The following is a 72,089-nucleotide window of genomic DNA, read 5'->3' as shown; positions in this document are numbered from 1 at the left end:
CTGTAATTTTGGGAGGTAGTTTCCTCTAACAAACACAACAAAATACACCTGGAAACAACTGAAATACCCTACTTTGTCCACACTGAGAGATTATACCCCCCTTCCTCTCACCCCCCCTTTTGGGGTAATTTTTAATTTTTTTTAATCTCTTTTAAAAATTTTATAAATTAACTTTTTGTGCTTCATTTTGGCTTTGTCTTCTTAGCAATATCTTCTGACCACTCCAGATTTTCCTAGGGTGTATTGTGCTTTGGTTGTGTTTGATATATTGGACTCTGTAAATTACCACAACCATCCTTCAACAGAATGACTAGAAGGAGGAAAACCTAACAAAGAAAAGAACCAGAGACAGTGCCTCTGCCACAGACCTAATGGATTGATATAAGCAAGATGTCAGAGATAGACTTCAGGATAGCAATCATGAAGTCAATGGCTAGGCTCAAAAAAAGCAATAGTGACAATATAGAATCTAAGGATGGAAATGAGATCTAATCAGCCTGAACTTAAAAATGCTGTGAATGAGATACAGTTTTAACTGAATACTCTTAACAGCCAGGGTAAATGAGGCAGAAGAATGAATTAGGGATCTAGAAGAAAAGCTGCTAGAAAGGAAGGAAGCTTAGGAAGATAGGGATAAACAGTTAGAAGCCCATGAGACCAGACTTAGAGAAATCAAAGATGTCGTGAAACATTCCAATGTTAGAATTATTGGGATCCCTGAGTGGGTGGAGAGAGAGAGAGAGAGGACAAGAAGGTATAATTGAGCAAATCATAGCTGAGAGCTTCCCTAATCTGGGGTAGGAAATAGCATTTGTGTCCAAGAGGTAGAGAGGACACCTCCCAAGATCAATAAAGGCAGACCAACACCCCAGCACATAATAGAAAACTTGGAAATCTTAGAACCAAGGAAGTTATCCTGAGGGAGACTAGAGGAAAGAAATTTCTTACATATGGAAGGAGGAACATCAGAATAACATCAGACCTGTCCACCGAGACCTGGAAAGCCAGAAAGGTCTGGCAAGATATATTCAGGGTATTAAATGAGAATAACATGCAGCCAAAGATACTCTATCCAGCAAGGCTGTCATTCAGAACAGAAGGAGAGACAAAGAGCTTCCAGTACTGGCAGAAACTGAAAGAATATGTGACCACCAAGAATTACAAGAACTTTTAAGGGGAATTCTATAAAAGAAGAAAGACCCCAAGTGTAATATAGACCAGAAAGTAATAGAGACAATCTACAGAAACAAGGACTTTACAGGCAATATGATGGCACTAAATTCATATCTTTCAATAGTTACTCTCAATATGAACAGCCTAAATGCTCCCATGAAATGGCACCAGGTTTCAGATTGGATAAAAAGATAGGACTCATTCATATGCTGCCAACAAAAGACTCATTTTGAACCTAAAGACACCTCCAGATTGAAAATGAAGGGATAGAGAAATCTGTCATGCAAACAGTCCTCAAAATAAAGCTGGGGTAACAATTCTTATATCAGACAAATTGGATTTTTAAAGCAAAAACTGTAGTAAGAAATGTAAAGGAACACTATATCAAACTTAAAGGATCTATCCCACAAGAAAATCTAACAATTGTAAGTATCTATGCCCCCAACATGAGAGCAGCCATCTACATAAGCCAACTGTTAACCAAAATAATCATATTAATAAGAATACATTAATTGTAAGGGACCCTCACATGCCACTCTCAGCAATAAACAGATCATCTAAGCAGAAAATCAACAAAGAAACAAGAGCTTTGAATGACACATTGGACCAGATGGACTTCATAGATATATACAGAACATTCCACCCTAAAACAACAGAATACTCATTCTCCTCAAATGCACATGGAACTTTCTCCAGAATAGATCACACACTTGGTCACAAATCAGGTCTCAACACATACCAAAAGATTGAGATTATTCCCTGCATACATTCATACCACAATGCTTTCAAACTGAAACTCAATCACAAGAAGAAATTTGGAAGGAATTCAAACACTTGGAAGTTAAAGGGCAACCTGCTAAAGAATGAATGGTCAACCAAAAAATTAAAGAAAAACATAAACAATTCTTTGAAACTAATGAGAATGAAAACACATTGGTTTAAAATCTATGAGACACTTCACAGGTGGTCCTAAGAGAGAAGTACATAGGAATCAAAGCCTCTCTCAAAAAATTAGAAAAATCCCAAATGCACAAGCTAACCTTACACCTAAAGGAGCTGGAGAGAGAACAGCAAATAAAGCCTAAACCAAGCAGGAGAAGAGAAATAATAAAGTTTAGAGCAAAAATCAATGAAATAGAAACCAGAACAACAGTAGAAGACCAAAAAACCCAGAATCTGGTTCTTTGAAAGAATTAATAGATTAATAAATCTCTGGTCAGACTTATCCAAAAGAAAAGAGAAAGGACCCAAATTAATAAAATCATGAATATAAAGGGGAGAGATCAAAACCAAAACCAAGAAAACAGGCACAATTGTTAGAACATATAATGAGCAGCCATATGCCCACAAATTAAGAAACCTGGAAGAAATGGATTCCTTCCTAGAAACTTATAAACTAAGACTGAAACAGAAAGAAATAGGCAATCTGAACAGACCAATAGTCAGCAAGGAAATTGAAGCAGTAATCAAAAACCTCCCCAAAAAACAAGAGTCCAGGGCCAGAGGGCTTTCTGGAGGAATTCTAACAAACATTTAAAGAAGAAATCATACTTATTCTACTGAAGCTATTCCAAAAAACAGAAATAGAAGGAAAATTTCCAAACTCCTTCTAAGCGGCCACATTACCTTGATCCCAAAACCAGACAAAGACCCCATTCAAAAGGAGAATTACTGTCCAATATCCCTGATGAACATGGATGCAAAAATTCTCACCAAGATACTAGCCAATAGGATCCAACAGTATATTAAGAGGATTATTCACCATGACCAGCTGGGATTTATTCCTGGTATGCAACAGTGGTTCAACATTCACAAGTCAATCAATGTGATAGAATACATTAATAAAATAAAAGACCATATAACCCTCTCAATTGATGCAAAAAATCATTTGACAAAATACAGCATCCTTTTCTGATTAAAACTCTTCAAAATATAGGGATAGAGGGAACATACCTCAATATAATAAAAGCCATCTATGAAAAACCCACAGCAAATGTCATTCTTAATGGGGAAAAACTGAGAGTTTTCCCTTAAGGTCAGGAACATGACAGGGATGCAACTCTCACCACTTTTGTTAAACATAGTACTAGAAGTCCTAGCTTCAGCAATCAGACTACAAAAAGAAATAAGAGGGATTCAAACTGGAAAAGAAGAAGTCAAACCCTCTCTCTTTTCACTGATGACATGATTCTTCATATGGAAAACCCAAAAGATTCCATCTGTAAAATTGCCACCACTCATAAGCAATTCAGCTCATGGCAGGATACAAGATCAATGTACAGAAACCACTTGCATTTCTTACACTAACAATGAGACTGAAGAAAGAGAAATTAAGGAATTGATCCCATTTACAATCGCACCAAAAACCATAAGATAGCCAGGAATAAACCCAACCAAAGATGTAAAGGATCTATACTCTGGAAACTACAGAACACTTATGAAAGAAATTGAGGAAGACAGAAAGATAAGGAAAAACATTCCATGCTCATGGATTGGAAGAATAAACATTGTTAAAACGTCTTTGCTGCCCAGAGCAATCTACACATTCAATGCAATCCCTACAAAAATGCCATCAGCATTTTTCACAGAGCTAGAACAAAAAATCCTAAAATTTGTATGGAACTGGAAAGCACCCTGAATTGCCAGAGGCATGTGAAAAAGAAAACCAAAGCTGGTGGTATCAAAATGCCTGACTTCAAGTTGTGAGCATCAAAACAGCATGGTGCTGGCTCGAAAACAGACAGGTCAATGGAACAGAATAAAGAGCCCAGAAGTGGACCCTCAACTCTATGGTCAACTAATCTTTGACAATCAGGAAAGAATATCCAATGGAAAAGACAGCCTTTTCAATAAATGGTGCTGGAAAATTGGACAGCCACATGCAGAAGAATGAAACTGAACCATTCTCTTACACCACACACAAAGATGAACTCAAAATGGGTGAAAGACCTAACTGTGAGAGAGGAATCCATCAAAATCCTGGAGCAGAATGTGGTCAGTAACTTTTTGACCTTGGACACAGAAACTTCTTGCAAGACATGTCTCCAAAGGCAAGGGAAACAAAAGCAAAAATGAACTATTGGGATTTCATAGAAACTTCTGTACAACAAAAGAACCAGTGAACAAAACTAAAAGGCAAGGTATGGAATTGGAAAAGATATTTGCAAATGATTTATCAGATAAAGGGATAGCATCCAAGATCTATAAAGAACTTCTCAAACTTAACACCCAAAAAACAAACAGTCCAGTTAAGAATTGGGCAGAAGACATGACTTCTTCTTCTCTGCAGATAAGAAGACTTCTCCAGGGAAGATATACAAATGGCTAACAGACACATGAGAAAATGCTCCACATCACTTGTCATCAGGGAAATACAAGTCAAAACCATAATGAGATACAACCTCATCCCAGTCAGAATGGCTAAAGTTAACAAGACAAGGAACAACAAATATTGGCAAGAATGTAGAGAAATGGGAAACTTCTTACACTGTTGGTGAGAATGCAAGCTAGTACAGCTACTCTGGAAAACAGTATGGAGGTTCCTAAAGAAGTAAAAAATAGAGCTACCCTACGACCTAACAATTGCACTACTAGTTATTTACCCCGAAGATACAAATGTAGTGAAAAGAAGGACACATGCACTCCAATGTTCATAGCAGCAATATCCACAATAACGAAATTGTGGAAGGAGCTGAGATATCCTTCAACAGAAGAATGGACAAAGAGGATGTGATTCATATTTACCATGGGATATTACTCAGCCATCAAGGATGAACACTTACCATTTAGATCGACATGGCTGGAATGGAGGGGATTATGCTAAGTAAAATAAGTCAATCAGAGAAAGACAATTATCACATGGTTTCACTCATATGTGGAATATAAGGAATAGTGCAGAGGATCATAGGGGAAGAGAGGGAAAACTGAAAGGGAAAAAATCAGAGATGGAGATAAACCATGAGAAAGTCTTGACTCTGGGAAACAACTGAGGGTTACAGAAGGGGAGGGGTTTAGGGGAATGGGATAAATGGGCAATGGGCATTAAGGAGGGCACGTGATGTGATGAGCACTGGGTGTAATAAACAACTGATGAATCGTTGACCATTACATCTAAAACCAATGTATCATAAGTTGGCTAATTGAATTTAAATTGAAAATAAAAATTTATAAAGCATTAAATGATTTATAAGGCATTTTGGAGGAATAAGGAGAATCTTAAACAACTTTGTGTCCTGGAACTGGTAAAAACATGAAGAATTAGACCCACGTGGATTCAAAAGTGACTTCCAGCAGCTGGTGACAGTTTGTGATAGAGTGGAAGGAAGGAAGGGATTTCCACTAAAGTTACTGAATATTGGTGCATCCTGTCCATCACCTATCAGTCAGGCTCTCTCCTTCCCCCAAATATAGGCTCCTCCCCTAGATTATCCATGCCATAAGACCCTCAATCTGATCTGATTATGTCTTGGTATACGAAATGGTAACATTTTTTGTTTACTTTCATGAACCAAAATCATCCATTACTTGTGAAATCTCAGTTAATTCAGGTTAGATTAATATTAGCTATTTTGTGATACACTAGACTTTTGAAAATTCATCATAACCCAGTTATGGACAGGTGAGGTATATTGTTCACACCTTCACATGAATTGTTTCTTTTAACTGACAATAACCCTATGTGAAGGTTATTGTTATGTCCAAGTTGTAAATGAGGAAACAGAAATGAGGGAGTTCCTGGAAACTGCCCAGATCATGCAGGTAGTAAAAGGTAAGTCTGGGTTAAAATTTTGCTTTTCTCCTTAACCACCATGATGCAGAAGAGAGGATTGGGTGATTTTTCTTCCTAATGAATTCAGCCATACCCCCTAAAACCTGAGCTAATTATCTACTGGGGCAGGACAGACAAAACACTCCCCAGAGATCTCATGGCACAGCGCTGTATTTAATCTCTGCTTCATGCACTAGCAGAGATACCCTGGGTTGGCTGTGAGTGTGCAGCACCAACTTCACCAAGATCATCAACCGAAAGGCTTTATTGTAAACAGCCTAATGTCTGACTTAATGAGCTGCAGAATACAAAGGAAAATGTTGAAGAATTGAGACTCCCTAGAAGGTGACAAGAATGGACACACTTGATGACCAGGTAGAACACAAATGAAAGAAGTCATTGTCCTAGGCTCCAGTGGGGAGACATAAGGGTTAGAAATAATTTGTGATACTCTATATGGGGTAATATCTTCAAGGCACTTTAGAAAGAAACTCCTAGATGTATGTTTAAACCCTCATCGCTATGGGTGCTTGCGTGGTTCAGTCCATTAAGCATCTGCCTTCAGCTCAGGTCATGATCCCAGGGTCCTGGGATTTAGCCCTGGAAGGGCTCCCTACTCAGTGGGGAGAATAGGGAATTCTCTCTCTGCCTCTCCCCCTACTGGCACTGTCACTCTCTTAAATGAATAAAGTATTTTTTAAAAACACAATAAAACCCTCACTGATAATTTAGTAGTTGCATGAGAATTCAGTGAATGATGAGAACCCAGATTATATTGTTGATTGTTACATAGATCAGTTGTGTTTATTGTTACATAGATTATAATGGTACAAAACCTATCAGCTACCAGTCAGTAATTAGTCTCAGCAAGATAGTTACAGTTTCTGTGTATAAACATAAACAAAATCTTTGTTTCCCCGAGATGTATTTGAAGACATCTTTGTGTTTTTAAAGGAATATGTTCTAACAGGACAAGTTTTTTTTTTTTTTCAAAACAAGTCACTTATTCAATACATATCAGAAATATTTAAAACATTGGCTGCAGATTTATAAATTAAATATATTGCAACATATTTAGATTTGCTCAGTAATTATACAGGTTTCCAGAGTAGATTCAAATCAGTAGTGCATTTATACTAGAAGAGCAGTAACACTCTATGTTTTTCTTCCATGATCCTCCAGATCAAGCCAGTAGACTAAGGCATGGAGCAAGGAAATGAATCTGCCACCACAGATTTCATTCTCCTTGGCTTTTTCTCTGACTCCCAGCATCCTAAACTCCTCATCTCCGTTGTACTTCTGAGTCTTGGGGTGGCCATCACAGGAAATTCCATCCTGGCCCTGCTGATCTGGGGTCATGCTTGCCTCCACACTCCCATGTACTTCCTGCTCAGTCAGCTCTCCCTCATGGACCTAATGTTAATCACCACCACTGTCCCCAAGATGGCTGCCAACTTCTTCTCTGGACATAGGTTTATCTCTCACATTGGCTGTGGCGTCCAAATCTTTCTATATTTGATGCTAGGAGTGGCTGAATGTGTTCTTCTGACTCTCATGGCCTTTGACCGCTATTTGGCCATCTGTAGCCCCCTCAGATATCCGGTCATCATGACACCCCGAGTCTGTATGCAAATGGCCACTGGCTCGTGGGCTGGGGGTGTGCTCATCTCCTTAATGCATACTATTTATGCAATGCACTTCTCTACTTGTGGCTCCAGAAAAATTCACCATTTCTTCTGTGAGGTAATGGCCCTTCTGAAGCTCTCCTGTGAGGACACTTCAACCTATGAGAAAGTGGTGTTAGTGTCCAGCATTGCTTTCCTTCTTATCCCTTTTGGACTCATCGTGACTTCCTACATCCTCATCTATTTCGCTGTTCTCCACATGAACTCCCCTGAGGGCAAAAACAAAGCTCTAGCTACCTGCTCCTCCCACCTTGGTGTGGTAAGTCTCTACTTTGGTCCAGCCATGATTATCTACACAACTCCACGTTCCTCTCTCCCCTCAGAAGTGGACCAGCATCTCTTTGTGTTTGATGTAATCATTACCCCCATGCTTAACCCCCTCATCTACAGCCTGAGGAACAAGGAGGTGTTGGGGGCTCTGAGGAAGGTTCTGTGGAGAAAGCTGATGTTTAAACAGAAAAGATGATGTCACTTGTTTCTTTAAACACCCAGATTCTTTATTGTTCTCCTAGTTAATGTTAATGCTATTATGAAAAACTGAACTCTAGATTTCAATTTTCAACCCATATTACAAAAGTTATACTTCTTTCCTTTCAGATTTTTAGTAATGTGTACTATACTACAATGGGGTAGGGAGCTCCTATTTAACAGTATTACCTAAACTAACTGTTAGTTCCCCTATAAATCAAATTCTGGAAAGTGACCTAGGCATATGTATATAAACAAACTTCACATGATTTAAAATATCCTCCTAGATAACATGGTCCTAATGTTCCTTTTTAACCTCATGGTCTACATTCATCATCAGTACACTGAGACATGCCTCAGTTTATTCAGCCTTGGACTTTTCGTATGATTTCATGAGTCATCATTTTTTAGACACAGCTTGGTATTACCTCTGTCACATGTGTCCATCTATTGAAATGCCAGTCTTCCATGAGCCGTCTCAAAACTCTCTCTTTGATTTCCTGGCTTCATTACAGATTCTGTTAGTTTCCCATTATTTATGACTTACTACATTTTTTTCAGGTCTGAAAAAAATATTTATTAATAATATGATTACTTACTCTAGAAATTTTCAGAAAATACAATGAAAGAGGGGGAAAAGCCCATATTCTGACCAACCAGAGGAAAATACTATCAAGTTTGTATATAAAATCTATTAATTACTTTCTATGTGACATATTTTCTTTTTAAATTATTTTTCTTTTAATCTGAAATATAGCTGACATAAAATTATACTAGTTTCAGGTGTACAACACAGTGATTAGACAATTATATACATTACAAAATGCCCACCACAGTTAGTAGAGTTATTGTCTGTCGCCATAGAACGTTATTGCAATATTATTGACTATATTTCCTATGCTGTGCTTTTCATCTTAGTGAGTTATTAGTGTTATAACTAGAAGTTTGTATCTCCTAATCTACCTTCACCTATGTTGCCTATTCCTCTCCCATCCCCTCTGGCAACCACCATTTTGTTCTCTGTATTTATGAGTTGTATTTATGACTTTTTGCTTCACTTTGTTCATTTGTTCTGCTTTTTGAATTCCAAATATCAGCAAAATTATATGGTATTTGTCTTCTCTGTCTGACTTATTTCACTTAGCAAAATACCCTAGGTCCATCTAGGTTGTCAGGAATGGCAAAATTTCATTCTTTTTTATGGCTAATATTGCATTGTGCATATATATACACCACTCTTCTTTATCCATTCATTTATCAATGAACATTAAAGTTGCTTATGTATTTTGGATATTGTAAATAATGCTGAAATAAACATAGAAATGCATATATCTCTTTGAATTGGTGTTTTCATTTTGGGGGAGAAATACCCAGAGAAATGGAATTTACTGGATCATATATGGTAATTCTATTTTTAATTTTTTGAAGAGCCTGTATACTGTTTTCCATAGTAGCTACACCAATTTGCATTCCTACCAATAGTGCACAAGTTCTTCCTTTTCTTATCTTCACCAACACTTGTTATTTTTCTTTTTTTATTACCAGCCATTTTGGATGAGGTGAGGTGATATCTCACAGTGAGAGCTGGGTTGCTGCCCTCAAAGAGACACCCAACTGCAGAGGCAACATAAAATTGACAGTTTACACAATGCTGGAGGCAAATAGGAGACAGATTGTTCATATTGATTTTGGAGCATATGGAGGGAATTCTTTGAAAATGAGGGAAGTTGCAGGTGCCATTTTCCTGCCCTGCCACTCAGCTTAAACACAGAGCAACTTGCAGGAGGCAGGGCTACACAAACACTTGTAGCCTCAAACCAGGGCTCAGGGCAAATTTTGTTAAAGGTACCATACATGCCATCCAGCCATGCACTACCATCCACCATCATGCCCCCTGCCCAGCTGCTAGGTGCACAACTGTTACCATGTGCAGCACCCAGGGGCAGGACTGAGCCTAGCCACATGCCCCCAACCACTCATGTGTGGACCAGACTTCACCCAGGCATCCTTGGGTATTGCACTGAGCCTCATGCTCCCAGCCACACCACGCTTCAGGGCAACTGGCATAGGACAAATGACACAACAAATTTTTCCAACACACTACTGTCCTACTCCCAAATTATTCATTGGGCATGCCCCCTGAAAGCTGGTCTGCCTGTGTCCCACTAACACCACAGAAGCAAACACAGCCCATAACAGGCAGAGAATCAGTACAGATGACTGCATGGGTGGGTTTTTCCTTTCAGGTGACTGAAAGGAAAAACAACTCAGACACAAGGGCAGGGCATGAGCAACACACTTCAGGAGCTCTTCTTCATAAGATTACCACATTCAAGAGCAGGAGACATAGCTAACTTCTTAAACACAGACACAGATGCAGAGAGACAAACAAAATGAGACAAGAGAAAATTATTCCAAATGAAAGAACAAGAAAAGGCCACAGCCAGCGAGCTAAGCAAAACAGATATAAATAACATGCCTGATAGGGAATTTTAAGTCACTGGATATGAGAAAATGGAAGAAGATGTGAGTGAGGCTCTTAACACAGATAAGGAATAACACAGCAGAGAAAAAGTGCACCAAAAAAAAAAAAAAAGAGAGAGAGAGAGAGAGAATGTTTGAGGAAATGAAGAACGGGATAGTAGAAGCAGAGGAATGAGTTAGTGACCTAGAAGACAGACTAATGGAACATAATCAGGCTGAACAAAAGAGAAAAAAGAATCATGCAAAACGAGAATAGACTTAGGGAACTCAGTGATTCCATCAAATGTGATAACATTCATATTAGAGGAGTCCAAGAAGAAGAAGGAGGGGGGAGGGAGAGGGGGAGAGGGAGGGGAAGGAGGAGGGGGAGAAGAGAGAAAAGGAGACAGAAAATTTATCTGGAAAAACAGTAGCTGAAACTTCCCTAATCTAGAGAAGGAACGGATATCCAGATCTATGAGGCATAGAAAACTCCACACAAAATCAATAAAAGAGACCCACACCTAGACATATTGTAATTAAAGTGACAAAATAGAGTGACTAAAAAAAAAATGTTAAAGTAGAAAGACAAAAGAAGTCGGCAATGCACAAGATAAAATAAGGCTAGCAGGAGATTTTTCAACAGAAACTTTTTTTTCTTATTTAGTGATGTTCCAGACATGAGGCTAGATATTTTTTTTAAGACTTTGTTTATTTATTTGACACAGAGAGAGAGAGAGAGCACAAGTAGGCAGAGAGGTAGGCAGAGAGAGAGGGGTAGCAAGCTCCTTCCTGAGCAGAGTGCCTGATGCGGGGCTTGATCTCAGGACCCTTGCGGAGCTCGATCTCAGGACCCTGAGATCATGACCTGAGCTGAAGGCAGAGGCTTAACCCACTGAGCCATCCAGGCGCCCCTCAACAGAAACTTTCAAAAAGCCATTAGGGAGAGGCACGATATGTTCACAGTGCTGAATGGGAAACTACTACAAAGGTACTCTAATCAAAGCTGTCATTCAGAATAGGAGACATGAAGAGATTCCCCAGAAAAACAAAAACTAAAGGAGTTCATGACCACTAAGCCAGTTCTGCAAGAAATATTAAAAGGGACTCTTTGGCTTACAGAGGAAAGGAGGAGTTAAGATGGTAAAAGAGCAGAGGGACCATGAACTTGTTTTGTCCATTGAACACAGCTAGATAGTTATCAAATCGTTCTGAAAACCTAAGAAATCAATCAGAGGTCTGAGAGGACAAACTCTGCAAATCTCTAAGTAGAGAAGTGACCACCTTCTGGAAGGTAGGAGGTGTGTAAGTTCACTTGGGGGAGATACAGCTGTGGATTTAGTGACAGGGAGGAAGCCTGCTTACAGAGGCTGCGGCAAGGTATTAGAAGTAGCACAGCATCAAATCTGAACTTTTGGAAGTTCACTACTGTCTGATATGTTAAAGATGCTCAGGTGGCAAAGGGGTAGCAGAATCCCCGGAGTGACAGGGTGGTCTGAGGATCCCCTGGGTTGCAGGAGAAATGGGTGATGCCAACTTGGTCTAGACTCCCGGGCAGAGGAACCAGGAAGCCAGGGGAGAGCGGTGGGTCTTGGTGCCAGCCTTCTGCTATAAACCGCAAACAGTCGCATGGTCGTGTGCCTGCTTTCCTGGCTGGCAATCTTGGCAAGACCCTTTTTGGGAAGAACAGTGTGGGACCCCCTCCTTGGAAGTCCCTGGAATTTGGAGTTTTACAACTTGGTCGCATGCCTGAGATTACAAGGGTCAGACACAGGCAGGGTGGATATAGGAGTCAGACGGAAACAAGGGACACAAATAGGGTGATGGGTTGCTCTTCTCTGAGGGCTCCCTGAAGAGTAGGGGGCTCAAAAATTCAGCTCTGAGGCTAGAGCAGACACAGCAATTTTCATCCCACCCAGCAGTGCTGAGAGCATTCAGGGCCAAAACAGTGCCATCTAGTGGAGGCCAGAGCTCCATACCGGGGGCCCTGCCCCCGCTACACCCTGGAGCTCTATTTCCAAAGAACAAGTCAGTACATCAGGGCACCCCTTCAGAAACCAGCTCAAACAACTAACTTCCACCAAGTTTATTGATCATAAAGTGCTGCACAGCTTCATCTCTAAAGGAAATAGGATCTGCTTCCTTTCTATTTTTATTCTTTTTTTTTTACTTATTTTTTCATTTATTTTCATATATTTTCCAATATATCGTCTACTGTTAATTTTTTAAATTTTATTTTTACATATTACCTTTAACATGTATGTTTTTCATTTTCATTTTTAATTAATTAACTAACTTTTTAAAAGATTTTATTTGTTTATTTGAGAGAGAGAGCAAAAGCATCGCTGAGCAGAGAGCCTGATGCAGGGCTCAATTCTAGGACCCTGGGATCACACCCTGAGCTGAAGGCAGATGCCCAATCGACTGAGCCATCTAGGCAACCCTTTATTTTTTAATTAAAATTCTTTTTTTTTAAAGATTTTATTTATTTATTTGACAGAGATCACAAGTAGGCAGAGAGGCAGGTGGGGGGGGGGGAGCAGGCTCCCTGCCTGGCAGAGAGCCCGATGTGGGGCTCGATCCCAGGACCTTGGGATCATGACCTGAGCCGAAGGCAGAGTCTTTAACCCACTGAGCCACCCAGGCGCCCCTTAATTTAAATTCTATTAGTCAACATATAGTACATAGTTTCAGATGTAGTGTTCAATAATTTGTCAGTGGCTTGTAACACCCAGTACTCATCACATCACATGCCCTCATTAATGTTGATCACCAAATTACCCAATTCCTTACCCACCTCCCCTGCAGCAACCCTGTTTGTTTCTTATACTTAAGAAACAAACTTTTTTATTAGAGATAATAAAAATTAAGAAACAAAATTTTTTATTAGAGATAATAGTTTTTCTCCCTCTCTGAAGACTTCCCATTTAGTTTTCCCTCCCCTACCATATGCATATCCATACCAATACACAGAGTCTTATGTTCCACATATAAGTGAAACCATATGATAATTGTCTTTCTCTGACTGACTTATTTCACCCAGCATAATGCCCTCTGGATCCATCCATGTCGACATAAATGGCAGGTATTCATTTTTGATAGCTGAGTAATATTCCATTCTATATATACATATACCACATCTTCTTTATCCATTCGTCTGTTGAAGGACATCTGGGTTCTTTCCACAGCTTGGATATTGTGGACATTGCTGCTATAAACATTGGGGGGCAGGTGCCCCTCTGGATCACTAAATCTGTATCACTGGGGTAAATACCCAGTAGTGTAATTGCTGGGTCACAGGGTAGCTCTACTTTTAACTTTTTAAGGAACCTCCATACCGTTTTCCAGAGTGGCTGTACCAGCTTACATTTCCACCAACAGTGTAAGAGGGTTCCCCTTTCTCTGCATCCTCACCAGCACTTGTTGTTTCCTGTCTTGTTAATTTTAGCCATTCTAGCTGCTGTAAGGTGGTATCTCATTGTGGTTGTGATTTGTGTTTTCCTGATGACAAGTGATGTGGAGCATTTTTCATGTGTCTGTTGGCCATTTAGATGTCTTCTTTGGAGAGGTGTCTGTTCATGTCTTCTGCCCATTTCTTGACTGGATTGTTTTTTGGTGTTGAGTTTGAGAAGTTCTTTACTATCTTGCATACTAGCCCTTAATCTGTTATGTGATTACCGAATAGTTTTGTTGACTGTTTCCTTCACTGTGCAGAAGCTTTTATCTTAGTGAAATCCCAAGAGTTATTTTTGCTTTTGTTTTCCTTGCCATTGGAGACATGTCTAGCAAAGAAGTTACTGTGACTGATGTCAGAGATGTTACTGACTGTGTTCTCCTCTAGGATTTTGACGAATTCCTGTCTCACATTTAGGTTTTTCACCCATTTTGATTTTATCTTTGTGTATGGTGCAAGAGACTGGTCGAGTTTCATTCTTCTGTACATAGCTGTCCAATTTTCCCAACACCATTTATTGAAGAGACTCTCTTTTTTCCATTGGGTATTCTTTCCTGATTGTCAAAGATTAGCTGACTATAGTGTTGATGGTCCATTTCTAGGTTCTCTATTCTCTTCCATTGATCTATGTGTCTGTTTTTGTTTCAGTACCATACTATCCAGATGATTAGAGCTTTGTAAGCTATCATGAAGTCAGGCATTGTGATGTCCCCAGTTTTGGTTTTCTTTCTCAAAATTCTTCGGGCTATTTGGGGTCTTTTCTGGTTCCATACAAATTTTAGGATTATTTAGTTCTAGCTCTGTGAAAAATGTTGATGGTATTTTCATAGGGATTGCATTGAATGTGTAGATTGTGCTGGGCAGCATAGATATTTTAACAATGTTTGTTCTTTTGATCTATGAGCATGAAATGTTTTTCCATCTCTTTGTGACTTCCTCAATTTCTTTCAAAAGTGTTCTGTAGTTTTTAAAATACAGATCCTTTGCCTCTTTGGTTAGGTTTATTCCTAGGTATCTTGTGATTTTTGTGCAATTGTAAATGGAATCAATTCCTTAATATCTCTTTCTTCAGTCACATTGTTAATGTATAGAAATGTCACTGGTTTTTGTGCATTGATTTTGTATCTGGCCATGTTACTGAATGCTGTATGAGTTCTAGCATTTTTGGAGTGGAGTATTTTGAGTTTTCCACATAAAGTATCATGTCATTGGCAAAGAGAGAGAGTTTGACTTCTTTGCCAATTTGAAGACATTTTATTTCTTTCTGTTGCCTGATTGCTGAGGCTAGGACTTCTAGTACTATATTGGACAAAAGTAGTGAGAATGGGCATTCCTGTTGTGTTCCTGACCTTACGGTAAATGCTCTCAGTTTTCCCCCATTGAAAGTAATATTCCTGGGAGCCTAGGTGGCTCAGTTGGGTTAAGTGACTGCCTTTGGCTCAGGTCATGAACCTGGTGTCCTGGGAACAAGTCCCACACTGGGCTCCCCCTGCTCTGTGAGGAGCCTGCTTCTCCCTCTCCCTCTCCCTGCTACTCCTTGCTTGTGCTCTCTCTGTGTCAAAAAAATAAGTAAAAAATCTTAGAAAAAAAAAAGAAAATTATATTCCCTATGCCTTTTGATTGTATTTAGTCCACTTACATTCAGCATATTTATTGATAGATAAGAATTAAGTGCCATTGTAATACCTGTAAATTTACTGGTCCTTTAGATTGTTTCTTTCTAGTCTTTGTTACCTTTAGTCTCTATTTCTGCTCAGGGTCTCCTTTCACATTTCTTGCAGGGCTGGTTTAGTGTTTACAAATTCCTTCAGTTTTTGTCTGTCTGGGAAATACTTTATCTCTCCTTCTATTCTGAATGACAGTCTTGCTGGGTAAAGTATTCTTGGCTGCAGATTTTCCCCACTCAGCACGTTGGTTATTTCCTGCCACTCTTTCTTCAAGTTTCAGTGGACAGTTCTGTTGCTTTTGTTTCTACCCTCATTGGCTAAGGCTCTTTTGTCCTTAGCTGTTTTCAGAATTCTCTATCTTTGTATTTTGCGTGTTTCACTGTACATCATGTCCACCTGTTTTTCTTGACTTTAAAGGGGGGTCTTTGTGCCCCCTTGGACTTGAATGCCAATTTCCTTCTCCAAATTAGAGAAGTTCTCAACTATAATTTGTGCAAATAAACCTTCTGCCCCTCTTCCCCACTCTTCTTCTGGGACTATAGTACGGAGATTATTGTGTTTTATGGAATTGTTGAGTTCCCTAAGTCTACCTTAGTTATCTAATACTTTTCTTTCCCTCTTCTTTTCAGCTTCCTTATTTTACATAATTTTTTTCTTCTATATTACTTATTCTCTGTGCTGCTTCTTCAATTCCCAAACTGATTTTTTTTTTTTGCTTTCCAGGTATAGCTTTTTTTTTTTTTTCAGCCTGACTAGTTTTTGGGTCTTTTATCTCTGCAGCTAAGTTTACTCTGGTGTCTTCTATGCTTTTTAAAGCCCAGCTCATAGTCTTATGACTGTCATCCTACACTCTTTTTCAGGTTTTATCTGTTTTGAGCAAGTTCCTTGCTGTGATTTCTTCTTGACTTCCTTTCAGGGTGAATTCCTCCATCATGTCATTTTGGCTAAATTTGTCTTTGTGTGTTTCTTTGAAAGCTTGTTATGGTTCCTGCACCTGAGTGTAATGCTGTATTAAAAAGGGGTCATACACTGTCCAGTGCCTGGCATTTCAGGAAGTGTTTCTGGTGTTTGCTGTGTGCACTCTGCGCCTGTATGGCTGCTCCTTTCCCCAGATCAGTTGTCTGAAGATTCCTTCTTGTTTGCAATGGGGACTGTTTATCTAGGTGTGCTTGGTTTTGTTTGTGAAAATAAACCTGGGAAAAAAGAAAAGAAGAAAAGAAGCCTAACGCCCCCCTCCCCACCAACAAAAGTCCGACTGTTTTGGTGGCAAGGGGGAATTTGTACCACCCCAGCACCACAGCTCTCCTGCATTTTATCTTTGGCACACGGCTGAGATTGAAAACTCCAAATCTTAAAGGACCCGAAACCCCATGGACCCATTCCCCTTCCAGAGTAGAGCCTGGTCACTCTGTCTGGTGTCCTTTGTCCCAGAAAAATAGCCCCATGCCTGCTCAGTGTGCAGGATCTACGCTGTAGAAACAAAAAGCAGAGGTGCCTGGTGGTTCACTCCGTTCAGTGGCTGAGGTCATGATCTCAGGGTCCTGGGATCAAGCCTGGCATTGGGCTCCCTGTACAGCAGGGAGTCTGCTTGTCCCTCTGCCTCTGCCCCTCCCCCCTGCTCATGCATGCTCTTGAACAAATAAATACAATTTAAAAAAAAAAAAGGTGTCTGGGTGGCTCACTCAATTAAGCATCTGTCTGCCTTTGGCTGGGGTCATGATCCCAGGGTCCTAGGATGGAGTCCTGCATTGGGCTCCTTGCTCGGCAGGGAGCCTGCTTCTCCCTCTGCCCGCCCCTCTCCTTGCTTGTGCTCTCTCTCAATCTCTCTCTGACAAATAAATTTTAAAAATCTTAAAAAAAAAAAAAAGGAAGAAGAAGAAGAGAAAAGCAGCAACCAGGTTGCCCCCCTCTGCACGTAGCTGTGTCCCCTGCTGATGAAAGGCCGTTTGCTGGCACCTGCAGGGTCTTTTTGTCCTTAGAGAGGCAATGTAGTCCAGGAAGGGGAACACTAACTAGGATTCTACCAAAGAAAGGAAATGCCCTTTCTCCCTTCTTTTAAATACTTACATCACTATGGACTAAGCATCTGCTTCACTTTATAGTAATGAACAGGTTTGAAGATTTTTGATAGATCTTATCAAATTGCCTTCAGAAATGATGTACAGATTTACACTCCCTCAGGTACCGCATGAGTCTGCCACCTTTCAACAGCAGTGGTGTGTAAGTAACAAATGCACTTAGTGAAAAAAAAATCTACCAATTGCTTTTATTTGAATTTCATTGCCAACAGAGTGGAACCTCTTGCATGTATTGACTATTCATTTGTTTTAATCTGCCATTATTTTTCTACAGCATTGCACATTTTACCCTTGCTTTCAGTGTGTGTATGTGATCTTTATTTCCTGAGGATATTACTATAAATGTAATAATTTATTTATTTAAAAATGTTTTTATAATAAAATTCATCCTATATTATGGCTGATATTCCACACTGGGGGGTAAATAATTTAATTTATAACACTTAGAGATAATTTTTTTTTAAAGATTTATTTAACAGAGAGAGATCACAAGCAAGCAGAGCAGCAGGTGGTGGGGAGTGGGGAAGCAGGATCCCTCCTGAGCAGGGAGCCCAATGTGGGGCTCGATTCCAGGACCCTGAGATCATGACCTGAGCTGAAGGCAGAGGCTTAACCCACTGAGCCACCCACCGCCCTAGAGATAACTTATAAAGGCCTAGAATACAAAATTAAATGGAAGACCTGCAAGGGACATCTGCTTGGGGCAGAGGAATGTTATTTTTTCATACCATCACTGTATTTACTAAGACTGATAGGGAAATAACTTTTTAAATCCAGCTTTTTAAAATTTGAGTATTTTTTTCTTTTCTTGCTTGAGCAATTAGATGACATTCCTTATGATTACACAGGTTCAATTCCTAACCCTTCAGTTGTAACTACTTGGCATGGAGTTGAAAAATCTCAAGCATGGTATAGTGACTTCCCATATACCATTTCACAGAATAAATTTTTACAAAGATGCACATTTTTGCCTTATTTACTATTTTTTAAAAGATTATTTATTTGAGAGAAAGTATAAGCAGGAGGCAGAGGGAGAGGGAGAAGAAACTCCCCACTGAGCAGGGAGCCTGATATGGGGTTTGATCCCAGGACCCTGGGATCAGGACCTGAGCCAAAGGCAGACTCTTAACGGACTGAGCCACCTAGGTGTCCCTAAATGTAATAATTTAGAATGTATTTTCTCCATTTGCATTTTAACTTTGGTAATGAATGACAATGTTAGTTTTGTACAGCGGAATATGTGCCCCCTCTTAAATTTATGCTGTTGTAGAAAGTTCTTTCCCAAATAAAGAGAAGACATTCAACATCCTTTCTTTGATTTCTGATAGTTCCAAATTTTTACATGTATTTCTTTAATTCTTCTGGAGTATATTTCACTATTTTTCAACATAAAATATTTTCTGTTTCAAAACTTAATCCCAAACTTCAGAATTTATACAGGTAGAATTTAAATCAATGGGGAAATACACATATATTTTCATTAATGATGCAAACCATCATTTTGGGGGGGGAAACAGATTCCTATCTCACATTAGTTATAAAAATGGATTCCATAAGGCTATACTTGAATTAGGAAAATATATTTATCAGAAAATACAAACTCTACAAATCTAGCCATCTGGATAAACACAAGGCAGATTATCTATCCCTGGACAGTTTGCTAGTGTTAAAGTGAAATAATGTGACAAAATATCCTTCATCATCCTAATATCATGCTTATATACTATTGTCCTATCTTAGATTATAATCAATAGCATACAATTATAAAACTTTTTCAGTCTTCATGAAAGTTTCTCTAAGTTTTTGGCTGTATTTGATTTTCTTGACTAGGACTCAGCTATCACCCGGAGCAAGATTTTTATTTGAATAAAAAGGGGCCCATCATTGAAATAAATAACAGTATAGAGACTTAGAAACACCTATAATTATCAATATAAACAGTAACTTATGTTACATGTAGGCATCACAGAAGACAACAAAAATATAACTGTAACGGACATGGTGGGGGGGATACAAAAGCACATCATTAGGGATTCAGGTCTCTTTTCCAATGCAAAACCCAGTGCTCCACGTACTGTATGTAACTGGCTGTGGGCATCTCACGAGCCAAGCTTCCAGAGGGCTCCCTCTGCCCACCGTGCATCACCGGATGTGGTATTCCCTGAAGCACTTGGCGTGGACACCCTTCTGGCACTTCTCGCAGCGGGTGTTGGTCTGCGAGTGGCAGAGGGCACACCGGGTCCTCTTGTCCTGGTGGACTATCCAGTGCCCAATCATGTCAAAGCGGCTCTCAGTTTCCAGCCGCCTGCTTCGCCGCCCCTGCGAGGACATGTCAGCATTGCTCTCTAGGTACACGCAGGCCACGTACCTCCGGAAGGCCAGGAGGTCCACCTGAGCGTCGTGGCTGCAGATCCTGTGCAGCTGCCAGGCATTATTGAGGGCGGCATCGATGACGTAGCCGATGAAGCTCGAGTACCACTTCATGCCACGGATCTTCACCTTGTACTTGGCAATATTCTGGTCCATCCGACTGACACCCCCCACCTTCTCCTGGTACAGCTTCACCAGGGAGGGCTGATGGACCTGGGTCCGCGTCTTGGCTGCTCCCGCATGGTGGCCAGTGAGCCCCACGGGCTCTATACCCACGGCATTGGAGCAGATGTTGACCACGCTGCTATCATGCCAGCGGCACACGATAATCTCCTCGCTCTCATCAACTTTATAATCAAACGAGCCCCTCTTCATTTTCTTCAGTTCTTTGGGATCTTTGAGGGGACATCTCTCAGTCCTGTACTCACGAACAGTTCCTGTGGCCTTCACCCCCTTTTTCCTCAAAATGGACATGAGTTTGACACTTGTAAAAACCTTGTCAAAGAATATGTGGTATGGCAGACAGCCACGCTCCTGCAGCGCGTCCACGAACTTGACCACCATACTTCCTCCGAGGTCCAGGCCCCTGTGCGATTTGGTGAACAGCGTGCCCTGGGAGGGCTCAAACCACACCAGGTAGCCCCTGCTGGTTGTCCCACACCAGATCTTGTAGCCCAGCCGCGTGGGCTTCCCGGCACGCAGCTGCTTGGATCCCCGGTGCCCGAAGTACTCACACATGGACTCTCCGAAGCTGTAGAACTCTTCCAGGGGTGCGTGCTTCTGGAAATTGCGATTCATCCGGACAATGAGAGGTCTGACTTTGGCAAACCTGTCACTTTCATCCAGCTCAGTGTTATCTGCAAAATGCAGGTATGAGAAGATCAGTTCAAATCTGTCCCTTCTAATTGCATCAGCCACAAGATGATGATGTGAATCGGGGGATGTTTCCCAAAACATCCTTCTCCTCGGGTAGGATATATACCCACTTAAAATCAAAATGCCCAAAACACACTTTAATTCCTGGGCTGTGAGCCCAAGGTTGACATTTTTCTGCCAAGCATAACGATTGGTTTCATTAACAATGAAATTAATTGTCCCTTCATCAAAGAACAACTCAAAGAGGCCGACAGGACTCAGTTCCTGGCTTCTGAGATCCTCTATGTGAGGATCCGATGCAGTCCAACTGCTGAAGTCGGGTCGGATATCTCTTTTCGTCCAAATACGCTGAGGCTCCACCATGGCCTTCTGCCGCTTCGTGGCCGGCGGCAGGTCCTCCTCCTCCTCGGTGCCAGAATCCTCGGGCACCACAAAGGCATGCAGGATGCTGCCTGGCAGGTGGGAGCCTCGCCGGCCATCTTCATCACCGGAGTCCTCGTCAGTGAAGTCCCCTGAGGCATTGTCTGGAGGTGCAATAAAGATCTCCTCCCGGCTGTGGCCGCACTCATCCTCCTCCAGTGCATTCAGGACCTCCAGCAGCTTTGTAGACTTTGGCTTTGAACTGGCTCCACTCCCAACAGTGAAGCTGCTGCAACGACAGCAAACAAAATGTGGAGCAGAGACAATGCGTCAGCAGAAAACTCTGTTCAAGGACTGCCTGAGAGGACGGCGCTCCCTCCACAGAGTCCCAAGCCTCAACAGCATCCCAGACCCAGCACCACCAGGCCCAGGGCCAGGTAAGGGGATTTTTCAGACCAGCACACACTACTCTTTCAAGCACAAATGTATTTCAAGGGGAAGCATTCTAAAGAGACATTCGGTTCTTTCCTTCTTAAAGTGTGTGTGGTTTATTTTTTTTAATTTTTTATTTCTTTTCAGCGTAACAGTATTCATTGTTTTTGCACCACACTCAGTGCTCCATGCAATCCGTGCCCTCCCTAATACCCACCACCTGGTTCCCCCGACCTCCCACCCCCTGCCCCTTCAAAACCCTCAGGTTGTTTTTCAGAGTCCATAGTCTCTCATGGTTCACCTCCCCTTCCAATTTCCCTCAACTCCCTCCTCCCCTCCATCTCCCCTTGTCCTCCATGTTATTTGTTATGCTCAGTGTTTTGAATAGAGGATAGCCTCTATGGATAAATTCAGGAACCACGGTCATCTCCCAGGTAACAGTGACCACCCCCAGGAGCCTGGGCTATGCAAGTCACACCCACTGATGTCCTCTGACTCAGTGGCCCCAGGAGCTCTCCTTTCATCCCTCCGTCTGACCTGGGTCTTGCCTTTCCCTTATTAAGTTAGCAGTTACAAGTTCCTGTTTCCCAAGTTCTCAAACTCTCCCTACTGGAACTCCCACTACCCCAGTACAGGACCTGAGCAATTCAGATTTTCAGATGGCTCCCTCGACATCAGACAACTTACTATCTCCTAGCTGCAATTCAGAAGCCAAACAGACTCAGGAAACATGGAAACCCCTGCTATCCTGATTCTCCCTGCACAGGTGGGAACTAATCGGATGCCAAGAGACACTTGTATTTCATGAGCAGCAACCATGAGGAGGCACTTCCCAGGGACAGGCAGTGGACACACTCCCCTCCTGACCTGCACAGCAACTGTTCTAACTGGAGGAGGAAGAGGACGGTTCAACAAACAAGTAGCTATGCAGGATGGCACCAGGCCATGAAAGGGGCATCCTGGATAAGGGACAGAGAATATAGCGGAAGAGGAGGACTGGAGTTGCTATTTTACATGGATGATGAGTGAAGGCTCACAACGTGGAGGCCTGAAAAAGAGAGTGAGGCTTACAGACAGTAGAGACAGGGCATCTCAGGCACAGAGAAAGAACTACAAGTACAAGACCCTGAGCCTGAAGGCACTTGCTCTCTGTAAACAGCAAGAAGGCTTCAGAGGTAAGAAGAGGAGGAGAGCAGAGCTCTAGAGGCCCTCATCAGGACACTCTGTTGTGTTCAGCTATCACGGGAAGCCCTCTAGAGTGGACGGAGCAGGGCAGTGAGGCCTATCACTGCGGCTGTGAGAGTGGACAGGGCAGGGAAGGTGGGCACTAAGGCTGCCCTGTGCCACTCTGGCCCAACCTCCTCATGAGAAGAATTTCAACCAGAGGGAGGACACAGGCTTTACCACAGAAGTGACTTCTCTGCAGACCTGCCCTTGGACTTTGGAGTTCAAACCGCATTAGAGACTCACTCCAAACTCACATCCTGGACACTGACTCCATCAGCCTCTGTGCTCGAAGCCAGGGTACAGGAGGTGTGACCTCAGGGGAAGTAAGGTACTTCTCATGTCTGTGTGGCCAGGAAGGGAGAGAAAAACTGAAGCCCCAGGTCCCAGGGACCTCGGACAGCGGTTCTTGGGGGACAGTAGCCATTGACACAAGTCCCCTAGCCTCTCCTGGTTTGTAGCAGCAGATCCAGGCTTCCCACCAGTCTCACTACCGGAGCTGCTGTTTGCAGCCCTGCCCACCAGATACCCTCTGCACATGGCTCTTCAGACTCCTGGAGAAGGGGAGAGGGATAAAGATGAAGGAGTAGTAGGGGGACCCTATGCTTTCCTTGTCCCTGGAACACAGCTAGATAAATATCAAATCATTCTGAACACCCAAGAAATCAATCTGAGGACGGAAAAAAACAAAGTGCACAACTAGAGGGAGAAAAGAGGCTACACTGTGGAAGGTAGGAAATATGGAGACAGGATTTGGGAGAGCAAAGAATCGTGGGTGGTAGGGAGGGGAAGGAGCCCTGATCAGGGAGATAGGAGAGAGAGTATGTGAGAGAGTACATGTGGAGGGCACTGCACAAGAAAAACATTTCCCCAAAACCACTGAGGGAAAAAACGAGTGGGGCTGATTATAGCAAGTTCTTAGAAGCAGTGGAACTCAAAGTCTGAAGTATTAGGAGTTCACACCCTCACCAAGGCTGGAGCCTGGCCAGCAGAGAGGTGCTCCTATGGAGAAGGAGGGCAGAAACCCAGGAGTAGTCTTTTTGGAGTGCATTTGGGAGAGGTGGCACTGCCTCTCCAGGGACAAAACAGCCAGCAACACCAGTGAGCTGCCCTGCCCATGAACAGAGGAGCAGAGGCAGCTTCTGAGTACAGCTAACCTGGGCACTGGCTTTTGTGTTGCATTTTACCATGAACTCCAAGTCCCTGCACGTTTGGGTGACTGTTCTTCACGGACGAAGTGGCACCAGCCACAGTGTGGCTAGACGCTCCCCTGGAGGATTAGTGCAGGTCCATGCTACACTAGATCCTGAAAATGTGGAGTTTTGAAACCCAGCCAGCATGCATGAGATGGCTACTGGGTGGGCAAACAGCTCAGACACAGGGTGAAGGCAGGGATGTGAGGGAAGCCAGGGACAAATGAGGGGAGATTTGTTCCCTCGTCTGTGAGAGCTTCCTGAATAGCAGTGAGCACGATCTCCCATCTCCAGGGAACAAAGAGTGGGGTGACGCCATTTTTATGTGCCGCCATCTGCCCCAGTCAGCACTGACGGACTTCAGTGAGCAGTACAGCGCACACAGTGGAGGCTTGACACACTCTCCTAAGCTCTAGGTGTTTTTTCCCTAGGGCAAGTGTGATGGAGAACCAGAAGAGGGGCTGGGCCTCTCTCCCAGAAAACCAGTGCAAACTCCCCACACCCAAGTCTACCAAACATAGATTAAAACAAAACCAGCTCTAGTGGATACCGGATCCAGCCTTTTGTCTGTTTTTTCAAGATTTTATTTACTTATTCGAGGGGAAGGGGAGCAGGAGCAGGGGGAGGGGCAGAGGGAGAAGTAAACTCCCCGCTGAGCAGGGAATCTGATGTGGGGCTCGACCCCAGGACCCTGGGATCCTGACCTGAGCTGAAGGCAGCCACTTAATCAACTGAGCCATCTAGTCACCCCGGAATCTAGCCTTTTTAACAGGAAGACCACAGCATACCTGGTTCAGACTCACCTCACACTGGACAAGGGTCAAACACTCCTCATTGAAAGTAGGGTTAAACATTGTAGAGAACTGAACTGAGGGAAAAAGCGGTCAAAACACAGCAGCAGGGGTGCCTGGGTGGCTCAGTGAGTTAAGCCTCTGCCTTCAGCTCAGGTCATGATCTCGGGGTCCTGGGATCGAGCCCCGCATCGGGCTCTCTGCTCAGCAGGGAGCCTGCTTCCCCTCTCTCTCTCTGCCTCTCTGCCTACTTGTGATCTCGCTGTCATATAAATAAATAAAATCTTTAAAAACAAAAAAACAAAAAAAAAAGCAGCAGAGTGCACAAAGCACACACCGGAAACACTTCCTGAAGGGCCAGGCCCTGGTCAGTATGTGATTTCTTTCTTTCTTTCTTTTTTTTTTTAAATGACTTCTTAATGTAGTCATTACTCCCATGAGGAGGAAACATAAAGGCTTTCCTAACACATGGAAGACAGAGACTGAGGCAAAAATGCCAAGAGGGAAGAATTCATACCAAAAGAAAGAACAAGAAAAAGTCACAGCCAGGGACCTATTCAAAACAGATATAAGTAATACGCCTGACCCAGATTTTAAAACAACAATCATCAGGATACTAGATGGGCCTGAGAAAGGTATAAAAGACAACAAAGAATACTTTACACCACAGAGGTAAGACCTAAACACTAGTCAGTCTGAAATAAAAAAATACTATAACTGAGATGCAAAACCAATTAGATATAATGACCACAAGGATGGAAGAAGCAGAAGAATAAATGATACAAAAAATAAAATTATAGAAAATAATTAAGCTGAAAAGAGGGGAAGAAAAATACTAGATGACAAATGTAGACTTATTGAATGCAGTGACATCATAAAGCACACAACATTCATATCATAGGAGTCCCAGAAGAATTAGAGAAAGAGGGAAGAAGGTTTACTTGAGGAAATTATAGCTGAAAAACCTCCCTAATCTGGTGAGGAAACAGATATCCAAATCCAAGAGGCACAGAGAACTTGGACCAAAATTGACAAAAGCAGGGCAACACCAAGATATAGTGTAGTAAAATCTGCAAAACAGAGAGATAAGGAAAACATCCTGAGAGCAGCAAGGGAAAAGAAATCCCTAAATTACAAGGGAAAACATACAAGGTTAGCAGCATATCTACCCACAGAAACGTAACAGGCCAGAAGAGAGATGCATGATATATTCAATGTGCTCAATGGGAAAAATATGCAGCCAAAAATACTTTATCCAGCAAAACTGTCATTTAGAATAGAAGGAGAGAGAAAGGGTTTTTCAGACAAATAAAAGCTAAAGGAGTTCATGACCACTAAATCAGCTCTGCAAGAAATATTAAAAGGGACCCTTTGAGAAGGAAATAAAAAGCACAAGCAACAAAAACAGGTAAGAAACAGAGAAAATCTATAGGAACAGTGACTTCACGAGTAACACAATGGCACTAAATTCATATCTATCAATACTCACTCTGAATGTAAACAAACTAAATGCTCCCATCAATAGACACAAAGTATCAGAATGGATAGAAAACAATATCCATCTCTATGCTGCCTATAAGAAACTCACTTTAGACCTAAAGACACTTGTAGATTGAAAGTGAGGGGATGGAGAACCATCTATCATGCTGATGGACATCAAAAGAAAGCCGGTGTTACCATACTTATATGAGACAAGCTAGATTTTAAACTAAAGACTGTAACAAGAGATGAAAAAGGACACTATTATAAAGGGGTCTTATCAACAAGAACATCTAGTAACTATACATATTTATGCCCCCCAAACTGGAGTACCCAAATATAAAAATCAATTAATAACAAATTTAACCAAAATAATCAATAATAGGGGCGCCTGGGTGGCTCAGTGGGTTAAAGCCTCTGTCTTCAGCTCAGGACATGATCTCAGGGTCCTGGGATCGAGCCCCGTGTCGGGCTCTCTGCTTGGCAGGGAGCCTGCTTCCCCCTCTCTCTCTGCCTGCCTCTCCGCCTACTTGTGATCTCTGTCTCTCTGTCAAATAAATAAATAAATAAATAATCTTTAAAAAAAATCAATAATAGTACAGTAATATTAAGGGACTTTTAACAGCCCATTTATAACAATAGACAGATTATCTGAGCAGGAAATCAACAAGGAAACAATGGCTTTAAATAACAAACTGGATCAGATAGACGTAACAGATATATTCCAAACATTTCTTCCAAAAGCATCAGAATATACATTCTTTTTGAGTGCAAATGGAACATTCTCCAGAAGAGATCACATGCTGGGTTACAAATACAGCCTCAACAAATACAAAAAGACTGAGATCATACCACACATATTTTCTCACCACAACGCTATGAAAGTTGAAGTCTACCACAACAAAATGTATGGAAAAACCACATATACACAGAGGTTAAAGAACACCATAATAATGAATGGGTTAAAAAAAAAAAAAGAAGAATGAATGGGTTAATAAAAAAATTAAAGAAATTAAAGAAACTACAAGAAAGCAAATTAAAATGTAAACAGGACAATCCAAAAATTTTGGCATGTAGCATAAGCAGTCCTAAGAGAGAAGTATACTGCAACACAGGCCTACCTCAAGAAGCAAGTAAAGTCCCAAATATACAATCTAACCTTATACCTAAAGGAGCTAGAAAAGGAACAGTAAATAATGACTAAAGGAAGCAGAAGAAGGGAAATAATAAAGATCAGAGTAGAAACAAATGATATAAGAACAAAAAAACCCAGAACAGATCAGTGAAACTAGGAGCTGATTCTTTGAAAGAATTAATAAGATTGATAAAACCCCAGCCAGACTTACCACAAAAGAGAGAGACAGAGAGAGAGAGAGAGAGAGAGAAAGGACCCAAAAAAATAAAATCACGAATGCAAGAGGAGAGATCACAACTAATACCAGAGGAGAGATCACAACTAATACCACAGAAGTACAAACAATTATGAGAATATTATGAATACTAATATGCCAAAAATTGGACAATCTGGAAGAAATGGATAAATTCCTAGAAACATATGAACACCAAAAGTGAATCAGGAAGAAATAGAAAATGTGAACAGACCCATAACCAGCAAATAAATTAAATCAGTAATCAAAAATCTCCAACAAATGAAAGTCAGAGCTAGATGGTTTCTCAAGGAAATTCTACCAAACATTTAAGGAAGAGTTAATACCTATTCTTCCCAAATTGTTCCAAAAAAATAGAAATGGAAGAAAACCTCCCCAAATCATCTATGAGGCAAGCATTATCTTGATTACAAAACCAGAGAAAGATCCCAGTGAGGCCAATATCCCTGATGAACATGGACAGAAAAATTCTCAACATACTAGGAAACTGAATCCAACACTACACTAAAAGAATCATTCAGCACAATCATGTGAGATTTACTCCTGGGCTACAAGGATTGTCTGATAGCCACAAAGCATTCAACATGATACACCACATTAATGAAGTAAAGGTCTGGTCCTCTCAATAGATGGAAACAGATGGAATATTTTCCATCTCAATAGATGGAAAAAAAAATTTGACAAAGTACAACATCCATTCTTGATAAAAACCCTCCACAAAGTTGGGATAGAGGGAACATACCTCAACATCATAAAGGCCAAGTATGAAAGACTCAACTAATATCCTCAGTGGGGACAAATAGAGCTTTTCCTCCAGGGTCAGGAACAAAACAGGGACGTCCACTCTCACCACTATTATTTAAAATAGTACCGGAAGTCCTAGCCTCAGCAATCAGACAACAAAAACAAATAAAAGGCATTCAAATCTGCAAAGAAGTCAAACTTTCACTATTTGCAGACAACATGATCCTCTATTTAGGAAACCCAAAAGACTCCAGGAAAATAAATGCTGGAACTGATAAATTCAGCAAAGTTACAGGATATAAAATTGATGTAGAAATCTTTTGCATTTCTATATACCAATAATGAAGCAGCAGAAAGAGAAATCAAGGAATCGATCCCATTTACAACTGCACCGAAACAATCAGATACCTAGGAATAAACCTAACCAAAGAGGTTAAAGATCTGTAACTCTGAACTATAGAACACTTATGAAAGAAATTGAGGAAGACACAAAGAAATGGGAAAACATTCCATGCTCATGGATTAGAAGAACAAATGGGAAAATGTCTATACTACCCAGAGCAAACAATACATTTAATGCAATCTCCATCAAAATACCAGAGGTAGTTTTCACAGAGCTAGAACAAACAATAGTAAAATTTGTATGGAACCACAATAGACCCCAAATAGCCAAAGCAATCGTGAAAAACAAAACCAAAGCTGGAGGCATCACAATTTTGGACTTTAAACTATATTACAAAGCAGTAATCATCAAGACAGTATGATACTTGCACAAAAGCAAACACACAGATCAAGGAGCACAAGAGAGAACCCAGAAATGGATGTAGCCCTATATGGTCAACTAATTTTGACAAAGTAGGAAAGAATATCCAATGGAAAAAAGAAAGTCTCTTCAACAAATGGTGTTGGAAAAATTGGACAGCCACAAGGAGAAGAATAAAATTGAGCCACTTTCTTACACCATACACAAAAATAAACTCAAAATGGATAAAAGATCTCAATGTGAGACAGGAATCCATCAAAATCCTATAGGAAAACACAGGCAGCAATCTCTTTGACCTGGGCCGTAGCAACTTCTTTCTAGACACATCTCCAAAGGCAAGAGAAACAAAAGCAAAAATGAACTACTGGGTCTTCATTAAGATCAAAAGCTTATGCACAGTGAAGGAAACAATCCATAAAGCTTAAAGGTAACCTATGGAGATGGGAGAAAATGTCTATAAATGACATAGCTGATAAAGGGTTAGTACCCAAAATCTATAAAGAACTTATCAAACTCAATACCACAAAATCAAATAATCCAGTTAAGAAATGGGGCAGAAGACGTGAATAGACATTCTTCCAAAGAAGGCATCCAGCTGGCTAACAAACACATGAAAAGATGCTCAACATCACTCAACATCAAGGAAATACAAATCAAAATCATGATGAGATACTATTCACATCTGTCATAATGGTTAAAATTAACAACACCAGGAACAGATGTTGGCAAGGATGCAGAGAAAGGGGAACCCTCTTGCACTACTGGTGGGAAGGCAAATTGGTGCAGCCCCTCTGGAAGATAGTATGGAGGTTCCTCAAAGAGTGAAAAATAAAACTACCCTATGATCCAGCAATTATACTACTAGGTAAGTATACAAACTACTAGGTAAATATACCCAAAGGATACAAAAATACTGGTTGAAGGGGCAACATGAACCCCAATATTTATAGCAGCACTATCAACAATAGCAAAACTATGAAGAATCCAAATATTTATGGACTGATGAATGGATAAAGATGGGGTGTGTGTAATGGAATAATACTCAGCCATCAAAAAGAATGATGTCTTCTCATTTGTAAAAATGTGGATGGAACGATAGGGGATTATGTATGCGAAGCAAAGTCAGTCAGAGAAAGACAAATACCATATGATTTCACTCATATACGGACTTTAAGGAAAAAAAAAAAAAAAAACACCACCCAGATGAACACAGGGGAAGGAACTAAAAAAAAGAGTGGGAAATATACCACAAGAGATTTTTTATTATAGAGAACAAACAGGCTTGCTGGAGGGGAGGTGGGCAGGGGATGGGGTAACTGGGTGATGGGTATTAAGGAGGGCACTTGTGAGGAGCAGTGGGTGTTATATTTAAGTGATGAATCACTGAATTCTAGTCCTGAGCCAATATTATAGTATATGTTAACTACCTAAAATTTAAAGATTTTATTTATTTATTTGACAGAGACAGAAATCACACATAGACAGAGAGGCAGGCAGAGAGAGAAAGGAAAGCAGACTCCCTGCTGAGTAGAAAGCCCAATGTGGGGCTTGATCCCAGGACCCTGAGATCATGACCTGAGCTGAAGGCAGAGGCTTAACCCACTGAGCCACCCAGGTGCCCCTTAACTACCTAAAATTTAAATAAAAACTTGGGAGGGGGGAAGACTTGTCGAGTGGCAAAGCTTACAGGCACTAAGGCAGTCCAACAGCAACCATTTTGTGGATTAAAAGGTGAGGAAGGAGTGCCAGGGTGGTGCAGTCAGTTAAGCAACCAACTGTTGGATTTAGTTTGGGTCCTGATCTCAGGGTTGTGAGAATGAGCCCCACATCCGGCTCTGTGGTCAGCCTGGAGTGTGCTCTCCCATTCCCTCTGCCCCTCCTGCCTTTGCTTTCTCTCACTCAAAAAATAAATAAATCTTAAAAAAATTAAAAAAGGAGAGGAAAGAAAATCACATTTTTAGATACAAGGTGGACACTGGAGCTACAGAACCACACCCATACCGCATACACTACCTTGTTCTGTCTCATCTTGTCTCCAATCTCCCTTTTCTCTTCCCTCTTCCTCCTTTTTCCTTCCTAGACACCAAATGCTTAGTGAGGCCAGCAGGGCCAAGAGCTAAAAATGTCATGGGCTTGGCCTTCCAAAAAGAGAGGAGTAATTACTTGCATAAAGCCTTTCATCAAACACACTTACCTTGAAGTTGAAGCCATGATGAACTGGAAACATAGAGTTATCTATATGTGCAGTCAAAGAACCTGTAAGACAACAGAAGTTGATTTTTAAAAAAATCGTATCTTGGGGTGCCTGCGTGGCTCAGTGGGTTAAAGCCTCTGCCTTTAGCTCAGGTCATGATCCCAGGGTCCTGGGAGCGAGTCCTGCATCGGGCTCTCTGCCCAGTGGGGAGCCTGCTTCTCTGTCTCTCTCTGCCTACCTGTGATCTCTATCTGTCAAATAAATAAATAAAATCTTTTAAAAAAATTGTATCTTAATTAGCAAGGCAACAGGACCTTCTCCACACTTTAGAGGAAGAAACATCTCTAGCTTAAGGTTCACCAGCAACCAGAGGGGGATGGATTCAGTACACACAGGAGATGGTGTTGTCAACTGGCTAATTGGGGGGAAAAACAATGAGCTCTCTACTTCACACCAAAATATATTATAGGGCACAGTGTTCACCATCAGAGCTATTGGCATGTGGGTTGGGTGAGTCTTTGTTGTGGGGGGCTATCCTGTGTATTATGGGATGTTTAGTAGTTTTCCAGGCCTCTACCCACTAGATACCAGTAGAACACCAATCCCCTACTTGTGGAATTCAGTTATGTATCTAAACATTGCCATGTGTCCCATAGGGGACAAAACTGCACCTGGTTGACAACTATTATTCTCTATCAAGACTACCAATAGAGGGGCACCTGGGTGGCTCAGTGGGTTAAAGCCTCTGCCTTCGGCTCGGGTCGTGATCCTGGGGTCCTGGGATGGAGCCCGGCATCGGGCTCTCTGCTCAACGAGAGGCCTGCTTCCTCCTCCTCTCTCTCTCTCTCTGCCTGCCTCTCTGCCTACTTGTGGTCTCTGTCTGTCAAAAAGATAAATAAAATCTTTAAAAAAAAAAAAAAGACTACCAATAGAACCTATTGTAATAATGGAAATATTTTCTACCAATGCTGCCCAATATGGTAGCCATGAGCCACATGTGGTTATTAAACACCTGATATATATGGTTAGTGTGACTAAGAAAATGAATTTTTAATTTTATGTAATTTTAGTTAATTTCAATGAAAATAGTCACATGTGCTTTGGCCAGTGGCCACTATATTAGATAATGAAGTCTAAGATATATAAAGAACTAACTATGAAACAGCATCTTCTTAACAACCAAGGGATCAAAGAAAAAATTAAAGGGGAAGTTATAAAGTACCTTAAGATTCTCTCTCTCCCTTTCTTTCTGCCCCCTCCCCCGCCCCTGCAACTCGTGTGCTCTCTTTCTCAAATACATAAAATTAATAAATAGTATCTGAAACAAATGAAAAGGGAAACACAACATACCAAAACATTTAGGTTGCAGCAAAAGATTTCTAGGAGAGAAGCTTAATGCTATAAACACATACATAAAAAAAAAAAAAAAAAACCCAGAATGATCCCAAATAAAAAACTTAACTTTATACCTCAAGGAACTATAAAAAGAACAGATGAATGGATAAAGAAGAAGTGGTGTGTGTATATATATATGCATATATATTTATATTTATATATGTAATGGAATATTATTCAGCCATAAAAAATGAAACCTTCCCATTTGCAAAGACATGGATGGAGTCAGAGAATATAATGCTAAGTGAATTGAGTCAGATAAAGACAAATACCATATGATTTCATCCATATGTGCAATTTAAGAAAAAAAATGGGCAAAGAAAGAAAAAGAGAGAGAGGGAGAAACCAAGAAATGACTCTTAATTATAGAGAACAAACTGATGGCTATCAGAGGGGAGGTGGGTTGGGGATGGGTAAAATAGGTGATGGGGATTAAGGACTGGACTTACGATGAGCACAGGGTGATGTATGGAACTGCTAAATGACTATATTGTACACCTGAAACTAATATAACATGTATATTAACTATACTGGATTTTAAAATTAAATTAAAATATTTAAAAAAAGAATAACCTAAGCCCAAAGTTAGCAGCAGAAAGGGATTAAAAGACTGGAGCAAAAATAAGCAAAAGAGAGAACAGAAAAATAATTGGTAAGCTTAACAAAACTAAGAATTAGTTTTTTGAAAAGATGAACAAAATTGACAAATTTCTAGCTACAGTATCCAAGAAATAGAGAGAACCCAAATCAACAAAATTATAAACGAAAGAGGAGAAACTAACTGATACCACAGAAACAAAGGATCATAGAGGCTACAATGAATGATTATTGATTATACGCCTATAAACTGGACAACCTAGAACAAGTTGATAAATTCTCAGAAACACACAATCTACTGAGACTGAATCAGGAGAAACAGAACATTTGAACAGTCTAATTACTAGTAGAAAGACTGAATCAGTAATGTCAACTCTCCCAACCAAAAAACAAACAAAAACGAAAAGACAAAAACAAAGAGCAAAAACCCAACATCAAATGCACTCACTGGTGAATTTTACCAAGCAATTAAAGAACAATTAATGCCAGTTATTCTAAAACTCATCCAAAAAAAAACCAAAAAAACAAAAAAACAAAGGGAAGGAACACCCTAAACTTATAAGATGAGCATTACCCCAATACCAAAGCCTGATAAAGACATTACAAGAAAAGAATGGAATGTGAGGAAAATTCAAAAAACAAATATAGAGGTGTTGTCAGCAGATGGTGGCTGAGCTCCAGGCCTTCATTCCCCATGGAAATGCAAGTTAACAACAATATATGAACACGAATACCTTTGTGAGAACTCTAGAGACCACTTGAAATGGTGTAGGACCCAGGCCAACAGAAAAATAAGATGGTATTCCATTTAAAAGGATAGAAAAGTTCATGGCATTTTGTGCACGGACAGATCTCTCCCTGTCAGATCAGTAAGAGACAACTAGGGTAAACACAGCGACTCTTCCCTAAGGATGGAAATCAGAGCAGACTACGAGTCCAACATTCTAGCTTGTCTGGGGGCTGCCTGAGGGCTAGATTTCTGCCTCATCAGACTTGCAGCACTGATGGGAATGGCAGCAGTTTGGAGGTTACTGAAAATGAAGGCAGGTGTCACAGTACACTAGAGCTACAGAAATTCTACAGTTTTACATGCAGATGCCAGGGAGAGATAAAGATTATACACTTCTGAGAAGAAATTAGGGACAAGCTACTCATGGTAACTGAAACAATTAAAAGTACAGAAAATGTTGATGAGGTTCGAAACTTCTAGGTGGGCTGACTAGTGAAGTATTCCCCTGAACAAAGACAGGCTATAAAGATTGAGAGAGGAGACTGGGTTTTTTTGTTTGTTTGTTTTGTTTTGTTTTTTGAATGGCCAAATCCCAACAACAGATCATGAGCATACAAATAAACTGGGAAACATGGCCCAACGACAGAAACAAAATAAAACTCCAGAAATGGATCTGAAAGTCAGACTGCTGAATTTCTTGGTGAAGAATTTAAAACAATTTGTTAAAGATAGTCAATGAGCTAAAAGAGAACACGGAGAGACACAAAATCAGGAAATGCATGAATAAAATGAGAATATTAATAAAAAGAAGCAAATTCTGGAGCTGAAAAATACAATAACTGAGCCAGCATTACCCTGATACTTGAGCCAGATTAAGATACTAGAAGAAAACGAAAAACCAGTATCCTTGACAAATACTGATCCTCAAGAAAATATTATTAGCAAAGTAAATTCAATAGTACATTGAAAGGATTCTATACCACAACAAAGTGGGATTTATTTCTGGAATGCAAGGATAGTTCAACTTGAGAATAAAAAAATCTACCAATGTAATATACCAAGTGAACAGAATGAAAGGCAAAAGCCATATGTTCACACCAAAAAATGCAGAAAAAACATTTAACAAGATTCAACACTCTTTTATGATAAAAAACTCTTAATAAGCTAGGACTAAAAGGAAACCAACTCAACATAATAAAGATGAAATATGAAAAAAAATCATAGCTAATATACAAAATAGTGAAAGACTGAAAGCTTTTCCTCTTAAAAACAAGATCAAGATAAACTTGTTTCCTCTGGCCTTTCTATTAAACGTAGTACTAGAAGTCTTAGCCAGAGCAATTAGGCAAGGAAAAGAAATAAAAGGCATCCAAACTGGAAAGAAAGAAGTAGAATTATCCATTTGCAGATAACATGATCTTACATGTAAAGATTTTTTTAAAAAGTCAGAATAAACAAGTTCAGCAAAGTTGCAGAACTCAAAATCAACATATCAAAAATCAGTTGCATTTCTATACATTAACAATGAACAACTTGAAGTAGAAATTAAGAACACAACTCCATTTACCACAGCATTGAAAAGAATAAATATTTAGGAAGAATCCTAACCAAAGAGGTGAAAGAACTGTACACTGAAAACAACAAAACATAAAGTAATTTTTTAAAAAAAATACACAAAAATAGAAAGATATCTTGTGTTCATGGGTTTGTAGACTTAGCATCAAAGACCTTGATACTGCCCAAAGTAATCTACAGGTTCAATGCAATCTCTATCAAAATCCCAAAATATTGGGGATATATATATATATTTTTCTAGAAATAGAAAAAGCCATCCTAAAATCATTTGGTATCAAGATATTCCAAATAGCCAAAATAATTCTGGAAAGGAAGAACAAAGTAGGAGAATTCACATTTCCTCATTTCAGTACGTATTACAAAGCTAAAGAAGTTGAAACAGTGTGACACTGGTATAATGACAGATACAGAGACCAGTTAATTGTAACAGAGCCAGAAATAAACCCTCACATATATGGTCAGGTAATCTTCAAAAAGGATGTAAAAACTACTCAATAGGGAAAGGACAGTCTCTTTAACAAATGGTATTAAAAAAAAAAAAAAACTAGGTATCTACATGCAAAAGAATAACGGTGGGCTCTTACATCATATACAAAGATTAACTCAAAATGTATCAAAGACCTAAATGAGGGGTGCCTGGGTGGCTTAACTTTTAAGCATCTGCCTTTGGCTCAGGTCATGGTCCCAGGATCCTGGGATACAGCCCCGCATCAGACTCCCTGTTGGGTGGGAAGCCTGCTCTCCCTCTCCCACTCCCACTGCTTGTGTTCCCTCTCTCGCTGTGTCTCTTTCTGTCAAACAAGTAAATAAAATATTTTAAAAACAAAGACCTAAACATAAGAGTTAAAATTATAAAATTCTTCAAAGATAACACAGCGTAAAGATTCAGAATATTGGATCTCTCAATGATTTCTTGACTATGAAACCAAAGCACCAGCAAAAAAGCAAATATTAAACGTGCATCAAAGGATACAATCAAGAGAGTGAAGAGACAACTAATGGAATGGGAAAAATATTTGCAAATCATATGATTTGACAAGAAGTTAATACACAAATAACTCCAACAACAGCAAAAAAAATAAGTGACCCAATCAAAACACGGACAAAGAACCTGTGTAGACATTTCTCCAAAGAAGATATACAAATGGCCGATAAGCATATGAAATGACGTTCAACATCACTAATCATTAGTAAAATGCAAACCACTACCACAATGAGGTATCGCCTCACACCCACTGGGATGATCACTATTAAAAAGAAAATAAGAAATGTTGGCGAGGCTATGGAAAATGAGAACGCTTGTGCTTTGCTGATAGGAATGTAAAATGGTGCAACCATTATGTAAACAGTCTGCTGGTCCCTCAAAAAATTAAAAATAGAGAACTACCATATCATCCAGCAATCTTACTTGTGGGCATGCAGTGAAAAGAACTGAAAGCAGAGTTTCCAAGAGACATCCATCTTCACAGCAGCACTGTTCATCACAGCCAAGAGGTGGGGGCAACTCAAATGTCCATTAAAGATGAATGGAAGAAAATGTGGTATATACTTACAGTGGACTATCATTCACCCCTAAAAAGGAAGGAAATCTAGTCAGTTACACTGAAACTTAAGGACACGCTAAATGGTATGAACCGGTCATGAAAAGACAAACACTATATGATTCTATTTACATGAGGTTTCTACAGTACTTAAATTCATAGAAACAGAAAGTAGAATGGTGGTTACCAGTGGAGGGAGGAGCGGGAAATGGGAAGACGATGTTTAACGGGGACAGAGTTTCAATGTTGCAAGACAAAAATATTCTGAAGATTGGCTGCACAGCAAGGTGAACATACTTAACACTACTGAAAAGTGGTTAAGACAGTACATTTTATTTTATGTTAATTTTTATAATTAAAAATAAAGAGAAGCATTATCAGAGGAAAAGAAGGTTACTTCATGGGAAAGAGTTTTTGACTCACTAAAAGGATAGAATAATTTTAAATTGTATGCATTTAATAACCACTTCAAAATATAAATTAACTGTAGACACCAGTAAATCTATCACAATAATATCAGATTTCAATATACTCTTCCAGAGATTAACGATCCAGCAGACAAAATTACTGAGACTTGAACAGCAGAACTGACATGGTGAGTCTATCCTAAATAAACAGCAGTGATATCGGTAAGATGGCAGAATGGAAAGGCCCCAGCTTGTCTCCCTACACTATGATTTGGCAGCCAACCACGGAAAAAGTGCTTTTGTATGAGCTTTGGGAACCAGGTAGGAGGCTTCAAAACCTGGGTGAACCCCAAGACTAAGAAACGCTTCTTTGAAAAGAGAGGCCAGGACTCTGGTGGCAAGCTCTCCAAAAGTAGCCCCAACTCTCTAGAGACTCAGCTCCAGGCCTGCTTGGCCCTACTCCTGCAACCAGTCGCATGGACAAAGAAACTCAGGAAGAACCACACTGTACACACCCCAGTGACAGGCCTGCCAGCCTTGGACTAGACTATGGATCCCAAAGCAGCTCTGTGTCCAAGTTTCTAGCCCTGCCCTTAGTCCTTCTCACCTAGGGACCCAGCAATCTCCATCTATCCCCTACTCTCCATGCCTCTAGCATTAGGCCTGCCAACAGCAGTGTCTGCTACAGACCCTTACTTGGCCCAGAGACTTGGTTTCAACCTCTCTCTGCCATAGTCTAAGAGGAAGCCCAGGGAACCGGAAGGAGACACACTGATCCAAGACTCCGGAGGCAGACCTGCTCACCTTAGTCCCAGCTGTGGGCCTTGAAGTAGAACTGTGATCCAGTTGCAGTCTTGCTTGGATGTGGTCCTAAACGGAGTCACATCTACCTGGGGAACTGGCAGGAACCACATCTATCTGCAGAAAAAGCTAACCATAAGAAAATGATCGATAAATTATACCACGTTTAAATGAAGAACTTTTTGGTTCATCAGGAGAAACTCATAAATAGAATGAGTTATCTGTAACAGATATAAGGAATTAGTATCTAGGAGATATAAAGAACTTAAGACATAAAAAGAAATCACAGGAACAATTAAGAAAAACACAATTAACACAACAGGGAAATGGGCAAAAGGATATCAGGATGCACTCCTCAAAGGAAATACAAACAGCACACAAACATGAAAATCTCATTACTATACATGAAATAAAAATTTTAAAAACAATTGAGATACCATTTCACATAGACTAGGTTGGCAATTTTGTTTGTTTGTTTCAGAAGTAGATTTATTAATTTACCAGTTGCATTAAAAAAAAATGCTCATTTCATCACATGCCCTCCTTAATGCCCATCACCCAGTTACCACATCCTCTCACTTACCTCCCCTCCAGCAACTCTCTGTTTTCTAGAGTTAAGAGTCTCTCACGGTTTTTCTCCCTCTCTGATTTTGTCTTATTTTTTTTCCCTCCCTTCCCCTATGATCCTGTTTTGTTTCCTAAATTCAACATGAGTGAAATCATATAATTGTCTCTCCCTGATTGACTTACTTCACTTAGCATAATACCCTCTAGTTCTATCCATGTTGTTTCAAATGGTAAGATTTCATATTTTGATGGCTGAGTAATATTCCATTGTATATATATACTACATCTTTTTTTTTTTGAAGATTTTATTTATTTATTTGACAGAGATCACAAGTAGGCAGAGAGGCAGACAGAGAGAGAGGAGGAAGCAGGCCCCCTGCTGAGCAGAGAGCCAGAAGCGGGGCTGGATCCGGGGACCCTGGGATCATGACCTGAGCTGAAGGCAGAGGCTTTAACCCACTGAGCCACCCAGGTGCCCCACTACATCTTTATCCATTCATCTGTCAATGGACATCTGGGCTCTTTCCACAGTTTGGCTATTGTGGACATTGCTGGTATAAACATTGGGGTGCATGTGCCCCTTCGGTTTTGGGGAAATACCCAGTAGTGCAATTGGCGGGTCATAAGGTAGAGTTCCATTTTTTACTTTTTGAGAAATATCTATAATGTTTTCCAGAGTGGCTATACCAGCTTAAAAGGAGTGTAAACAATGCATTAGTATCCAGTAAAGCTGAACACACCCAAACCAGCAATTCAGCCCAGGTATCTCTCTGGAGCCCGCGTTCTCAGCCTTAGCAGTGACACCTGAAGCTGAACAATTCTTTAGTGTGTGGGAGGGGTGGAGGAGATGGGAGGCTGTCCTGGGCATCATAGAATGTTTAGCAGCATGGGTGGTCTCTACCGGTTAGATACAGTAGCACCCCCCCCTTGCTAGGTATGACAACGCAAAGTGTCTTCCTGTCTCCTTCGCACGCATTTTCCCCTCCTCATGCCTCCCACCCTACTAAATAACCACTGCTCTAGTGGAACTACCGTCCCTGTGCACAAGGACACCGGGACAAGAATGCCCACTCCAACGCTGTTTATCTGTGATAGCAGAAACCAGAGACGGCCCAAATGGCCATCACTGGAACAGATGCAGTAGAACACGACAGAAAAAGTAAATGAAGAACTGTAGCCACACACACCCCTGAATCCCAAAAATACACTGAGCAAAACACACCAGAAAGCTTGCTACATGCTTCGTTTTATAAGGACGAAAAAGTTAAACAAAACTAATATATATTATGTAATATGTATTAAATATATAGAATATAAACTAATAAAATATAAACTAATATAAATAAAACTAATATATATATATATATAATAAATATACAATCTGCAAACACATACATACACATGGTAAAACTTTAAAGAAAAGCAAGGAAATGATTAAAAGGAGCTTGAGGACAGTGGTTACCTCTGGAAGAGAAAAGATATAATTTGCAGACACACAGTAAGTTTCTATTTTTTTTTAAGATTTTATTTATTTATTTGACAGAGAGAGGGAGAGCACAAGAAGGGGGAACAGCAAGCAGAGGGAGAAGCAGGCTCCACAGTGCAAGGGGAGCCTGATGTGGGACTCGATCCCAGGACCCTGGGATAATGGCCTAAGCCAAAGGCAGAGCTTAACCAACTAAGCCACCCAGGCGCCCTATAAGGTTCTATTTCTTAAACTGAGTGGGATATTCAGTTGTTTCATTATTCCTGCTGATATATAATGCATGCAAAATATGCACAAAATGCACATTTTATATATATAAATATATATATGTATATATATATATATATTCACACACTCACACATGCACACACAAAGGCACTGAGATACTAGCACACACGTGAGCAAATACTATCAGGGTGACGGACTCAGTGCCCCCAGGTGGGCAGCGATCTGCAGAAAGTGTTCATCTGGGATGTTCCAGAACAATGTATCTTGCGCAGCGGGTGGAAGAAAATTAGAGAACAGTCATCTTCCCACTCTACAGTCTCATGAAGAATCTCCTTACAGAATCCTTATTTCTCAAAGCCCGGCCTGCCCACATCGCAGCTTACGCACAGCGGCTCTCACCATCTCACCTCCTCCTCTCTCTGCTCTACTTGGCACTGCATGTAACTTCCCCTACAGCTTTTGAGGAAAACTCACTGCCCAACCAGACCACAAGATGCAGCATCCTGGAAACGAGTACCCATGGGCCCTCGGTGAATCTGAGTCCACCTCTACAGGGCTCCCACCTCCCTGCCCTTCTGACCTTCCTGGGCACTTGGGAAGGCTGGCTATAGGTGCTAGGTGACTGAAGAGTAGGAGAAAGACCTGGTCCTTCAAACCCTCTCCTCACCTCCCATTCACAAGTCAGCAGCCTGGTAAGAATGCAGACGACAAAGCCAGGAGTTGTGAGCTCTGTGACTACAGGCAAATCGCTGACCTTGGCTGTGCCCTCATTTCACCTCTACAAAGGGATCTTCCAGGTACCGATCCTAGTAGGGTTGTTATGAGGACAAGAGTCAGTGCATGTGAAGCTCTATAAGCATGTGGACGCTCTATAAGCATTTGCTATCATTTCAAATCCACAACCCCTCACCCACAATTCCCACAAGTCAAAAATGCTGGGAAAACTGAACACTTCTTCAAAATTTGGCAACACTCTGACAGCAAAATCTAAAATGATGGGAGGCTCTTTGGAATGTCTATTTCTATTCCTAACTGCAGATATCCATACATTTTGCTGCAGAAATTCTGTGTTTGATTGGGGGTGCTTCAGTGTGACTTTGATAAAATTCAAACATGTCTGGCTGGTTTGGGGTCAGAGTGTGTGATCTGTGCTACCACTTCAGCCACCCCCTCCTCAGCAATAGCTCATCTCAATGCCTTTTTCTCTGTTGTGCCCCAGGCAGTCCTCCATCCTCTTCCATTCACCAGCACTCAGTGACAGCCCCCGCCGTCACTGTGACACAGGCCCATCCTCACACCCTGCTGAGAACCTCCCCAGGTCACAATTGCAAGGGTCCTGGAATTAGGTCAAGGCCACCACCCAGCCTGGTCCCCAGGGCTCCCCCACCTAGCCCCTGCCTCGGCTGGCCGGGCGACGTCCTTCTCCAAGTCAAGGGTTCCTCTCATATGGTTTTCACCTTGATTACCGCATGCTGACCTCACCATGTGCTCCCCGGCCAGGCAGCTGCAGAATTTGTTCACCTTTCTATCCCCAGAAGCCAACACAGCTCCTGGCATGCCGCCGGTGAGTGCTTGCTGAACTGAACAACTCACACCACAGAGCAAACAGCCATTGTTCAGGTGACCCAATCCACCTCCTCCTCCATTAGGCCTTCATTTCCACTTCACCTTCTGACTCCGAGTCAGCTGTTTAGAACAGAACTAGGAACTACTGACATATGATTGACCCTAACCAAAATACATTTGTAAAGATTCTCTAAAACATGCATAGGAAATGGAAGAGTAGGAGAGAGTCTAGTCTGTCAGTGGAGTCAGTTAAGACAGCGGATTCAACCCTGACAGAAAGGGAAACTAAGCAAGTAGGGCAGCAGAAGCTACCTCCCCTTTTCAATGCTCCTCTCGCTATTCTCTCTAGGCTCTCCATCCCCTCCTGTGTGGCTCCTTCTTGCCCTGCCTGACAGCACCAACAGAGAAACAGAACGAGGGTACACAGTGCCCCTATATACTACGCAAATTCCCAACAACAATAATGTTTAGATGGAGGCTCCTGAGCAATCATATTGCGTACCCCCACACGTCCTCCATTTGGCAAACATCAAAAGTGTCTAACAGGTGCTAAGCATGTCTGTATAAAATTGCTAGTTTAACAGAGCTACCAAGGAGAGAAGATGGTAGAGATTAGGATCTGCAAAACAAGACCTAGTTAGGGAGGTCACAGAAAACTTCCCTAGGGAAGGGATGACTAGATGAAGATCTGCAAGGAAGAGTAAGAATTCCCTGAGCACACATGGAACAAAATCCCCTTAGGGAGAACAGCAAGCAAGGAAAGAAGCAAAGCCAGTCAGAGCAGAGCAGGGAAACTGAGGAAGAGGGTGCAAGAAGAGACTGGACCAGCCATTCTGAAATGAGGCCTTGAGGTCACCATTAAGAAGTCTTACCTTTGTCCTACAGCACGGGGAAATTTTATTTACTTGTGCATCTTTAATTTTGTTTTTATTTTAATCCTAGTTAGTTAACAGTGTTATACTAGTCTCACATTTGCAATATAGTGATTCAATAATTCCACATACATCATCTGATACTCATCACAACTGCTCTCCTTAATCCCCATCTCTTACTTAACCCATGCACCTACCCCCATCCCTTCTGATAACCATCAGTTTGTTCTTTATAGTTAATGGTCTTAATTTATCTTTCTTTTTTTTTTTAAGTAAAGGGAAATTTTAAAAGATTATAGGCAGAGTATGGCACAATCACATGTACATTTTAATAAGCTTAGTCTGACTCTGGTGTGGACAACTGAGTGAGGGCACCAAAGCAAGCACAGGGAGACATAAGGCAGGATGGTGGTTCGCAAGGAGAAAAGTGGGCCAGCCCAGGGAGGGTTCAAAAAGGAAACCAAGTCTGAATTGACTGGGGTGGGGAAAGAGCTCATCAGGGAGGCCTTCCCCAGGAGTGGCTGAGTGGCTAGGGTAGGGTGGCATCATTCACAGAATCTGGGGGCACTAGAAGAGGACCAGATGTGTGTGAGTTCAAGCTGAGATATGCTCATACCGAGGCAGAAATGCTTTTGAGATAGCCTGTAAAGCCATCATGTAGGCCACAAGCTATCTGAGTCTGGAACAGAGAAACGGCCTGGGCCGGAACCATAAACACGTGAGTTTTCTGAGGTTTTGTGGTATGCTCAAAACCACAAGAATCCTCGAAGCCACAAGAGATCACCCAGGGAAATTGTCCAGATGGTAAGAGAAGATGGCCAAGGACGGGGTCTTCAGAGATATCAGGACAGAAGCAGGTAGGCCTGAGAAGTAGAAGAACCAGGATGGGCTTCGAGGCTAGGACTAGATGGGTCAGGGCACAGAGGGTAACCACCAGTGCCCAAATTGCCCAGAGGTCCTGCTGGACATTCTCTCTTGGGCCTGGCACGGAGGAATTTGAAAAGACCCTTTGATTTGAGACTTGGTGCTTCCAAGGCCACTCTGAAGGGTCTTGGGGGGTTAAGAGGGCCTCCCCTGTTTAAAATTTAAGTTTTTCCAGGGAGACAAGACAATGCAACTAAATGCATTTAGTGCATTTAAATGCAACTAAATCCTGACTTGGATCCTGTACCACAAAAAAGGAACAGAAAGGAGAGAGGAGCAGACCCATCTGAATAAAACCTGTCGACGTGACTGAGTGTCCTCGTCTTCCTGGTCTGTTAAATTAGACGTTAACATCTGGGGAGTCTAAGGGAATACAACTGAGAATACTTTCGTACTCGTTTCTCAACTTTTTTTTAATTGTGAAATTATTTCAAAAAGAATTTTAAAAAAATAAAAATAAGACATTTTATAAATGTGAACGCCTCCAAGTTGCGCCACGTGCCAGCGGGCTCCGGAGAAGCCTTTGGGCGACACCGCGCCCCCCAGCTCTGCCCACCGCACCGGCCGACGGAGGAGGGAAACAAAGGACAGTCCGCTCGCAGAGGCGGGCAGAGGCGGCAGGAGCGCCAGCGATGCCCGCATTCGGCGGGTCGCGCAGCCACCCCCTCCCTGGGCGGGGGTGGGGGGTGCGGCCCGAGATCGGCCCCCAGCAGGCCCCACCACCGCAGCCCCGACGCGGCCCGCAGGTCCCGGCCACCGCTGCCCGGTGCATCCTGCGTCAGAGCACCCCGGCTGCCCGCAGGGTCTCGGGTCGCCCCGGCTGAGTCCGTCCCGCAGCGGGAGCGCCTCCGTTCGGCCCCGGCAGCCCGGGGGCCCGGACGCCCATTGTCCCCGGACTAGTCCCTCCCGCCCGCCCGCCCCCCGCGCGCGCGGCCGCGAAGGCCAGTGCCTCGGGCACCGTTGAGAAAACGCAACGCCAGGCCCTGCCGCTTACACACCCAAACCGGGGCAGGTCAGCGACTCGGGGGGGCCGACGCCTACCTGCGCGCGGGGCAGCCGAGACCTCCCACGGCGGGGCAACCAGCCCGGAGCGCCCCGCCGCGCCAGCCCGGGGCGTCGCGGCCGCGCAACGTCCGGCACGAGAGCGCTCGCGGCGCCTGGGCTCGCCTTCTGGGCCACGCCCCGGCCACGCCCCCGGCCACGCCCCCGTCCCGAGCAACCACCGAGAGGCCGGGGCCTCCGCGGCGCCTAGAGGGAACTGCAAGGTTCCTCCGCGGGCGGGGAAGTACCGACTCCGCCTGCCCCGCTCGCTCCGCGGGCGGCTTCGACGCTGATGTTGTGGCTGCTCGCAGGGCGCGAAGCCGTCTTTCTGTCTGGGAGGGTGTCTGCCGACGGAAAGACATCGGGGGGCGGGGAGGTCTCCGGGAAGAGTCCGTCTTCCCCTTCTCAGCGTGAGATGGTCCTTCGAGGTCGCCGGGCCATCTCGCCGGACCACGTCAGCGGCGACCGCGACGCACCGGGTCGTGCAGGGCACAGCGCGTCGGTGGCCGGGAAGGCCGCCCGGACGCCCGGGCCTGAGTTGCCCTTGCAGCGTCTAAACCACTCGGAGCGCCCCGATGCAGGACCGAGGGCACCGGCCCCGCAGGATTCCCGCAGAGCCGATGGTGCCGGCCGGGCGGGCCGCTGGGCTGACCCGCACCTGTCGGCTCGGCGTGGCTTGTGCCCGCTGCCGCGCCGGGGGCCCCGCGAAAGCCGCTTCACGCTTGCCGGGTTGTGCTGTCCAGAGACCCCCGGTTTTCTCCCGGTTGCGAGTAAAACCCTGCCTTCCCTGTTCTTCGGCTCCACACCCGCCCCAAGGCGAACCGCTTCGGGTAACGGTTCGCCTGTGCGGGCCCCAGACCAGCGGCGGCTTCACCTGGGAACTCGACAGAAAAGCAAATCCTGGAGCTCTGTGGGGGGAGACACGGAGGGGCCCCGCAATGCCTGCCCCACCGCCCTGGGGCGATCCGGGTCCAGACCAGGTTTCCAAGACGACTGCTCTGCGGCGGGGTCTCCTAAGCCCCGCAGTCCGGACATGTTGGCCGGGAGAAGTCTGTGGTGGGGTCCTGTCCTGTGCATGAGGCGTGAAGTCACCGTATAAAGGACGTGGTGACTCCTTAAATTTGGTTTCCAGGTAAACAACAGTGTTAATTTACAATTCATCGTTTTTAAAGATTGTATTTATTTGACAGAGAGAGAGAGAGACATCAAGAGAGGGAACACAAGCAGGGGGAGTGGGTGAGGGAGAAGCAGGCTTCTCCCAGAGCAGGGACCTCAATGCGGGGCTCCATCCCAGAACCCTGGGATCATGACCTGAGCTGAAGGCACATGCTTAATGACTGAGACACCCCAGTTCTGTATTTTATTTGGACACGCTACCCCATGTGTATTTTTATTTGCTAAATCTGGCGATTTTGATGGTAGGATATTTGAACACCCCTCGTCTCTGCCCACTCAATGTCAGTAGCAGTACCCCCTTATCCCTCCAATTATGACAACCAAATATATCTCCAGTGACCCTAGTGTTAAATAAAAAAATCAACTGAGTTCATTTGAAAGATGTACTTGGCTTTATTAAATAATTCACAAATCGGGCAGCATCCCATCTAGCAGATAGAAGAATGCTATGAGAAATTATACAAAATGGAAGGTCATCATAGAAGGAAGGTGGGGCAAGAAAGCTTTTAGCAAAAGAAAAGGATTGTTCTGGGAAAGACTTCTTTTCCTTGTGAGGGGAAGGGCAAGGAGTCTATCTGCAGTTGACCTTACCTGCCTTTGAGGGATGGAGTGAGGGCCCATGGAGAAGACTGGCACTGATCCAAAAAATTCCCAGCTTACTGGTAGAGACTACATTTCTGGGGGAGGTTGAAACTGCAAGTTGTTGTTGTTTTTTAATATTTTTTTGTTTGCAATTTCTTTTTTTCCTTTTTTTTTTTTAAGGTTTTATTTTTTGAAGTAATCTCCACACCCAATGTGGGGCTCGAACCCACAACCCTAAGATCAAGACCCATATGCTCTACTGGCTGAGTTACCCAGGTGCCTCTAAACTGCAGTTAGATTAGTATTAATCCCCAATTTAGGGACTCAATCTAAGTGACACCATTTGGGGCCTGTAGCTTTCTTTCTAACATTGGGGAAGCAAAATCCCCCCCTCACCCCAGCCCACCCTTACCTTCACACCTTGAGAATCACTGCTTTATGAGATACATGGGACAGTGTACTTCACAGAAAAGGATGACTTGGCCTCAAAGAATTTGTCTAAACACAAATATTCTTGGGAATGAACTATGTTAAACATCCAAGAAAGCCAGCTAGCAGAGGTTTTGCATTTGCTTCTCTCCTTAAGCTGTTTATTGTTTGTTTTTGTCATTGTTGTTAAAAAGAAAATCATAGGCTCAAAATGGTGTCATTTAGGTTGAGGCCTCAAATCGGTAAAGCAATGCTCAATGCCTATCGTAATTGCGGTTTCAGCCACACAGAAATAAAGCCTTTAGCCAGTCGACAATGGGGATTTCCTGGTCAGCACTAGGAAATGTACTAACAGATGCCTTCAGTTCTCCTTGGAAGGACACGTTGGCTTGAAAAAATGGGTTCTTAGCTAATAGTTCCCTTTTTTCCCCCCTCCCTCCTTATCTTTGAAAACATTTCCTTTTCTGTAGCCCTTGAAGCTCCCCTCTACTTGCTAGATGGGATGCTGCCTGATTCATCAATCAATAAAACCAATTAGATTTTTAAAATTTCCTCTGTTGAATTTCGTTATTTAACAGATTTGGTAGCAGCAGTGGGATTCAAAGCAAGTTTCTGGCAGCTTTCAGGGACAGGAAGAAAAATGGGCGTGCTCTCTATCACCCCTTTGATGTCACTGTCTTTCTCATATTTCCAAGGACTATAGGTAAGTGCTTCTGAGTTCTGAGTTCCACTCCTTTTGCGTTTGAGCTCCCAATCTAATTGGCACTCTTTTAAAGGGCATATCAACTTGAGCTGGCAGACAGTTATCCCCAGAGCCAGCTGACCTTGTGTATTTGCCTGGAGCACAACTGAACTGGCAGAGGGTCAGCCCAGAGCCAAACACCTGGCCTTTCAGACCACAATTACCTGGATGGACAACCTCAGCAGATTCCGTGGGAATTGACGATGGTGTGCACACAAGGCCTTCCTGTGCCCAGGATGCACTAACATCTCTTTGTTACTGCCAATACATTAAGGTGCACGTGTTTGTTTGTCTTGTTTTATGTAGATAAGGACTTTTGCTAGTGGGGATCTCAGAAGCCAAAAAGCTTCAAATATTGGTGGGCATGGGTTGAGCACTTAAAGGCTATTATAGCACTTTCCACCTCAAGAAGACTCCTGTGATAGGATAGGTGGGTCATGGAAAGGATTAGATTGGTACTAGGTTGCCCACTGATGTCAAGAAAACTTCCATGTAACAAGGTACCCTGTAAAACATGCACAAACATTAACCCTGATGGGATTGGGAGGGAGACAAACCATAAAAGACTCAATCTCAAGAAACAGACTGAGGGTTGCTGGGGGGAGGGGGGACGGGAAAGGGTGGTGGGGAAATGGACATTGGGGAGGGTATGTGCTATGATGAGTGCTGTGAAATGTGTAAACCTGGCGATTCACAGACCTGTACCCCTGGGGATAAAAATACATTTTATGATTATTAAAAAATAATAATAATAAAATAAAATAAAAATAAAATAAAATAAAAAAAAACAAAACAACACAAAAAACCATCTTGAGTTTACTCATAGAATATTTGTTGAGCCTAGAGAAAGTATCTATGCAAGCCCTGGGCTGTTTTCTGTATGGGGTTTCTATTCTGGGGGGGGGGGGGAAGGTGTGAACCAAAAAAAACAAAAAACAAAAAACAAAAACAAAAACAAAAACATTAACCCTGTAGCCCATCCCTGTTAGGTATTAGGTCAGGTCTGAGAAACCCAAAGACTTAGCTAATGGGATTCTTAAATTCTAGAGTCAAACATCCCACTTTCCAGCACATCTGCTTATTTTATGTCTAAGTACGATAGTCCTAAAAGTTGCAGATATCTAGCAAAAACAAAATCTTACAAAGCTTATTTTGTGTCCTGAGCAATTTGGGTTGATAACCATCAGGTTGGGAGCCCCCAAATAAGGCAGGACATAAAAGTGAGTTTCCAAAATGAACAAGCCTTTTAGAATCTCTAACAGAAAGAAAGTTTATTTGATCCCAAGTTAAGACAGCTGCCCAGGAAACATGATCTTCACAAAGAAGGAAGTGCTCTGGAGAATGAACAGTTTTTATAGGGTTATATATTTTTTACATCTTGTAAAAGCTCAAAAGATTCAAGATTGACATATAAGCAGAAATAACAAGTTGTAACATCAAAGAATGCAGTAACAAGAAGCATTGTCCTAAGGACAAGGTAGTTTTCCTACTCATTTACCCAGCAGATATACAATGCATGCTTGGAGAACTTGAGTACAGTTTCAAACCTCGCCCCCCACTCCAAGATATATGACCTTTTACCAGTCATCATGGGGATTTCTTGGTTGGCATTAGGAAATTTAATGATAGACACCCTCTGTTCCCCTTAGGAGGGCAACCTTGCCTAAAACAACGAATTCTTTGACAATAATTTTCTTCTTTCTACTCTACCTTTAAAAAACTTTTTCTGCAGTCTCTTGGAGCTCACGTCTATTTGCTAGATGGGATGCTTCCTGATTCATGAATAAATGAATGAAGCCAAATAGATCTTTAAGATGTACTTGGTTGAGGGGCACGTGGGTGGCTCAGTGGGTTCGGCTCAGGTCATGATCCCAGGGTCCTGGGATCCAGCCCCGCTTCTGGCTCTCTGCTCAGCAGGGGGCCTGCTTCCTCCTCTCTCTCTGCCTGCCTCTCTGCCTACTTGTGATCTCTGTCAAATAAATAAATAAAATCTTTAAAAAAAATAAAATTTACTTGGTTGAACTTGTGTTATTTAACACTGTAAAGTATGTTCCAAAATACTGGGTCAAAAAAATAAGTTCTGCCAATTTGTGAGATTCTGCAGCCAGTGGTGCACTCAACTTTGTCATTGTTCATTCTACATGTATGCAGGAGGCCCTAGACACTGGAAACAGCAGAGAGCAGAAAGGGCTTGTTCTTGGGATGCCTGGGTGACTCAATGGGTTAAACCACTGCCTTTGGCTCAGGTCATGATCCCAGGTGGGATCGAGTCCCACATCGGGCTCCTTGCTCAGCAGGGAACCTGCTTCTCTCTCTGCCTCTGCCTGCCTCTCTGCCTGCTTGTGCTCTCTCTCTCTCTGACAAATACATAAATAAATAAAATATTTTTTTAAAAAAGTACTTGTTCTCAGGGAACTCACTTCCTAATAGGGGAGGCACTCAAGAATCAAGTAACATGTAATGTGTCAAAATGGGATAGACACTGTGAAAAATAAAGCCAGTTAAGGGGATAAAGGATGAACCCTAGAAGGGTGGGGTTCACTATTTTAAGTAAGGTAGTGGCAGTGTTTGTTAGATTGCTTTGTTCCCCAGAAATTGTGTCTCATTTGTTTCTTCGTTCAACAAGTGTCTAAGGAATACCCACTCGGTGACAGTCACTGCTCTACCCTAAGCACTGTCATAAGAACAGCGAGGGAAAAAAGAGACCAAAAAAAGCCTCTTGTCTTCATGGTGCTTACACTGTAGTGAGAAAAACAATAAACAAGCAAGTGAAATATACATTAGAGAGTGCTATGAAGAAAAGTGATGTGGGGAAGGGGGACAGTAAATCCAGTTTTATTCTATTTTTTTAGGATTTAATTTATTTATTAGAGCACAAGCAGGGGGTAGAGGACAGAGGGAGAGGGAGAAGCAGACTCCCCGCTGAGCAGGGAGCCCGACCCAGGGCTCAGTCCCAGGACTGGGGATCATGAGCTGAGCCAAAGGCAGAGAGCTAACCAAAATGAGCCCCCAGGAGTGCTGTAAGTCCAGTTTTAACTACTACAGTCACGGAAGGCCTCACTGAGAAGACTATATCTGAGGGAAAATTCTAGAGATAGGAAGAACAAGCCATTTAGCAATCCAGGGGAAAAATAATTGAGGCAAGGAAAACGGCGTGTTCGAAAGCTCTGGGGGGAGGGTGAGCTTAGCGAGTTTGAGGAACAGCATGATCCGAGCTGAGTGAATAAGAGAATCGGAGAAATAAAGTCAGAGAGGTAATAGACAGTGTACCTGATGTGTGGTAGGCCATTGGCAGCTTCACTGCTCACTCAGCGTTCAAGCAGAGGAGGAATGCAGTCCAATGTAGCTTTTACAAGTCCCGCAGGAGGTGAAGTAGAGCTAGAAGTCGGACTGGATGCTGCTGTAGTTGTTCCAATCAGACATAATGGACAGGTCCATGGACCAGGGTGCTTATGATAGAGAGCGGGAGAGAAATAGAGACATTCTGGATATATTTTTGAAGGTAGAGACAAGAGATTTCCTCATAGATTAGATGGATTGGATGCAGAAAATGAGAGAAAGGGGTCAAGGAAGACTCAAGGTTATTGGAAGACTCAAGGTTATTGGCCTTCACAATACAACAGCACTGACGTCAACTGAGAAAGGAGGGATGGCAGAAGGAGCGGGTTTGGTGTGAGATCAGGGGTTTGGCACTGGACATGTTAAATATATACTGGAAACTCATTCCTTTGAGACCTTGCCTAGCAAGTTAGTGGATGTGACTCACTTGTCTTTTTGAGGTGGAGAAATCCCTATTCAATCATGCCCAACCTTTGTTCAAATTAACAGGTAGGATCCCTACCTAAGTCATTTCTCCTGTGTAAGTACTCAGTTGAAAACCTGAGGTTTTCCTTGGTTGGCAGGATTGCTCTACTCAGAATTAGGAAATGGGAATATTGACAACCTCTAGCTAAGTCATAGAGTTTAACTGGTGGGGGGATTACATAGAGCCCTCCCCCTTCTCTCAGCTTGCCACTTCTGTCCTTCTCAGATAATACGAAGGGCATACGGGAGATTTTTATTATTCATATGGCAACACATGTGCTGGAGACTATCTTCATGAATGGGCTTAAATAGAGGATAGAAGAATCTGAGAATGAAAGGCTAATACTTATTTTAATAAATATTCCTTCCTTCTCTTAAATAAGCTTTGTACCAAATTTACTAAGTTAATCCTGTCACAACAGTGACTGCCATAAAATTTACCAACCCTTACATATGCTTCTTTTGTTTTCTACACATGAGTTTTCATTCAAATTCCAGTTAGTTAACATACAGTGTAATGTTAATTTCAGGTATACCATATAGAGATTCAGTCCTTCCATTAAACACCTTGTGCTCATCAAAAGTGTATTACTCAATCCCCATGACCTATTTAACCCATCACCTCCCACCTTCCCCACAGTAACCAGCAGTAGTTCTCTTTAGTTAAGGGTCTGTTTCTTGGTTTGCTTCTCTCTTTTCCCTCTTTCCTTATTTGTTTTGTTTCTTAAATTTCACATGTGTGTGAACTCATGGTATTTGCCCTTTTTTGACTAACTTATTTCGCTTAACATAATACTCTTCAGCTCTATCCAGGTCAATGCAGTGGCAAGATTTCATTCTTTCTACAGCTAAGTAATATTCCATTGTGTGTGTGTCTGTATACCTATATAGATCTATAGATGGTATAGATAGAGGTATAGATGTTATAGATATACACACACAATGGAATGTAGAGATATATATAAGATATATATATCTTATCCTCTTTCTCCTTTTATCAGTTGATCTCCTTTTATCAGTTGATGGTCCCCTATGAGAGGTTTCCATAATTTGACTATTGTTCCATATTTGGCTAATGCTGCTATAAGTATCTGGGTGCATGTATCACTTTGAATTAGTATTTTTGTATTCTTTGGGTAAATACCTAGTGGTGCACATGCTGGATCAGAAAGGACTTCTATTTTTAACTTTTGGAGGAACTTCTATACTGTGTTTCATAGTGGCTGAACAAGTTTGCTTTCCTTACAACAGTGCAAGAAGGTTCACCTTTCTCCACATCCTAATCAACACCTTTGTTTCTTGTGTTGTTAATCTTAGCCTTTTTGACTGATGTCAGCTGATATGTTATTGCAATTTTGATTTGTATTTCCCTGGTGAGAGATGTTGAGCATCCTTTTGTGTGTCTGTTGGACATCTGGATGTCTTCTTTGGAAAATTGTGTATTCATGTCTTCTGACCATTTCTTAATGGGATTATTTGCTTTTTGTGTGATGACACAGAGATTTCCACTCCCTCTGTTGTTTTTTAAAATAGTACTGAAGAAGGAGGGTAGATGGCAGATGAGTAGGAAATCCTCATTTCATCTGGTCCCATTCAGTTAGATATCTATCATATCGTTCCAAACACCTGTGACTTCAACCTGAGATCTAAGAAAAGAATTGCTGGAATTCTACAAGTAGAAAAGCAACAACTTTTAGCAAGGTGGGAGGTGTGGAGAAGCGAATCTGAGGGGATATATCCAAAGATAAACCATGGGGGTAGGGAGCCTCTGTAAGCCAGCTACCAGAAAGTGATATAGCAGTAGAGCACAAAATTGGAATTTTTAGAAATCTGCTCCTGTGAGACACGTCCCTGCCTGAAAGGTACTCAGATGGTGACATGGGGCAGAATCCTAGGTGGGACAGTGTGGTCTCAAGATCCCTGGGGTCACAGAAAGAAGAGGGACACCTGAGTGCAGCAGAGTTCCCAAATATTGGAATGGGGAAGCAGGCTACAATCAGTGAGCCAGCGAGTGGGCTCTCCTCTGGGTGTTGTGATAAACGGAACCACTGAACAATGGGGTGTCCACTCTCCAAGGAAGGGATCAACAAGCTGCAGAACCACAGTGACCCTCCTCCTTTCTCCAGGAGGATTGGTGTGTGTGCAAACAACAGGAATCTTCAGAGTTTTAGCACACACAAAAGTGATTGACTGCTTTTCCCTGAGAGTACACTGAAGAGTAGGGCCACAATTGGTCAGTTCCAGGGCTGGAGATCCAGGCGTTGCCATTTAAATTTTTTTTTTTTTCCATCCTCTAAAGCAATACAGAAAGCATTCAGGAAACAAAAGCCACACAGAGCAACATGAAGAAACTTACACGGAGCTAGGGTCCCTGGCAAGGGGCAGTGCCACTCTGCCCAAGCAAAGACACCTGATAATTAGTTCAACAGGCCCCTCCCCCAGAAGACCAGCAGGAACATCAAGCTAATACCAAGTTTATGGATCACACAGAAATGAAAAACTCCTGCCCTAGGGCAAAATAACATATAGAATTCAAGGGTTTTTTTCTCATGATTCTCTGGTTTTTCAGTTTAAAATTTTCCTCTCCTTTTTTCCCCTTTTAACTAGTTTCTTATTTTATCAACTCTTTTTTAAGTCTTTTTTTTAAGTTTCATTTTTACATTTATATTTTATAGATATATTCTTGATTTTTTCTTTACAATTCTGTAAAATTGTAGGAAACCACAAAAATTCCCAAACGGCCAGGAGAATGTTGAAAAAGAAAACCAAAGCTGGAGGCATCACAATACTGGACTTCAAATTATATTAGAAAGCTGTGATCACCAAGACAGTATTGTACTGGCACAAAAACAGATACATAGATCAATGGAACAGAATAGAGAGCCCAGAAATGAAACCTCAAGTCTATGGTCAACTAATCTTTGACAAATCAGGAATGAATATACAATGGAAAAAAGACTCTCTTCAACAAATGGTGTTGGGAAAATTGGACAGTAACATGCAGAAGAATGAAACTGGAAACTTTTCTTACATTGTACACAAAAATAAACTCAAAGTGGGTGAAGAACCTCAATGTGAGACAGGAATCCATCAAAACCCTAGAGGAGAACAAAGGCAGGAACCTCTTTGACCTAGGCTGAAGCAACTTCTTGCTAGACATGTCTCCAAAGGCAAGGGAAACAAAAGCAAAAATGAACCATTGGGTCTTCATCAAGATCAAAGTCTTCTTCACAGCAAAGGAAACTGTCAACAAAACTAAAAGATCACCTACAGAATGGGAGAAGATATTTGCAAATGACCTATCAGATAAAGGGCTTCTATCCAGGATTTATAAAGAACTTATCAAACTCAACACCCAAAAACCAAATAATCCAGTCAAGAAATGGGCAGAAGGTATGAACAGGCCTTTCTCCAAAGAAGACATACAAATGGCTAACAGACACATGAAAAAATGTTCAACATCATTAGCCATCAGGGAAATACAAATCAAACCACAATGTGATACCATCTCCACACCAGTCAGAATGGCTAAAATTAGCAAGACAAGGAACAAGAAGTGTTGGTGAGGATGTGGAGAAAGGGGAGCCCTCTTTCACCTTGGTAAGAATGTAACCTAGTGCAGCCTGTACAGAAAACAGTATGGAGGTTTCTCAAAAAGTGAAAAAATAGGACTTCCTTAGGACCCAGAAATTGTACAACTGTGTATTCACCTAAAGGGTACAAGAATGCTGAGTTGAAGAGACACATGCACCCTGATGTTTATTAGTGGCATTATCAATAATAGTCAAATTACAAAAAGACCCCAAATGTCTATTGACTGATAAATGGATAAAGAAGCAGTTGTATGCATATCCAATGGACTATTACTCAGCCAACAAAAAGAATGAAATCTCCTTATTTGCAATGACTTGGATGGAGCTAGAGTGTATTATGCTAAGCTAAACTAATCAGTCAAGGAAAGACAAATACCATATGATTTTGCTCTTATGTGGAATTTAAGAAACAAAACGGATAATCATAGGGGAAGTGGAGGGAAAAAGAGAAGGTAAGAAATCATAAGAAAGTAAGAAATCAAACTATACAGAACAAACTGAGGGTTGATTGAAGGAGGTGGGTGGGTGATGGGCTAAATGGGGTGATGGGGACTGGAGAGGGCACTTGTTTTGATGAGCACTGGGTGGTGTGTAGGTGTTGGATCACCGAATTCTACTCCTGGAGCCAGTATTGCACTGTATGTTGACTATCTGGAATTTAAGTAAAAACTTGGAGATAGATGATGATGATAAATACATAGATAGACAGATAGATAGATAACAAAAGAATGAAAGAACAAACAAAAGAAAGAAGTGGTGGTATATGTACAATGGAACCAGCAAAAAGAATGAAATCTTTCTATTATCTGCAATGATGTAGATTGACCTAGAGTGTATTATTCTAAGAAAAATAAATCAGTCAGAGAAAGACAAATACCATATCATTTCACTCACATGTGGAATTTGAGAAACAAAACAGTTGAACATAGGAGGAAAAAAGGGAGAGAGGCAGTCTCTTAAAAGAGAATCTTAAATATAGAGAACAAACTGAGGGTTGCTTGAGGGGAGGTGGACACCAATGGGCTAAATTGTTGATGAGTTTTAAGGAGGCCACTTGTCATGAGCACTGGGTTTTATATGTAACTGATAATCATTAAATTCTGCTCCTGAAAACAATATTACACTATATGTTAACTAATGAGAATTTAAATAAAAACTTGAAACAAATAAATGAAGAAAGGAAAACTGGGGAATTGGCATAAAGATACACATAGAGATCGGTAGAATAAAACTGAAAGCCCAGAAATAAACCTGAGCATCTGTGGCCAGTTGGTTTTTGACAAAGTTGTTGAAACCATTCAACAGGGAAAGAATAGTCTCCAACAAATAGTGCTGGCACAACTTGATAGCCTCATACAGAACAATAATATTAGATACCTATCTTACATTGTATATAAAAATTAACTGAAAATGATCAGTTACCTAAATATAAGAGCTAAAACCATAAAGCTCTTTGAAGAAAATATAGCGGTAAATCTTCATGACCTTTGATTTGGCAATGGATTCTTTTTTTTTCTTTTTTTTTCCTTTTTATTTATTTATTTGACAGAGAGAGATACAGCAAGAGAGGTAACACAAGCAGAGGGAGAGAGAGAAGGAGAACCAGGCTTCCTGCCGAGCAGGGAGTCTGATGCATAGCTCAATACCAGGACCCTGGGATCATGACCTGAGCTGAAGGCAGACACTTAATGACTGAGCCACCCAGGCACCCCATAGCAATGGATTCTTAAATATGATACCAAAAGCACAAGTAACAAAAGAAAAAGTAAATAAATTAGATGTCATCAAAATCAAAGTGTTTTGTGCATCAAAGAGCATTATCATGAGAACAAAAAGGCAATACAGCATTTTCAAATCATATATCTCAGCATCTTTATTTCCAGAATATATTGAAAAAACTATTATAATGCGCCATTAAAAAAAAGCACAACACAACTTAAATGGGTGAAGCAATGAAAGTTTTGAATCAGTATATTTTACACCTGAAACTAATATTACACTGTGTTAAATAACATTTATTTATTGATTGATTGATATTTTTAAATTATCTTCACATGGCCAGCATCTAGTACATCATTAAGATTTGATGTAGTGTTCAATGATTTATTAGTTGTGTCTAACACCTAGTGCTCATCACATCATGTGCCTCCTTAATATCTATCACCCAGTTACCCCATCCACCTCCCTAGCCCGGTAAACCCTCCGTTTGTTTCCCGGAGTCAAGAGTTTCTCATGGTTTGTCACCTACTCTGATGACTTCCATTCAGGTTTTCCTCCCTTCCCCTATTGTCCTCTGCACTATTCCTTATATTCCACATATGAGTGAAACCGTATGATAGTTTTCTTTCTCTGCTTAACTTATTTCACTTAACATTATACCCTCCAGTTCCATCCATGTTGATGCAAATGGTGGGTATTCATCCTTTCTGATGGCTGAGTAATACTCCATTGCATATATGAACCATATCTTCTTAATCCATTCATCTGTTGAAGGACATCTTGGCTCCTTCCACACTTTGGATATTGTGGACATTGCTGCTATGAACACTATGATGCAGGTGCCCCTCCTTATCAGTACATCTGTATTTTTGGAGTAAATACCTAGTAGTGCAATTGCTGAGTCATAGAGTAGCTCTATTTTTAATGTCTTGTGGAACCTGCACACTGTTTTCCAAAGCGGCTGTACTGTAAGGACATATTTTATATTTTTATATTTTAGCCAGAGGCTTCCATTGAGGTTAAACAATAACCTTGTTGTTTAATCCTTAAACTGTCCCTGCTCCCCTTCCCCCAGGGGACGTACTTAAAAACAAGTCCCGGAAACCAGCCTCAGGTAACAAAGCACAGATACAAGGGTGGGTCAGGCCAGGTGGAGACATCCAATCAGTGGGGGGGTTGCATACTGTCTCCCTAGCTACCAAGGAGTATGGGCCCCGCCCTTTGGGAGCATTTTGGGTGCCAATCCTAACCAAGATGAAATTGTAATTCAGTTGCTCACCTAGCAACACTGCGCAGTTTTCTCTGTGTGTTACCATTTCATTGGCCACCTGTGCATGGCCAGGCCCAACCGCATGGCCTTTGCCCACTTTGGAGAACGGTGTGGAGATTCCTCAGGAAATTAAAAATAGAGCTTCCCTATGACCCTGCAATTGCACTACTGGGTATTTACCCCAAAGATACAGATGTAGTGAAAAGAAGGGCCATCTGTACCCCAATGTTTATAGCAGCAATGGCCACGGTCGCCAAACTGTGGAAAGAACCAAGATGCCCTTCAATGGATGAATGGATAAGGAAGATGTGGTCCATATACACTATGGAGTATTATGCCTCCATCAGAAAGGACGAATACCCAACTTTTGTAGCAACATGGACAGGACTGGAAGAGATTATGCTGAGTGAAATAAGTCAAACAGAGAGAGTCAATTATCATATGGTTTCACTTATTTGTGGAGCATAACAAATAATATAGAGGACAAAGGTAGATGGAGAGGAGAAGGGAGTTGAGGGAAATTGGAAGGGGAGGTGAACCATGAGAGAATATGGACTCTGAAAAACAACCTGAGGGTTTTGAAGGGGCGGGGGGTGGGAGGTTGGGGGAACCAGGTGGTGGGTATTAGGGAGGGCACAGATTGCATGGAGCACTGGGTGTGGTGAAAAAACAATGAATACTGTTACGCTGAAAATAAATTAAAAAAAATAAAAAATAAATTAAAAAAATTTTATTTAAAAAAAAAGCTAGTCCGTAAAGGAGAGCGGGGTCACCCTCTCTATAAGAGGTGCGGCCCTGGCCAGCCAGTTTGATTCTTGATGCTTGGTGCAAAATAAAGCTTTGCTTGACCTTCGCTTTGTATCAGTCTCGCTCCATTAATCAAGGACCCATTATTCGGGCATAACAGTACCACCTTGCATTCCCACCAAGAGTGTAACAGGGTTCCCCTTTCTCCACATCCTCGCCAAAATTTGTTGTTTCCTGTCTTGTTGGTTTTAACCGTTCTGACTGGTGTAAGGTGGTATCTCATTGTGGTTTTGATTGTATTTCCCTGATGGCTAGTGATAATGAACATTTTTTCATGCGTCTGTTGGCCATTTGTATGTCTTCTTTGGAGAAGTGTCTGTTCATATCTTCTGCCCATTGTTTGACTCGATTATTTGTTTTTTGGGTGTTGAATTTGAGAAGTTCTTTATAGATCTTGGTTACCAACCCTTTATCTGATATGTCATTTGCAAATATCTTTTCCCATTCTATTGGTTGCCTTTTAGTTTTATTGGCTGTTTCCTTTGCTGTGCAGAAGCTTTTTATCTTAATGAAGTGCCAAAAGTTCATTTTTTGCTTTGTTTCCCTTGCCTCTAGAGATGTGTCTTGCTAGAAGTTGCTGTGACTGATGTCGAAGACGTTACTGCCTGTGTTCTTCTCTAGGATTTTGACAGATTCCTGTCTCACATTTAGCATTATCATGAGAGCAAAAAGACAACATACAGAAAGGGCAAAATATTTTCAAATTATATATCTCAATATCGCTATTTCCAGAACAGATTAAAAAAAAAAAAACTCTTATAACAAACAACACAATTTAAAAGTGGTTGAAGGAATGGAAGTTTTGGATCAGTATGTTGTACACCTCAAGCTAACATTACACTATATGTTAAATAACCATAATTTATTTATTATTTACTTATTTATTTTTAAATATTTGATTTATTTATTTGAGAGGAAAAGATAGTCAAGGAGCATGAGTGGGGGTGGGGAGAGGGAGAAGCAGGCTCCGCAGTGATCAGTGAGCCAGATGCAGGGCTTGATACCGGGACCCTGAAGTTCATGACCTGAGCTAAAGGCAGATGCTTAACTTACTGAGCCACCCAGGTGCCCTAAATAACCATAATTTAAAAAAAAAAACAAACTTGTAAGAAATGGACAAAGGACTTGAGCAGACATTTCTCCAAAGAAGATGTACAAATGGCCAATAAGCATGTGAAAAGATGCTCAACACCACTAATCATTAGGGAAATGAAAATCAAAACAACAAGATACCACTTCACACCTTTGAGAGTGACTGTAATAAAGCAACAAGCCAATAAAAGGTGGAGAATGGTAAGTGTTGGTGAGGACCTGGAGAAACTGGAAAACATCTGTTGGGAAGGTGAAATGGTTCAGCTGCTGTGGAAAATAGCTTGGCAGTCTCAAAATGTTAAACATAAAATTATTATATGATCCACAATTCCAATCCTAGATGTATACCCGATAGAACTGAGAACAGGAGCTCAAACAAATACAGGTACACAAATATTCACAGTAGCGCTATTTATAATACTTGAGTGTAGAAACAATTCAAAGGTTAATTAATTGTTGAATTGATAAACATGCTGTTATGTGTGTGTGTGTGTATTAGTTAGCCATGAAAAGGAATGAAATACTGATACATATTACTGATACATATTACCACTGATACATGTGGAAACATTATGTTAGGTGAAAGAAGCCAAATACAAAAAGGCCAAGTGTTGTATGATTCCGTTTATAAGGAATATGCAGAATATAGGTAAATCCTAGAAATAGAATGCATATCGGTGGTTACCAAAGCCTAGGGCATGGGCGTTGGGGCAGGAGCGGGAAATAAGGAGAAACTGCTTAGTACGGGGTTTTATTTTGGAGTGGTGGGAGTGTTTTGGAATTAGATAGAGGTGGTGCTTGCAGGACATTGTAAATGTACTAAATGCCACTGAATTGTTCACCTTAAAATGAATGATTTTTTTGTAATGTGAACCTCACCTTAACAAAACTTATAGAAACAAGTCAAATATGCGGTATGTTAATCATAAATCTGCTGGGGAACAATAAAGCAGAAAAGGGTGATAGGAAGATGGGAGAGGGCTTCAATTTAAAATAAAGAGGACTAATATAACACTCTATGTCAACAAGTGGAATGAAAACAAAAACTTAAAAAGAGTATTAATAAATGAATAAATAAATACTTATTTACTTTGTAAGTATTTGTTTACTTATTACATGAAATTCAAATTCAATTATGAGCCCAATTCATAGTATGTAGCATCTTTATTTTCAGCAAAGCCATGAAGATGAGATATCCAGCTGCTGTGTTGACGTTTCGACAAAGAGGGGCACTGCAGATGCAGGGAAAGAAGGAGGGAGGCTGGGAAATAGTATACTGAGTTTTCTAGGCAGGAGATGAAGGTGAGTGGGACCAGAGTGGGAGTAATGAAGTTGCTACAAAATGGTGGGTTATACTGGAAGGTGGAGTGGATGGAATTTGCTAATGTGAGTGCAAGAGAGGAGTCTGGGCTGATTCCCCCAAGTTTTGTGTTGAGCTGCTAGAAATGTGGAAGTGCCATTGGTTAAGATGAAAATATGGCAATGAAAGGAACAGGTCGGGCCTGGGGTGTGCAGAGATCAGAAGCTCAGTTTGACCTGACCCCTTCCTGGTCATTTGTCCTCCTGACCAGGGAAGCTGAGCAGGGTAAGCTTGGGTCCCTAAGTCAGTCTCAATGCTTGCCCATGCACGCAGGCAAGATCTCCACTGCCAAGGTGGAAAGGAAAGGACACTGGCCTCCCAGATCTGGTCAGGAAGCCCGGGCAATTTAAACAAATCCCAAGGAAGGAGCATAGATTTCTGTATTCAACTCAATTTTCAGTTATGTGGAGATAAAACAGAAATTTTGGGTTGGACTCTTCCGGAAATGTATTTATCTGCTCACGGTATGGTGACTGACCATCACTAAGTCCCTCTCAAATCATTCACTTTATTCTTTCTTCAAATCATTCACTTTAAATAAAACAGGGCCCCTGAACTTGCACTTCCCCAGTGGAAGTGGAAGCTAGGATGCCCCAGGCTGCAGTTCTCTAATCCTCAAGAGAACCCATCTCCCCATAGTTTAACTACCTCCTTCTAAAGCAATACCAGAAAAACAGTTCTCCAGTTAAAAGAGGGTTCCAATTAATGGGGTTCTGAAAAAGAGAACCTTGACTTTGTTTCTCCTGGTCCACCAAAGGCACACGGGAACCTCTCCCCACTATGTCCCCATGCTTCCTCCTCTCCCTCAGCTGCTTTCTGAATCAGAGTCAGTCAGTCACAATGTCCTCAGAAGTCAGTTGCCACAGGCTCACTCCCTCGAGCAGCAGAACCTCACTGCTCACACCCATGCCCTCACCGCCCTCTTGGGGATCCTGGAGACCACTCTCAGTTTCAATAGAAGGACTCCTAGAACTGATAAAAACAGTTATATTCGTGGTTGTGGTTTATTCAGTGAAAGAATGCAGATTAAAATTGGCAAAGATAAAACATACAGGGTCTGGGAAAGACCAGGTGCAGGCTTCCAGTTATCCTCTTCTGGTAGAGTTATATAGACAGGGCATAGTTCTCTTAGCAATGATGTACGACAACACATACAGAGTATTGTCAACCAGAGAAGCTTAGTGAGCCCTGGTGTCCAGGGTTTTTATTGGAAGTTAGTCACATAGATATGATTGACTGCCTGGGTGGTTGACGGGTCTCCAGCCCCTCCAAAGATCAAGCTGATACCACATGGCTCAAGGCCCCCAACATAAGTCGAGTTGTTGGCATAGACTATCTTGGATGGGCCAAGCCCCAATTAAACAAAGACACTTTTATCAGGCAGGATATTCCATGGGTTTATACATTATCTCCCAGGAGCCACATAAGGACTTCTTTGGAATATGCCAAGTTTAGACATGTCTGATTCCACTCTTTACTGCAAAGACCACACAAAGAGTTTTCATTTTATTGGACTTTGCCTAGAAAAGTAAAAACCAGCTATATAGACTTTGGTTAAAAGGGACCGGACTTTTCTTCAGAACATTTTTAAAAAGTATCCTCAACTATTTTCTTGTGACTCTCCCCTGAAGTACTTAAATTTCTCATTAAATAAAAGAGATAACAAATCATGGAATCAAGCACCTTCAAAATTTGCATGGGAAAGTTCAAAAAGTGTAAACCATATTCCACACTCATAATTAAAGATTTTCTCAAAACACCTGCAGCATAACCAGTACACTCTGTCCTCACCTCTGGGTTCTGCTGCTGTCTAGCCCTGTGGTTAACACACAGAGGAGAGGATCATGTGGGCATCTCTCAAGCAAATGGACTCCAGGCAGGGTTTCCTCACCCTTTATAGAACCATGAATGAAACTGGCAAAGCCCAGCATTTTATTTTTTTATTTTTATTTTTTTAAAGATTTTATTTATTTATTTGACAGAGATCACAAGGAGGCAGAGAGGCAGGCAGGAGAGGGGTGGGAGAGGGGTGGGAGGAGGGTGGGAGAGGGGTAGGAGGAAGGTGGGAGAAGGGGTGGGAAGAAGGGCCCTTGCTGAGCAGAGAGCCCGATGCGGGGCTTGATCCCAGGACCCTGAGATCATGACCTGAGCTGAAGGCAGAGGCTTAACCCGCAGAGCCACGAGGCACCCCAAAGCCCAGCATTTTAAAAAGTGAAATAGAAGACAAAATTTCAGAGCACCACACCTGGTAGAGATAAATTCTACACAAATTTTATTTCAGTTATGACAGTGTGAGTGTGTATCACTGTGTGTGTGACTCTGTGTATGTGAGGGTATGTGGTTTGCATGTGGTGTGTGTGGCTTGTGTATGTGTCGGTATGTGTAGAGTGTACATGTATGTGTGGTGCATGTGTGATATGTACTGTATGCATGAGTGAACTGGGTCCATTCACAACATGGATTATTCCTAAGGACCTTAAGCTAGTTGTGTGATGTGTGGTGTGTGGTGAAGGGTCACACTTGAGGACCTGGAGGCCTGAGCTTGAATCTTCGCCCTGCCTCTTAGGAGCTTTTTAACCTTGGATGAATTTCTTGATCACATTGGTTCTCTCAATTTTTTTTTAAAATCTGAGAATTACGGACATAATGACAGTATGTCATTAATTCTCATGATGTCATAAGAATTACATGAAAAAGATCAAACGTAAAACATTTAGAAAGAGATTAAGTGCACATGCCAATCACATGCAGTACAAGATCCTGGTTGGACACCAGTGAAAAATCTTGTAAAATGTGAGTAAGGCCAATAGCTCAGTTACCTTCCTGGTTTTGACAACAGTGCTATGCTTTCATAAAATATTAGCATTAGAAGAAGCTATACTCTTGACTAGTTTTGTAATTTTTCTATAAGTCTAAAATACTTTTCAAATAAATATAAACGTGTGTTGTATATACATACACATGTATATATGCACATAAACGTATATAAATATGATCTATGTTGAGTGCATTGGCTGTAGGAAGCAACCGTGTCTTACCCTCCTGAGATTTTTTGATTAGCCTGCTCTTCGAAAAACTGTGAGTCTTCCACTATAGTTCCTTGATTGCCTTCATTATGACAGAAAAGTAAGTCTTGTTTTCTTGAAAAGTTTCCTATTGAACACTTGAGGGAAGATCCCAAGTAGCACTAGTTAATGAAGATTAATTATGATGATCCTTTGACTTCTGCCAACACTCCTTTCCCCCAAAAGGCCAGGCTTGGGCCGCACCACCACACATGCTGCCTCCCTCTTGGGGAAGCAAGGAAGCAAGTGGCAAGAGTCCAATATGGGATTGCAGGGAGCTGGGATTTTTTTTCACTCCATAAATATAGTTCCCCAACATGGAAACCAAACCCTCCAAACCCATCTTCTATCCCAATCATTTAGGAAGTCATTTTTCCTCTTCAGTTGTACCATTTGTTCAATACCTGAGTCTATAATTTGAATAAAAGAAGGTCAGGCTTGGAGCAAAAATTATTCCTAAAGGAGTCCTGAAAGTAACAAATCCCTTGGTACCAAATCAAAAATCACCCTCATTTCTTAGCACGAGAGAGTAATTAGTCACCAAGGTGAGAGCTAATTTAGGTGATCATGTTAGGATTAAGATAAACAACACTATTTCTTTCTATTAATGGAAGTACACTCAAGGATCAGGCTGGTGATATTAATAGTAATAATTCATACATGCCTATTATTGACAATTCTGTCCTCTATCTTTATGCTAACAAAATAAGCATTCCTTAAGAAACCTGACAGTGTAGCAGCCACTGAGAGAGCTCTGTCTTCATTACTCGGCCAGTCTGGGCGCGGAGCAAGTTGGTGAGAACTGCAGGTGAATTCAGCAAGCCGTTTAGCAACAATAGTTTGCACAAAATACATTAAGACAGATTATTAAAGGGACATGTTGTGCATAGAAGGGCACATACAGGATAGGAAAGCTTGTTGGGAAGAGATTTATTCCAAGATGGGCTAAGAACAGAAGCCTGGGTGGAGAGGATAGAAGATGGCAGCAGAGTAGGTGGACTCTAGGCTCACCTTGTCCCAGAAACACAACTAGACAACTATCAGATCATCCTAAATACCACAGAAATTGATCTGAAGACTGACAGAAAAACTCCATAACTACAGGGAAAGAAGAGGGCACATCAAAGGAGGTAGGAAGTGGGGAGACATGGTTTAGGGAAGAGGTCACAGGTGCTCTGCAGGGGAGGGAGCTGTGGTTGCAAAGAAGGGTGAGAGAGAGTAAAGCACATGGGGGAAAGGACGAGAATACTTCTCCAAAACCACTGGCTGGGAAGAGCGGGGGTTTTGTGTTTTTGTGGCCAGTAGGGCTTAAGCCTGGAGTTTTAAAGGTCTGTGGACTTGACGGGGATAGAGTCCTAAACCAGCTCTTCCCTAAAGGGCACTGCCCAGCTCCTGGAGAGAAGGCAGGTGAACAACCCAGAGACAGACAGCATGATTGGAAGAACACCTGGGGCACACAGCAGGGAAATTAGTCACTCTTCTTGGAGCGCATCCCTGAGAGGCAGCATCCGCAGAGAGGCCTTTCCAGGAACAAAGGAGCTGGCCAGCACCTTTTACTCTGCCACCCCTCAGCATGAGCACAGAGCCATCTGCAGGAAGCAGCACAACACCCACGTGGGCTGCGTAACTTGCAGGACCCTGGGGCCACGGATAGAACGGGCTGCCTGAGTGTGGCAGATTTCCCAAGTACTGGGGTGGGGAAACCAGTCACAGTCTGTGAGCCCAAGAGGGGCTGTCAGCTCAGTTTGCCATAAGCTGCAAATATACTTCCCCGACAGTGCACAATTTGTACTGCACAATCCAGTGACAGCTCTCGGTGGGTCTGATGCGGTGTTTAGAATATAGGTGAGGTCCAGTGGGGTGAGGTCTGGAGGGGATGACCAAGAAAGAATTCCTGAGACATCTTTGGTGCAAAATGGTGGTTTTATTAAAGCACGGGGAGAGGACCCGTGGGCAGGAAGAGCTGCTGCTCTGGGGTCTTGAGGAGTGGGAGTTGGGAGAAGTAAGTAAAAAGGAGGTTTCAAAAAAACTTTCATATGCTACCAACCTACAAGATACCTACATGATACCAGAGGCCTTGCCATTGTCAAATTCAGGTTCTTTCCCCTTGAGCAAGGCATTAACATTAAGATAGTTGGGAGATTCCTGGAAGAATGTCACCCATGTCCCACCCAGGAGTGGGGTGTGGGGGAGGTTACAGGGTGTCAGCTTAGGCCTTGTCTTCAGCTAGCCTTCTGCTCAGTCTTCACCTGGGGAGGGGGATTTGCAAAGGACAAAAAAGTAGCAGCCCTCTCCCTTCCCCAGGTAGGGACACCACGGGTGAAGACACAACCAAATAACTGCTCTCCTTGGGGGTCCTGCAAAGAATAGAAATGCAGGGACCCTTTGCCTTCCCCCAGAAGGATCAGTGCAGACGGACACCACAGGAGTCTGCAGAGTGTGGCACACACAAAAGTAAAGACTGCTTATCCATGAGTTTTACTGAACAGAAGGGACCACAGTCTTTCAGCTCTGGGGATGGAGATCTGGGTCACCCATTTTTATTTTCATCCTCTACAGACTCCCAGAAAGCCTTCAGGGAACAAAAGCCACATAGAAAAATCAAAAACAGCTTACACTGAGCCCAGCCCTCTGGCAAAGGGCAATACAACTCCTCCCAGGCAAAGACTCCTGAGAATTAATGCAGCAGAACCCTCCCCCAGATTAACTGGAAGAACGGGGAACACCAAGTTTACAGAGCACACAGCACTGCAAAACTACAGCTCTAGGGGAAAATAGTTTATAGAACTCAAGATTTTTTATCTCATGATACATTTATATTTCAGTTTAAAATTTTCCTCTTCTCCACAAGACACCTAGGAATAAACCTAACCAAATAACCAAAGAGGCAAAGAATCTGTACTCACAAAACCATAGAACACTCATGAAAGAAAATGAGAAAGACACAATGAAATGGAAAAACATTCCATGCTCATGGATTGGAAGAACCAATATTGTTAAAATGTCTATGCTACCTAGAGTAATCTGCACATTTAAGGCAATCCCTATCAAAATACCATAGACATTTTCACAGAGCTAGAACAAATAATCCTAAAATTTGTATGGAGCCAGAAAATACCCCAAATGGCCAGAGGAATGTTGAAAAATATACCAATGCTGGTGACCTCACAAGACCAGACTTCAAGCTATATTACAAAGCTGTAATCATCAAGATAGCATGGTATTGGGACAAAAACAGACACATAGATCAATGGAACAGAACAGAGACCCCAGAAATGAACCCTCAACTCTATGGTCAACTGATCCTTGGCAAAGAAGGAAAAAATATCCAATGGAAAAAGACAGTACCCTCAACAAATGGTGTTGGGAAAATTGGGCAGCCAGATGCAGAAGAATGACACTGGACCTTTTCCTTACACTATACACAAAGATAAACTGAAAATGAATAAAAGACCTAAAAGTGGGACTGGAATCCCTCAAGATCCTAGAGAACACAGGCAGCAACCTTTTGACCTGGGCCATAGCAACCTCTTGCTAAACACATCTCCAAAGATAAGGGAAACAGAAGCAAAAATGAACCATTGGGACTTCATCAATATTAAAAACTTTTGCACAGCAAAGGAAACAGTTGACAAAACCAAAAGACAACTGACCGAATGGGAGAAGATAATTGGCAAATGACCTATCAGATAAAGAGCTAGTATCCAAAATCTATAAAGAACTTCTCAAACTCAACCCAAAAAAGGATCTGGTCAAGAAATGGGCAGAGGGGTGCCTGGGTGGCTCAGTGGGTTAAGCCTCTGCCTTCAGCTCAGGTCATGATCTCGGGGTCCTGGGATTGAGTCCCACATTGGGCTCTCTGCTCAGTGGGGAGCCTGCTTCCCCCCTCTCTCTCCGCCTGCCTCTATGCCTACCTGTGATCTCTGTCAAATAAATAAATAGAATCTTAAAAAAAAAAAAAAAAAAGAAATGGGCAGAATACATAAATGGACATTTCTCCAAAGAAGACATCCAAAGACCAACAGACACATGAAAAAGTGCTCCACATCAGTTGTCACTAGGGAAATACAAATCAAAACCACAATGAGATGCTACCTCACATGAGTCAGAATAACTAAAATTAACCAGACATGAAACAACAAATGTCGGTGAAGATGTGGACAAAGGGGAACTCTCTTCCATTGTTGGTGGGAATGCAAGCTAGTGCAGCCACTCTGGAAAACAGTATGGAGTCCTCAAGAAGTTAAAAATAGAGCTACCCTCTGACCCCACATTTGCAACACTGAGTACTTACCCCAAAGATACAAATGAAGGGATACCTGCACCCCAATGTTTATAGCAGCAATGTTGACAATAGCCAAACTGTGGAAAGAGCAAAGATGTCTATTGACAGATGAATGGATAAAGATGATGTGGTATACAGTGGAATATTACTCAGCCCTCAGAAAGGATGAATACTTACCATTTACATCGATGTGGATGGAACTGGAGGGTATTATGCTGAGTGAAATAAGTCAAATGTGGAAGGAAGAAATAGTGCAGAGGACCATAAGGGAAGGGAAGGAAAACTAAATGGAAGTCATCAGAGTGGGTGACAAACCATGAGAGACTCTTAACTATTGAAAACAAACTGAGGGTTGCTAGAGGGGAGGTGGGTGGGGGAATGGGATAATTGGGTGATGGGCATTGACAGGGTACGTGATGTTCCATGCAACTGGTAAATTATTGAACACTACATCCGAAAGTAATGATGTATTGTATGTTGGGTAATTGAATTTTTTTTAAAGATTTCATTTATTTATTTGACGGACAGAGATCACAAGTAGGCAGAGAGGCAGGCAGAGAGAGAGAGAGAGAGAGAGAGAGGGAGAGAAGGAAGCAGACCTCCTGCTGAGCAGAGAGCCCGATGCGGGGCTCAATCCCAGGACCCTGGGATCATGACCTGAGCCAAAGGCAGAGGCTTTAACCCACTGAACCACCCATGTGCCCCGGGTAATTGAATTAAAAAAAAATTTTTTTATGAATTATTGAGATTTCATCTATTAAAAAAAAAACTTCACAGCAAAGGAAACAATCAAGAAAACTAAAAGGCAAAGTTTAGGATGGGAGAACGTATTTACAAATGACATTTCTGGTAAACGGCTAATTTTCAAAATCTGGCAACAACTTATCACTGTCAATACCCAAAAAACAGAATAATTCAAATAAGTAATGGGCAGCAGATATGAATATTTATATCTATTATTATATCTATTATATATATATGGATAAAGCATAAGGAAGATGTGGTATGTATATATATATGTATATATATGTATATATATCTGATATATAAATATAATCTGATATAGAAATATATATATTCTTATTTTTACTATTTTATTTTTTGTGTGTATATGCAATGGAATATTACTCAGCCATCAAAAGAATAAAATCTTGCCATTTGCAATGACATGGGTGGAGCTAGAGGGTGTGATACTAAGTGAAACAAAGTCAGTCAGACAAAGACAAACACCACATGATCTCATTCATGTGTGGAATTTAAGAAACAAATTGTTGAACATGTGGGAGAAAAAGAGAGGGAAACAAATCATGAGACTCTTAACTATAGAGAACAAAGTTGTCAGGGGAAGGTAGGTAGGGGTGGGGAGAGATGGGTAATGGGGATTAAGGAGGGCACTGGTTACAATGAGTGCCGGGTGTTATATGTAAGTGATGAATCACTGGCTTCTAGTCCCAAAACCAATAATGCACTGTATGTTAACTACCTAAAATTTAAATAATACAAAAATAAAAATAAATAAAAATTTAAAAAGTACAAAGGAGGCTAGATACTATTTTCCCCTAGAGCTGAAGCTCTGTGGCCCTTTAGGATCAGTACACTCAGTGGGAGGGAGTAGTTCCTGCCGGCTTTGGGAGGAGGGGCTTGCTGCCCTGAATCTCTGGTGGACTTGCCCTAGTGGAAATGTGACTCCAGGGCACAAGGAGGCCCAGCTTGGGGCATGTAGCTCTTGTCTGCACTGGGTGGTGGTGTTTTGCTCCCTGAAGGTTTTCAGCACTGATGGGCACCAAGACTATGGCAGTGCCTTGCTGTCCAGTCCCTGAGCTGAAAATGCAGGCTCCACTACTCCACAGTGAGTCTTCACAGAAAAGCACTCAGTCACTCTGGTCTTGCGGGTTTTCGTCAGAATCCTGTGCCTACCCTGCCTGAGCATTTTTTATCTCAGGTGTGCGACTGAGTTTCAAACCTCCAAAATTTAGGGACTCCCTCCAGGCCTGGACCCATGCGGTTCCTCCCAGGGAGGGTGTCTCGCCGGCCCTCTGCTGTTTGCTGGGCCATCTTAGGGAAGCGGTCGCAGGACCACAAAGCAGTTCCCAGTTTATGGCCACACAGAGCAGAAAGCCAGCATCTCCACCACCAGGCTCTTACACCTGGGAACGGTCCAGCACCTGGGCATCACCGGTTCTTCCTGTGACCCATGGGATCCTCAGGCCCCACTGTCCCCTGGGATTCTGCCCTACTTCACCACCTGAGGACCTGTAGGTCAGGCCCATCCCCCACTGTAGCAGACAAAATTTGAAAGTTCAGATTTTGCACTCAGCTGCTTGCAGTAGTAGTTAGTATACCCTCTGCAAGCAGGCTCCCTCCCCGCCACCCTATCCACAGCTCCATCTCCCCAAATGCAAGTCCCCGCACCTCCTACTTTCCAAACAGTGGTCAGTTTTTCACTTGTAGACTTGCAGTTTTTCTTCCGTCAGACCTCTGACTGACTGCTCGGGGGTTCAGAATAATTTGATGACCCTCTAGCTGTATTCAAGGAGGAGACTAACCTTCTGCCATCTTCACTCCCACCTCTGCATTTCTTTATAGCTTCATATCACCCAAAGAACATGCCTGGACATGATGATTAAGTCCCATCCTTCACGCTTTTCAGAATTCAAAATGTCTTAAGTCTCTTTTAATTTGCAAGTTCCTTCTCCACTTCTTCTTTCCTTTATCTGTTAAAAGGTCCCTGTCATTGGACCTGCAGTTTCTCCCAGTGTGGATGTTGTGGTTTGTGGATTCATTGTGCCGTTCCGCTTGCTTCTCTGACCTCAGAGTTTCCTGCAGACTGGTTCAGAGGCTCAATCAGATGCAAGTTTGGTTGCA

General features: G+C 41.9%; 3 protein-coding genes across 5 annotated transcripts; 2 read left to right on the top strand and 1 right to left on the bottom strand.

Annotated features, from left to right (window-relative positions):
- Window positions 1–7,144: 7,144 nt before the first annotated feature.
- LOC308342854 (olfactory receptor 2V1-like) lies at window positions 7,145–8,092 on the top strand (the record flags this gene model as incomplete). The annotated part of the gene is made up of 1 exon (XM_080803510.1): window positions 7,145–8,092. The coding sequence occupies one exon, from the start codon at window positions 7,145–7,147 to the stop codon at window positions 8,090–8,092; it is 948 nt and encodes a 315-aa protein (XP_080659636.1).
- An 11,806-nt stretch (window positions 8,093–19,898) lies between these two features.
- PGBD2 (piggyBac transposable element derived 2) lies at window positions 19,899–42,454 on the bottom strand (the record flags this gene model as incomplete). The annotated part of the gene is made up of 2 exons (XM_080803276.1): window positions 19,899–21,651; window positions 42,285–42,454. The coding sequence occupies 2 exons, from the start codon at window positions 42,452–42,454 to the stop codon at window positions 19,899–19,901; spliced, it is 1,923 nt and encodes a 640-aa protein (XP_080659402.1).
- Window positions 42,455–45,538: 3,084 nt separating this feature from the next.
- LOC308342858 (uncharacterized protein) lies at window positions 45,539–60,162 on the top strand. 3 transcript variants are annotated; one of them, XR_013966819.1, is made up of 3 exons: window positions 45,539–46,432; window positions 48,066–48,190; window positions 48,264–48,774. XR_013966819.1 is itself a non-coding variant. In XM_080803514.1 (2 exons), exon 1 carries the CDS (start codon window positions 45,593–45,595, stop codon window positions 46,397–46,399), a length of 807 nt encoding a protein of 268 aa, XP_080659640.1. In that variant the 5' UTR covers window positions 45,575–45,592; the 3' UTR covers window positions 46,400–46,432; window positions 48,066–48,774. The 3 variants fall into 3 exon arrangements, 1 of the variants encoding a protein (XP_080659640.1); XR_013966818.1 differs by lacking the exon at window positions 48,264–48,774 and adding an exon at window positions 59,978–60,162 and having other exon boundaries at window positions 45,575–46,432; XM_080803514.1 differs by having other exon boundaries at window positions 45,575–46,432; window positions 48,066–48,774.
- Window positions 60,163–72,089: the final 11,927 nt, after the last annotated feature.

The sequence above is a fragment of the Martes martes genome (genome assembly GCF_963455335.1).
Source record: "Martes martes genome assembly, chromosome: 5".
In the NCBI taxonomy this organism is placed as follows: Eukaryota; Metazoa; Chordata; class Mammalia; order Carnivora; family Mustelidae; genus Martes; species Martes martes.
Note: the sequence above shows the minus strand (reverse complement) of the source record. Positions and strands in the feature narration are given on the sequence as shown.

Bases quoted from the DNA above. Each gene is read 5' to 3' on its own strand.
- LOC308342858 (XM_080803514.1), top strand. From the start codon at position 45,593: ATGTTGTGGCTGCTCGCAGGGCGCGAAGCCGTCTTTCTGTCTGGGAGG.